At 37.4% G+C, this 72,089-nt stretch overlaps 1 protein-coding gene and 1 pseudogene across 1 annotated transcript; both read left to right on the plus strand.

The window, feature by feature from the left end:
* Positions 1–34,537: 34,537 nt before the first annotated feature.
* Positions 34,538–35,352, plus strand: LOC121993827 (annotated as a pseudogene).
* On the plus strand, positions 35,313–35,786 carry LOC121994706 (protein TIFY 10a-like; the record flags this gene model as incomplete). The annotated part of the gene is made up of 2 exons (XM_042548650.1): positions 35,313–35,600; positions 35,718–35,786. Coding segments are annotated over 2 exons (357 nt in total), but the record flags the coding sequence as incomplete, so codon positions are not given.
* Between the last annotated feature and the right edge of the window lie 36,303 nt (positions 35,787–72,089).

Consider the following 72,089-nt stretch of genomic DNA (forward strand, 5'->3'; position numbering starts at 1 on the left):
AAAAACATAGTTGAAAATTTAGTTTTGAAAATGATTTCAAAATGACTTTGGAAAATCTTGGTGAAGACTGTTTGATGATAGTAATCACCATTGGAAAGTTAAACATAAACTTGGAAGAAACATTGAAGTTTTCAAGAGTTTTTAATTTTATGTCAATCTTTGAAAATAAGATGTATTTTCTTAGAAAATTATTTTTCCATGATAGTATATGCCTTAAATAATGTCTACAAGAATTTTCATGATTTTTGGAATTTTATAAAATTTTTGGGGCATTTCTGAAATTTGGTTGAAATCAATTTGAGAAATTAGAAATGGAAATTGACTAAGCTAGTCGATTATGACATCCTAATCGATCAAGGTAGTCAATTAGAATAATTCTCATGAGCACAGTAGCTCACGGAATCGATTAGAGTAATCGATTAAAGGTCTTAATCGATTACAACAATCGATTAATACCTAGGAATCGATGGAATCCCACCTTCAATCGATTACGGTTGGTCTTAAGCGATTAGGAGCCTTTTTTTAGCGCTTAAGATCCTGATTTCATCCTAAATAAGTTTATTTAGGTTGAATAAGCCGTGTTTAGTCATGTTAACTATCCTTAACCCTATGACATTCAACTTTGAATATTTTAGGATACTTTTCATGATGAAAACTAAGTTGGAGTTAAAGTTGAGGTTTACATTCAATATTGATTTTTGAACCTCATAACTTCATATTTTGAGTTTTCTAAGGGTTTAGAAACTCCAAGTCATTGTTGGTGCTATGACATTGTTTGTGCATGTTTTGAGGGGGATCTACTCCTTGAAAACATGAAAATAATTTTTGAATCCAAGGAGGTGTAAGAATGTATACTAAAAGCCTAGCTTTTGGTATAAACATTTATCTAGAAATAAGAATCACATTGGTCAAATGTCTACATTTATGATAAATGTAGTTGTTCAATTAATTTATATTGTAGATAACATGGTGTGTGGTGTCACACACAGAAGATCATGTTATCAGTACCTTATAAATTATAAACAGTAGCTCACGACCAAGATGGAAAGGAACAAACCATTGGAAGGTCGTAGTGTAATTAGGTATTAGTTTATCTTAACTATATAATTACACTAGTACACTTAGAGTGTATTGAGTAGGACCATTAGAGGCCATTTCTTTTATACTGACTTTATAAAGGAACAAAGACCTCAGTTATTATGGAAGTGTGTACTCTTAATCCCAATATAATAACAAGCACATATATTTGATATTTATTTCTTTAATTTATCAATGGGTGAGATTTAGTTCGATAAATCAATAAGTCCGATAAGTTGGGAAATGATATCACTTATAGTGTGTGTTGTTGATTATAGAAGGAAACTGTGTCCTACTAATCTAGGTTGAGAATGTCCCCAAGAGGAGTTCATAAGAATTGTCATGTTAAACCCTGCTGGTGGACTTAGTCCGACATGACGATGAGGTTGAGTGGTACTACTCTTGGACTAAGATATTAATTAAATGAGTTGTCAGTAACTCACTTAATTAGTGGACATTCGCCATCTTAAATACAGGGAGACTAACACACTCATAATAAGAAGGAGCCCAAAAATGTAATTTAGGATTTGTGCGGTAGTTCAATAATAATTCTTTAGTGGAATGAATTATTATTGATAAAGTTAAGTTGTGTGTTCGGGGCGAACACGGGATGCTTAATTTCATCGGGAGACCAAAACCAATTCCTCCTCTCGGTCCCTATCGTAGCCTCTTGTATATAGAGATTTATACCCACCACATACCCACCTTCTTACCCATCCTATAGGGGCCGACCAAGCTAGCTTGGAGACCAAGCTAGGGTCGGCCATGGTTTGGTTCATGGGTGAATTCATGTGGCCGGCCCTAGCTTGAACTCAAGCTTAGGTGGCCGACCCTATTAAAATAAAAAGGAATTTTAATTTTAAAAATTTTCTTATGTGGATAACATGATTTAAAAGAGAGTTTAAAAATTTAAATCTTTCCTTTTATAAGATTCTACAAAAGATTAAGAGAAGAGCTAAATCTCTTTCCTTATTTGTAGATTAAAAGGTTGATTTTGATTTTGGTAAAAACTTTCCTTTTAATCATGTTTATTATTTAAAAGAAAGTTTTAAAATTAAAAATTCTCTTTTATTAGTTTCTACAAAAGATTAAGAAAAGATTTGATATCTTTCCTTATTTGGAGATTAAAAGAGATTTTAGTTTTTAGAGATAACTTTCTTTTTATCCACATGTTAAAAGAAAGATTTTAATTTATAAAATTTCCTATTTATTAACCAATCATGAAGGGAAAAATTATTGGAGAAATTTTTTATAAATTTCTGGAAACAAATAAGGAAGTTTTAATTTGTGTTTAAAATTTTATTTGCTTGGAGATTTTATGATGTGGCCGGCCATTGTAAATTGAAAAGAAAAATTATTTTTTAATTAAATAAATTTTTCTTTTCAATGGCAAAAGAATTAAGGAAGTTTTTATTAAATTTTCCTTATTTGCCAAGACCAAGGATTATAAAAGAGGTGGTAGAGAAGGCTTCATGGTGAACAACTCTATTCTATTTTCTCCCTCTTTTTCTTCCTTGGTGTGGCCGGCCATCCTCTCCTCCTCTCTTCTCTTTGATGGCCGAACCTCATCCTTCTTGTGGAGATTCATATGGTGGCCGGATCAAGTTTAGAGAAGAAGAAGAAGAAGGAGAGAAAGAAAGTTTTGTTTCTAGCATCCCTTGGAGCATGGTGGTGGTAGCCGAACCTCTTCATCCTAGGAGAAGTTTTGATGGCCGAAACTTGTAAGGAAGAAGAGGGTGCTTGGTGGTTCTCATCTCGAAAGATCGTTGCCCACACAACATCCGAGGTTAGAAGAAGAATACGGTAGAAGATCAAGAGGTCTTTCTAAACGGTATAACTAGTATTTTTCCTTTCTGCATCATACTAGTTATTTTTGGAAATAATACCAAATACAAGAGGCATGCGATTCTAGTATTTCAAATTTGTTTTCGATGTTGTGTTCTTTTTTTTTTCCTTGTGATTTGATTGTTCTTTTCGGTTAACCTAAAGTTATTTAAGGAAATTAAATATTAACTTTCCTTAAAAGACTTTGTCTAGTCGGTGGTGGTTGTTCCCATATCCAAGAAGACCATGTGCCTCGCCACGTCAGTACTGGAAGCTAATTTTGGAAATTAATATTTAATGAAATTAATAACCTAGGTGATTTAGATCGAACGTGTTAAGTTCTGCAGGAGATCCAAGTCTAAACCTAAAAGAACAAATAGATTAAACTTTAGATCAAACGTGTTAAGTTCCACAGGCGATCCAAGTTTAATTTAAAAGAACACATGGTAGCTAGGAAAAGGTTCAGACCTTTGTACAAAATTTTTGTACGGTGGAACCATTAGGTTTTCCGAGTAGCAACCAACAATTGGTATCAGAGTTAGGGTTTTGCCTTTGTGTATTTGGTATTAGTTTAATTATGCACATGTCATACAAATTTAGGCAGGATAATAGTAGGATGTGCTAACTTTGTGGATGCAGGATCCAACTATTATGGCTTATAGTTATTATGTGTGTGATTGGACCCTTGGACATGTCAAGGGCATTTTATTGTATGTGCATGATTGTATTATAAAATACAGCAGGAGCTGTATTTAGTTTTATTAGAATTTTATTTTTTTTGATCTAGTTACATGTACATTCCTTTTATGGAATATAGGATCGATGGATGTATATTTTATTTTATGTTCGATCTATTTTACATGTACATTCCTTCGAGAAATATAGGATCGAAAAATGTAAAATTCTATTTATGTTGCGGATCGAATCTTGCAAGGCGTGGAACCTTTTGAGGATCAGAGGCGCAGCGGAACAAGGAGCAAGATGGATGCGACAACTAGACCCGGTGGCGGTGGCCAAAGATGGCAGCAGCTAGGGTTGGCGACACACGGAGGACAACAATAGATAAAAGCCATAATAGTTGAAAATTAGTTTTTTCTATTTATTACTTTTTATGCTGTGTTGTGTGTGCTTGTTAGTATGTATGCTAAGTAGACTAACATAGTCAAAATTCCTCACTTTAAATAACTAAGTGGGAGAGGGATTTATTTTTAAATAAATTCCATGGTCTCCATTACTGGTTTATAAGTGATGCAACAAGCTTGCGCGTTGGCTCTGAGTGCCTTCCTCCATATCGGATGAGCTTGTTTGCAGATCACTAGCTTAAACTTCCATTTTGGATGACTATAGGAAGTTAATTAAGAGCGTGTGATCTTCTCCATCGAAAGGGGCACAATCTTATTAATGGACTTAGTGTCAAGTAATGGTATACACTTAGGCACGACTAATAGTTGTTGGTGCAACCTTAGGTCAAGGTTGACCTGGTTGACCCGACTCGAGTTGACGTGACTCGAGTTGTATTTTGATGTTTGACTTGGGAAGATTGTCGGTGCAACCTTAGGTCAAGGTTGACCTAGTTGTGTTGCATGTTGATGTTTGACACTCGTGAGAGAGTTCTATTCTTGATGTGGGACAAGAATAGATGTTTGGGAGATTATTGGTGCAACCGTAGGTCAAGGTTGACCTGGTTGACCTGATTCGGGAAAAGTCCAAGTATGAAGACTTGGCACGGAAAAGTCCAAGCAGGGACTTGGCACGGAAAAGTCCAAGCAGGGAGCTTGGCACTGGAAAAGTCCAAGCAGGGAGCTTGGCACTGGAAAAGTCCAAGTATGGAGACTTGGCACTGGAAAAGTCCAAGCAGGGAGCTTGGCACGTGAAAAGTCCAAGTATGGAGACTTGGCACGGGGAAAGTCCAAACAGGGAGTTTGGCACGGGGAAAAGTCCTGGTGAGTGAAGCCAGGCAGTCGGGAAATCCTGGTGAGTGAATCCAGGTGAAAATCCTAGTGAGTGAAGCTAGGTGAAGGTGAAAGTCCTGGTGAGTGAAGCCAGGCATTCGGGAAAATCCTGGTGAGTGAAGCCAGGTGAAAATCCTAGTGAGTGAAGCTAGGTGAATGGGAAAGTCCTAACTGGGATGTTAGGCAGTGTGGAAAGTCCTGGTGAGTGAAGCCAGGCAGTGGGAAAGTCCTGGTGAGTGAAGCCAGGCAGTGAGAAAGTCCTAACTGGGATGTTAGGCAGTGTGGAAATCCTGGTAAGTGAAGCCAGGTGAAAGTCCTGGTGAGTGAAGCCAGGCAAGGGAAAATCTAGATGGATCAGGGATGATCGGACTTCTGGTGTTGGAAAGTCCAAGTAGGTCAAAGGGATTGACCGGATACTTGGCAGGGAGTTCTAGCAGGTCAAGGGAGTGACCAGATGCTAGGGATGAAGTACCAATAGGTCAAGGTTGACCGGATATTGGTTTGGAAGTCTTGGGACTTGGTTTGGGCAAAAACCAAGCTCTGGATCGGTCACCAGACCGATCCGATGTCTGTTGCTCGATCGGTCGGTGACCGATCGATACAAAGCTCTGTTTTCTTGATCGATCGGTGACCGATCGCCAAACAGAGGCAAAGAGGCGGTGATCGGTCCACGATCGATCTGATCGGTCGGGGACCGATCAGACGATGTCGCCGAGAAAGCAGGGTTGGGATCGGTCCGGACCGATCCAGGCTTCGATCGGTCCACGCACCGATCGAACCCGCGAAGGTGGGCGCTTCGTGAAGAAGCGATCGGTCTGGGGACCGATCAGAATAGGTCCTGATCGGTCCCCTGACCGATCCAGGCACTAGCCGTTGCGTCGCAACGGCTAGATTTCTTCTGTGTTTTCTTCGCGTTCTTCGCAGGTATAAATGAGGGCTACAGGACTTCGGTGAAAGCTCTCCGTCCTGCTACTGCTTCTTCCTTCTGGAAGTTTTTCTCCTGCCTGAAGCTTCTGCTTCTCCTTCTTGCTGAGCTTTGTTGAGCTCGTTGGGTGCTAAAGCTTCGCGTGAGCTTCTTCCTGTTGCTGGTTTTCTAGCTAGGCTTGGATCCGAGAAGCTGCTGCTTCCCCAGGGTTCCTGCTGACTTCAAGAAGGCAAGCAAGTGTAGTTTACATTTCTGTTCTTGTTTTCTTGTTCCTATTTGTACTCCTATTGCTGTTGCAAATATTGTGGCGAGGTTTCTCCACCCACAAGGAGTATATTGTATTAGCCGGTTCTCCGGGGACTCATCCACCGACGGATTGATAGGGCTCGTCCACCTTACGGACACGCCGAGGAGTAGGAGTATCATCTCCGAACCTCGTACATCGCTGTGTTAAGGTTTGATTTTCTTCTCCTTTCGTTTCTATTTGTATTTCCGCTGCACTAACCTAATCGTAGGAAGAAACGCGATCGATTTGGGGCGGCTATTCACACCCCCCCTCTCTAGCCGAGTACGAAGGATCCTAACAATAGTATCCTCCCCATCGGAGTCACTGCTATTGTTTGTGTGACCGAAGAAAACCAACTATTAATTTGTCAAATAAATAGGTTGACAAGATAATAAAATTGAAACCCCTCTTACAAATGTTTGATTTTGTATACGTCCACACTATCGTGGCATACAAAATTCACGGTGTTTGAGGTAATTTTATTTTGTCATAAAGATTTATTGACAAGATAATTAATGGGTAAAACCCTCCTCTTACAAATATTTAAATTTTGTATACGTCCACACTATCGTGGCATGCAAAATTCATGGTGTTTGAGGTGTTGGTGAATTTAAATAATATTGTTTGAGGAATCAATGTTATTTTAAATTCAAAAAGATTTGACCAAATATTTGATCAAAGACAGATCAACTATTAATTTTATTCGTCATAAAGTAAAGTTGACGAGATAATAAAATTAATGGATAAAATCTCCTCTTTGATTTTGTATACGTCCACACTATCGTGGCATACAAAATTCATGGGGATTTTAAGGAGTTGATCTTGACCAAATATTTTTGTGATTCTTAGGATTTAAAATGTTTGTCAATCCCCTAGTTGTTATACTATAGAAAAGACTTAGTAGTCCAAATTGTAATGATTGGAAATAGGACTTGGACATTAAGGTAGACTGTCTTCTTAGAACTAAGAACAATATAGGTGTATTTAATTCATTAGTTGAAACATGTTTAGTGGTGTTATCTACCAGAACCTGGAGTGTAGATACAGATGTCATTAATCATGTCCGCAATTCTTTGCAGGGTTCTAGGAAACCCAACAACTAAATGAAAATAAAAACACCGTCCACATGGGCATTACTGCAAAAGTAGCAGCTGTTGTAGTGGGAGAGGTTTATTCTCTAATAGGAATAAAATATGGATTATTAGAAATTATCTTTACATACTAAGTTTAGAAAGAACCTGATTTCAGTTTCTAAACTATTATAGAATAGATATTGTGTCTATTTTGATAACAAAGTTGTTATCAAGGAAAATAGGGAAGTTATATATTCTGGTATGTTAGTTGACAATTTATAATCCAATTATTCCCACGATGCAACAAATGGAAATTATAACACATCTTCTAACTTTAAGAGAAAGCAACCTTCGGAAATGAACCAATTATATCTTTGGCATCTAAGGCTAGGCTATATTAACTTGAGTAGGATTCAAAGGATAATAATCAATAAACTCTTGGGTTCATTGGTAGAGGAAAATTTTCCAACCTGCGAGTCTTACTTGGAAGGAAAAATAACCAAGAAGCTTTTAAGTCTAAGGGGTTTGGAACCAAAGATATAGAGGAATAGGTTCATTCTGATTTGTGAAGATCTTTGACTATCCAGGCAAGAGGTTGTTTCAAATATTTCGTCTATAGACAACTATTTGAGATACGGATATATTTACTTGATGTGCCACAAGTCTAAGTGCTTTGATTAGTTCAAAGAGTACGAGGCTGATGTGGAGAAACGTCAAAGTAAAAATATCAAGACACTACGGTGAGATCGTAGTGGCAACTACCTCTTGGGAAAATTTAGGAGTCACTTATCAGAAGTAGGGATTCAATCCCAACTAACTGCACCTGGTAGTAGAAAAAGGAAGGTATAGGACTCTTATGGAAATAAGTAGATTGATGATGAGTTATTACCAAATTCATTTTAAGGATATACTCTGGAAACGTAAGTGAATATAGTACCTTCCAAAGTCAGAACTCTCTACTCATATAGAATTGTTGAATAAGCATAAGCATATTTTGAAGCATATTCGGATTCGGGTAGTCCAGCACATATGCTGAAGAGAGATAATGATAACCTGGACAGGAATTCACTTGTTTGTGGGTTATCCTAGAGAAATGAAAGTAGGTTTATAGTCTTAAAAATCAGAAGGTCATTGTTAGCATCAATAACCGATTTTTAGAAAAGGACTATGTAATAAACCACGTGCCCATAAGTAAATTTGTTCTTAAGGAAATAATAAAGGACATGTCTAACCTAGTACCAACTGTACAAGATGAAATATCACAAGAAACTGCAACACGTATCACAAATGATATATAATTGTAGAAGGTGTCTCGTCGTAGTGGGAGTGTTGTTAGGCAACCTTAAAAGATTCATGTTTTGGGAGAGTTTTTTGGACTCGATCCCTGGAGGACATGAACCTGATCTCCGGACATATGACGAAGCACTCCAAGATAAAGATGCAGCATCTTGGCAAAGAGTAATGAATAACAGAATTAGAATATATGTATTCTAATAAAATCTGGAAGCTTGTAGAACCACCAAATGGTGTAAAAGTCTTTGGGTGTAAAAAGGTCTATAATAGGAAAAGAGGGATAGACAGGAAAGGTAGAAACTTTTAAAGCAAGGCTTGATGAAAAAGGAAACTTTTTCATTGGTAGTCATGCTTAAGTCTATCTGAATTCTTTTATCTATTTGGCAAGTGGATGTCAAGACAGCATTCCTTAATGGAAGTCTTGAAGAAAGCATCCATATAAAGCAACCAGAAGGATTCATTGCAAAGGGCTAAGAGCATCTTGTGTGCAAGCTCAATCAGTCTATGGACTGAGGCAAATCTTCAAAGGTCTTGGAACGTCCGGTTTATCAAAGTAATCCAGACCTATGGATTTATTTAGTAACCGGATAAGTCTTGTGTATACAAAAGGTGTGATGGAAACATGGTGGTATTTCTTGTACTATACGTAGATTACATTTTTGATAGTTGGAAACAATATCAAGGTGTTATCGGAAGTTAGGGTATGGTTGTCCAAGCAATTCATTATAAAGGACTTAGGAAAATAAGCACATATTCTTGGGAACAAGGTTCGCAAGAAAAGAATGTTGTGCTTATCTCAAGCTTTATATAACAAGCTTGTTTTAGCATGTAAAACTCCAAGAAAGGTTTTATACCTTTTAAGCATGGAGTGTCTTTATCTAAAGAGATGTCTCCGATGACATCAAAGGAGATTGAGGACATGTAGGCAGTTCTTTATGCTTCGAAAGATAGACAGCCTAATGTATGCTATGCACGAGATCAGAAATCTGTTTTGCCAAGGGCATAGTTAGCAGATATCAAAGTAACCCTAGACAAGGACATTGGACTGCAGTAAAGCATATATTAAAGTACCTTAGAGGCACTAGAGATTATATGCTAGCTTACAAGGCAGTTAATTTGGTCCCTGTGGGTTGCAGGAATTTTGACTTCCAATCAGATAGAGACAATAATAAGTCAACCTCGGAGTTTTGTATTTACTTTAGGAGGAAAAGTCATAACTATGAAAGTGTTTTCTTAGTGATAAGCATAGGTATTTTTTGGACTCCACCATAGAAGCTGAGTATATGGCAAGCCTCTGAGGTAGCCATAAAAGCTAAATGACTCAATAACCTCAAGATGGACTTAGATATGATTTCTGGTTTGTCCAAAGATTATTACAATTCATTGTAATAATAGTGGTGCAGTAGCAAACTCGAAGAAACCATAAGTCTATAAGGCAAGTAAACACAATAGAGCACAAGTACCACCCAATACGAGAAATCGTATAAACGAGAAGAAGTTGTTGCTGCCTAGATTGCATCAAGTGATAACCTAGAAGATCCTTTCACTAAAGCCCTTAAGGCAAGAGCTTTTGATGGGCATGTTGAAGGTTTGGGAATCAGATATATGGTAGCAGTTATGGCAGCTTAGTCTTTTAGTATAAGTGGGAGATTGTAAGAATGTATACTAAAAGCCTAGTTTTTGTTATAAATATTTATCTAGAAATAAGAATCACATTGGTCAAATGTCTACATTTATGATAAATGTAGTTGTTCAATTAATTTATATTGTAGATAACATGGTGTGTGGTGTCACACACAGAAGATCATGTTATCAGTACCTTATAAATTATAAACAGTAGCTCACGACCAAGATGGAAAGGAACAAACCATTGGAAGGTCGTAGTGTAATTAGGTATTAGTTTATCTTAACTATATAATTACACTAGTACACTTAGAGTGTATTGAGTAGGACCATTAGAGGTCGTTTCTTTTATACTGACTTTATAAAGGAACAAAAACCTCAATTATTATGGAAGTGTGTGCTCTTAATCCCAATATAATAACAAGCACATATATTTGATATTTATTTCTTTAATTTATCAATGGGTGAGATTTAGTTCGATAAATCAATAACCTCGATAAGTTGGGAAATGATATCACTTATAGTGTGTGTTGTTGATTATAGAAGGAAACTGTGTCCTAGTAATCTAGGTTGAGAATGTCCCCAAGAGGAGCTCATAAGGATTGTCATGTTAAACCCTGCAGGTGGACTTAGTCCGACATGACGATGAGGTTGAGTGGTACTACTCTTGGACTAAGATATTAATTAAATGAGTTGTCAGTAACTCACTTAATTAGTGAACATTCGACATCTTAAACACAGGGAGACTAACACACTCATAATAAGAAGGAGCCCAAAAATGTAATTTGGGATTGGTGCGGTAGTTCAATAATAATTCTTTAGTGGAATGAATTATTATTGATGAAGTTAAGTTGTGTGTTCGGGGCGAACACGGGATGCTTAATTTCATCGGGAGACCAAAACCAATTCCTCCTCTCGGTCCCTATCGTTGCCTCTTGTATATAGAGATTTATACCCACCACATACCCACCTTCTTACCCATCCTATAGGGGTCGGCCAAGCTAGCTTGGAGACCAAGCTAGGGTCGGCCATGGTTTGGTTCATGGGTGAATTCATTTGGCCGGCCCTAGCTTGAACTCAAGCTTAGGTGGCCGGCCCTATTAAAATAAAAAGGAATTTTAATTTAAAAAATTTTTCTTATGTGGATAACATGATTTAAAAGAGAGTTTAAAATTTTAAATCTTTCCTTTTATAAGATTCTACAAAAGATTAAGAGAAGAGCTAAATCTCTTTACTTATTTGTAGATTAAAAGGTTGATTTTGGTAAAAACTTTCCTTTTAATCATGTTTATTATTTAAAAGAAAGTTTAAAAATTAAAAATTCTCTTTTATTAGTTTCTACAAAAGATTAAGAAAAGATTTGATATCTTTCCTTATTTGTAGATTAAAAGATATTTTAATTTTTAGAGATAACTTTCTTTTTATCCACATGTTAAAAGAAAGATTTTAATTTATAAAATTTCCTTTTTATTAACCAATCATGAAGGGAAAAATTATTGGAAATTTTTTTTATAAATTTTCGGAAGCAAATAAGGAAGTTTTAATTTGTGTTTAAAATTTTATTTGCTTGGAGATTTTATGGTGTGGTCGGCCATTGTAAATTGAAAAGAAAAATTGTTTTTTAATTAAATAAATTTCCTTTTCAATGGTAAAAGAATTAAGGAAGTTTTTATTAAATTTTCCTTATTTGCCAAGACCAAGGATTATAAAAGAGGGGGAAGAGAAGGCTTCATGGTGAACAACTCTATTCTATTTTCTCCCTCTTTTTCTTCCTTGGTGTGGCCGGCCATCCTCTCCTCCTCTCTTCTCTTTGATGGCCGAACCTCATCCTTCTTGTGGAGATTCATATGGTGGCCGGATCAAGTTTAGAGAAGAAGAAGATGAAGGAGAGAAAGAAAGTTTTGTTTCTAGCATCCCTTGGAGCATGGTGGTGGTGGCCGAACCTCTTCATCCTAGGAGAAGTTTTGATGGCCGAAACTTGTAAGGAAGAAGAGGGTGCTTGGTGGTTCTCATCTCGGAAGATCGTTGCCCACACAACGTCCGAGGTTGGAAGAGGAATACGGTAGAAGATCATGAGGTCTTTCTAAAAGGTATAACTAGTATTTTTCCTTTCCGCATTATACTAGTTATTTTTGGAAATAATACCAAATACAAGAGGCATGCGATTCTAGTATTTCGAATTTGTTTTCGATGTTGTGTTCTTTTGTTTTTTTTCCTTGTGATTTGATTGTTCTTTTCGGTTAACCTAAAGTTATTTAAGGAAATTAAATATTAACTTTCCTTAAAAGGCTTTGTCTAGTCGGTGGTGGTTGTTCCCATATCCAAGAAGGTCATGTGTCTCGCCACGTCAGTACTGGAAGCCAATTTTGGAAATTAATATTTAATGAAATTAATAACCTAGGTGATTTGGATCGAATGTGTTAAGTTCCATAGGAGATCCGAGTCTAAACCTAAAAGAACAAATAGATTAAACTTTGGATCGAACGTGTTAAGTTCCGCAGGCGATCCAAGTTTAATTTAAAAGAACATATGGTAGCTAGGAAAAGGTTCAGACCTTTGTACAAAATTTTTATACAGTGGAACCATTAGGTTTTCCGAGTAGCAACCAACAGGAAGGTCGTAAAATCTTCGCAATCGTGAATGCTCGAGGGTGAGCATTGGAGACAATGAAGGGTATGAGGCCTTCGTTGTAATGTTGTGAACAACTTGTGAGGTTGTGTACAACGAATGGATAACTCTTCAAATGGAGAGTTTTTGATGTGTATCAAAATGGGAGAATATAGGGTTTAAGTTAGGCCTTTATTACCTAATGGGGGAGTTTGCCCTCTAGGAAAGGGAGAAAATAAAGGAAACTCTCATTCATGCTTTGGCATGAAGAAGAAGTTGAGGCTATGAGATTGACCTAACTTAAACAGATTGTCAAACATCAAAAAGGAAGAGATTATTGATGAAATTTCCCTAGGTCAAGGTTGACCAGTGATATGGGTTAGGTTTTATGGGTCCCTGGTGAAAAAGGAAAAGGAGATAGCAAAGTTAAGAAGATAGATCAATATCGACCAGGATATACCTTTAAAGAGGAAGGTCGATCCCGGCCAGATAACACCTTGATGAAGGAGGACCAATACCGGTCGAGATATAACTTAGGGGAAGTAAGCCAAGATCGACAGATATATACCTCAGAGGGGGTAGACCAATATCGATCGATACATACCTCATGGAAAGTAGGCCAACATCGGCCGAGATATACTTTAGGGGAAGTAAGCCAAGATCGACCGATATATACCTCAGAGGGGGTAGACCAATATCGATCGATACATACCTCATGGAAAGTAGGCCAACATCGATCGAGATATACTTTAGGGGAAGTAAGCCAATATCGACCGATATATACCTCAAAGGGGGTAAACCAATATCGATCGATACATACCTCATGGAAAGTAGGGCAACATCGGCCGAGATATACCTTAGGGGCAGAAAGGTTAATATCGACCGATATATACCTTGAGGACAACAAGCTAATACCGACCGAGAAACACCTTGAGCAGAGTAGGCAAATATCGGCTGGGTTTTCATGTTTAAGACAAAAAACCAGGATTAGTCAAGATAGCATATCTAGAATCAATTAAGTATAAGTGATAGCTCGAGAATGAAAAGATCTAAGGCTTTATAGAGTTAGTAGTATATTATTGAACGATTAGCTAAATAATAATAATAAATCGACCGGACAAGGTCTGGGTTTAATATTCAGTCAATATGAAACATAATATAATACCAAGCTATCTACAACATAATAAAGACAGGACGAACAGGGAGACTCATACTTAGTTTAATATAGATATCTGTGTCTAATTGTATAACAGGTTTATCCATTTGGCGGGAAATGTGTTTCTAGACTTTTTTGCAGGTACTAGACGATAAAAAAGGTACATCTGGGGTACAAAAAAGATTTCTTAAAAGCTATTTACCATAAGTATGCAGCTTACATCATCTCTGTAACGCCCGAAAATTCTCAAAATTATTTTAGAAATATTCTATGATTTTTCTGGAATTTTAGAATATTTCTATGGAATTTTTAGAGTAGCGAAAGTAGCAAAAATAAATAGAAAATGAAAATGGCCTAGGCGGGAATTGAACCCGAGACCTATTGAATCCTATGCCTTATGGTGAACCATGGTAACCAAGTGAACCCAGCAAGGCCGTGCTGAAAGGAAAGGGAAACAATTTTATTTAAGTTGGAGTTGGGCGGGAATTATCACTTAATATAAATAGGAAATAATTAAGTGAAGAGTTATTTTCTTTGATCGTAGCTTTCTCCACCCCAACCTAATTTCGCCGCCCACTTCTCCTCTCCCTCTCTCGGCGCCAACCACAAGCAAGGTTGGAGTTCCACCCAAGGGAAATTCCGGCGAAGACTTCGACACGTGGACGTTCTCCTCCGCAGAAGAACGCATAGACGCGAGAAGATCGTCAAAAGGATCGTCTCCTCCAGAAATCTAGCGATTAGAATCGTAAGAAACTTCGAATAAGAGGAAAGAAACCCCTCACCTGCAGTATAAGAAGCTTTTCGTACGATAGAATGCTTTTAATTTAGCCATATGTAGATTTTTCGATGCATAGGGTGTATTTAACCCGCCTCGCATATTTAGGGATCTAGTTGAGCACCTCTAGATGGGCCGGATACGTTTTCTCCTTTCAGTTGGAGATTCTAGACGTCGTCAGGTGCCTAGGGGTGGTCTCCCTAATAGAGAGGAGAGTTGGAGCACACTAAGTGTTCGATAAAATGTTTAGTTCAGTAAAAGGCTACAGTAGACATTTTTAATAGCTCCGTAACTGCAATAGAAGCATTTAAATAGCTTAGTTAGTCTTGCTACAACATATATGGGACTACGGTCCAAGGGGTGGGCACCCACAGTCGCCTCTAGGTTCAGATAACCTAGTAAAAGCAAGATAAATTAGTTAGCTATGATTCAGTATTTTATTTTCAGTAGGGGCACTATACAGGATTAGATATCCGTTGGGCTGGGCTCCCATAGTCGGTCCCTAGGTTTAGATAACCTAGTAAACCTTACTAAATTCGGGACTTGCAACCCCGGGTCTAGTTAAGGATGCGCGCATAGCATGTACAGTTGTCGGGCCCATTAGCAGTATGATTATGTATTTTAATCTATTATCTATAAAAGATAAGATTTAAAACAAAAACTCCTTTTATATCATGGTTTCAAAAAAGGAATGTTTTCTTAAAAATTAAAATTTTTCTCTTAACATTATAGATATCTACAAATAAGGAAAGATATCTAATCTCTCTTTTAATCCTTTGTAGAAAATCTATAAAAGGAAAGATCTTAAAATTAAAAACTCTCTTTTAAAACCATGTGGATAAAAACATAAAAGGAAAGATTTTATCAAAAATTTATTTTTAATAAAATCCCTCTTCCCTTTCACACTTGGCCGACCCCTTACTTGGGCACCAAACAAGGCTTGGCCGGCCCTAGCCTTAGCTCCAAGCTTGGCTTGGCCGGCCCCTTGCTTGGGCTCCAAGCAAGGATAGGGGTCGGCCCCTAGCATGGGCTAAGAGGCTAGGCTTTGGGTAGATATAAGGCTTTATATAAGAGGCTACAATAGGGGCCGAAAGGAGAAATTGGTTATGGTCTCCCGATAAACTTGAGCTTCTCGTTTTCGCTCCGAACACCCAACTCAAGTTCATCAATAATAAGTCATACCACTAAAGAGCTATCATCGAACTACCGCACCAATCCCAAATTACATTTTGGACTCCTTTTTATCATGAGTGTGTTAGTCTCCCTGTGTTTAAGATATCGAATGTCCATTAATTAAATGAGTTACTGACACTCACATAATTAACGTCTAGCTCCAAGAGTAGTACCACTCAACCTTACCACTCAACCTTATTGTCATGTCAGACTAAGTCCACCTGCAGGGTTTACATAACAATCCTTATGAGCTCCTCTTAGGGACATTATCAACCTAGATCGCTAGGACACAATTTCCTTCTATAATTAACAACACACACTATAAATAATATTATTTCCCAACTTATCGGGCCTATTAATTAATCGAACTAAATCTCACCCACTGATAATTTAAAGAAATAAATACTAAATATATGTTATTGTTTTTATTTCGGGATTAAGAGCACATATTTGCATAATAACAGTGGACTTGTTCTTTTATATAGTTTGTCACGCCCCGGGGGAGTCCCTGTCCGAAGAAATTTCGGCAGCATCTCCCCTGTACGGCTGACAATCTGAATCATTTCTACAGACACAATATATCTCAGCCACAGGCGGCTGGAATATACACACAACCACGCAGTTTAAATGCAGCCTACTCGGCTGATACAATAAAAACACAACCACGCAGTTATATGTAAAACTAACAACCCACTCGGCTGTACCAAAACCAAACATAACGGAAAATACAATGGACAACACATACAAACTAAAAAATGAAGACTGCAAGCCAGCTATGCTTACACCACACAACAAAACAACACTCGATAAACAAAACCAGAACACAAAGCTAAATACACAAATTTCATATACTAAAATAAAAATAAACAAAAGCGGAGACAGGTCTTCTGATGTGATGTGGGGACCGACAGACAGGATACTCCAAGCGACTCCATAAACAACCTGGTACCTGAAAAAGATAGTGTCCACGGGGGTGACTTCAACAACTCAGCAGATACCTAGTTGACATGTATAGTAAACTATAACAAATAGTAATAACTATGGAGTACAGTCTCCTAGACAAAAGCTGGAAAATGCATAATAGAAAAGGGGTCAAGGGAACTGTACTCACCAGGGCCACCTATCAGAATAATCAGGTCGTCAGACCGAGAGTATCATAAATCCTGTATCCATGTCAAACATATGCATCCATTCAAATGCAGCATATAAGTGCAACAAACGCAATCAGTAAATGCATCAATGCATATGATGCCAATGACATGGTCACCCCTGACGTCAGTCAACCATCTCACACACAATGGTGAGACCGAGTGGGTAGGGCTGTGACAACCGTACACTCTGCCATCACTGCTCCTGATGAGTGACCGAGTGGACGGGATGCTGTCGGAGTACACCTATCCTCCTACCCCAAATCATAAGTGGGGGAGCACAATGGTCTCATCTCCCGGTACACGATGATGGGGAGGGATCCCTGCCGGCTACCACGCTGCGTCCACTACCCATGAGCGGACCAACGGAGCCAAACAGAGCAAACTGTCTGCCGGCTACCACACTGCGTCTCTAAACCAACGGAGCCTAACAGAGCAGAACTGTCTGCCGGCTGCCACGCTGAGTCACTAGACCAGCGGTGCATAACAGCAGAACTGCCACACACCTGCATGACATACCACTAACCCATGAGTGGTAGTGTGTGCAGATCCATGTAACTGGCGATGTGCTCGACAATAATGGAGCAGACTATCGCACAGCATGCAATCATACGAGATGATGCATGACACTAAACATGGCAATATCCTGAGCCTATCCATATATATATATAAAATATGTACTCTAGCATCAATGGTCAAATCCGAAGATCTAAGGTACACAAGTCAGGTATGGTATAAATAAAATCCTAGGTCCTAATCATAATAAGGCATGGTATGTCACTGTCTCTATGAGCATATATATAATCATGTGGGTACCAACATAAAATGCATAACAGGTGAGCAAACAATCATGTAACAGGTATCCGGTAGTGACATATCGAAACAAGGACGAACATAATTATTACTAAAGGTTATAACCTACTAAACATATCAACATGACATTATCAAAGATAAGTCAAGGTACCCACCTCAAATAGCAGGTCCAATCCAGTCAAATCCAACGTCGAGATGCTCTTCTCGAATCAACGTCCTGTACCAATCAATGTGTATATTTTATTTAGCTAAATTCAAATAAGTAGCTAAATAAAATCTCTAACACTAAATTAGGGCAGAAACCCTAATCAACACATAAATATAAACCTAATTCACAATATGTATCACTATCTAGAAATCAAATCACACCATGATCTACAACTAAGATCAATTTCCCTACTCCTTACCTCAAATTCAAACCTCTTCTCTTGATCCAAAACCACTCGTGATGCTGGTTTGAGTGCTGCCGGCAAGAAACACCACTGGAACCAAGATCACCTTCAACAGATCCTCACTGGATGGAATCAAGAGAAGAGACCAAGCAGTGAAGATCACAAATTAAGAAATATACCTAGAGCCTACCTTACTCCGAGATCTCCACAGCTTCAAGAAAGGAGAAAGCAGTGATCAACAACAGGAAGAATCCATAGAAATCTGTTGCTTCCCCTCTATTGATCGCTGGAATCAACTGAAATAGAAAAATCAAGCAGCAGAGATCACGGATCCAACAACAACCCAACTCACCTTGCTGTCACCTTACCCTAATGCCACTACTGTGAAGAGGAGGTGAAGCCCGAAGCTAGGGCACGGCACAATATACCCCAAGCCGGCAATGAACCAGTAGCGCCCACCCTTCCACTACCTAGGGAGGACGGGGTTACTTGAACATACATACGTGCATTCATAAATATAAAATCATGGCAGCGGAAGTATATATAAGAAAACTAACTACTGATCATGCTATCATAAAATCATACTAATAAAACATGGCATGTGAGCTATAAAATCATGTAACATAATAAACGTGTCAACATGCTAGTGCATATAACTTGATTTAATATTTACTACTTGCAACATGATTATCTTACTAAAGCATAAAACATAAAACATAAGTTCACATCAAGTATAAATCATCCAAAAGTATCTAGTAGGAAAAATAGTTCATAAGCAAAACTTAGAGAATGAATAAGTCTTGAAATATAAAATAGATCTTCTTTCCACCATGCCACTTCCACACACATCCTTGCCATTCCTGCTGCTCCCTTTAGTTTAGCCATTCTTTTCCTTTTTCTGTAGTACAAGGAAAATTAAACTATAAGCACATAGGCTTAGTAAGATCCCTTCCTACTCACAAAACCATAAATCATGCATTAATCATAAAGTGGTAACATGCTCATTCAACTCACATCTAGGTATGAAAAAAAAAACTTATATGCTAGCATAAAGTAGTGTCATACTCATCTTAAGCAAATCATAACATAGCATGTGAGAGCATAAGCATAAAGCAGTAGCATGATCATCTAAGCATCATAGACATATCTTCAATAGCATCTTACTAAAGCATAGAGGAATCTATATAGCATGAACATGTAGATGCAAGATGTTCTTTTGAAAACATGTATCATGAAATGAGTATATGCCAAATGTCCTTTTGAAAACATATATTACATAAATACTTAAACATAATCTCAACATGAGGGCCCGGCTTTGTACCACATACATACATGAATGCGCGCATCCTAAATAGATCCAAGGTAGTTAATCTTGAACCTACTAGGAACTAGGCCCGTTTCATTGACCATCGACCTAGGGACAACTTAGGAGCCCATCCCTTTTACTAGGCCCGTTTCATTGACCATCGACCTAGGGGCGCTTAGGAGCCCACCCTTGGTACAAGCCATACAAAAGTAAAATAGCATACATGTTTCTTGTCATATCATAGCATATCATGTTCCTTGTCATATCATAGCATATCATATCTCTTGTCATAACATGAAGAGTGCTCTTAGTCCCAACTTAAGGGAAGCATCTCTTAGGCTATCATGAAGAGTGCACTTAATCCCAACTTAAGGGAAGCATCTCTTAGGCTTTTCCTCATACATAAGCCTTGTATAAACATAACATGATGGCAATGAGTGCCCATAACATATAACATATCATAGGAATCATATCATGGTGGCATAATGTGCACATAACATGTAGCATATCATAGAAATCATAACATGATGGCATAAAGTGCATATAGCATATCATAGGAATCATACATGATGGCATAAAGTGCACATAACATAATAACATATCATAGGAATCGTAACATGATGGCATGAGTATACATATCAAATAACATGGTGACATAAATTCATATTCTATCATAGAAACCTTAAGTAGCTCCTTGTCCTCATTTTTCTTATCTTGGCCGAAACATGTAGACATGAAATCATGGATTTTCAAGCAACATAAAAACATGGAAATCACTAACATAAGTTCTCATAGTACTAACATAACATATGAGACCTTAGAAACCCTAGGTAGCTCCTTAACCTCCTTTTTCTTGTCTTGGCCGAAGCATGAAGGCATGATTCTAGGTTTCTTTCAACAACTTGTAAGTGCAGCGGAGACCGGCAAGAGGAGGGTGAATTGCTGAAAACAAAAAATAAAACTACCCTTCTCGGATTTCAACTCAGAAATAAATGCAGTAGTAAAATAATAGAGACAGAAAATAAAAGCAGAAATAGAATTTTAACCTGGTTACAACCAAGAGGTTTGTTAATCTAGGGCAGTGAAAAGCGCACTAAGAAAATTCTCCTTTGCTAAAGGCGGAGAAGCCTTTTACACTCTAATGGCTCAGAACTACTGCTAGAAAATGCTTACAGAGTTGAATGTAGAAGTTGTTATGAATTCCTAGCTCCAGGGGCCTTTAAATAGCCTCTCGAAAACTGATCTCGAGGGTCCAAGGTGCCTCTAATAGGGGTCCAAGGCGCCTCCAAGAGGTGAGTGGATAAAACTTTATCCGCGGCTTGAAACTGTCACTTTGACTTGTTGAAGGCGCCTTCAAGCTGGAGGCGTCTCTAAGCCTGATGGAGGCGCCTCCAAGCTGGCAGCTCCACTTTCAGCTTGCTTTCTTCAGCTTCCGACGCTCCGTTCTTTTGGGTGATTGCGGTCAATCGGAATAGGGCTCACCCGAACCCAATTCCCGGCCTTCTCCTCGAGCAGCCTTCCGTCCCGGCTTAACATCCCTCAAACGCCGCGCACGCTCTTCACGCCCACCGGAGTACTCTTCCGCAGCTCTCTCGTCCTTCGGACGCACCAAGCCCGTCGGCTCCCTTCCCGTGTCGTCCTTCTCGCTAGCTGCGTCTTCCGCTCGACTTCCTGTGCTCCTAAGCTCCTGCACACTCAGACACAGGGATCAAACACAGCAGGACCTAGCCAACTTGGTTGATCACATCAAAACTACCACGGGGTCCAACAATCTCCCCCTTTTTGTTGTGCATCAACCCAAGTTCAAGTTAGGGTAAAAATAGACATAAATAGTAATTTTAAAGGAAATTACTCAACTAACATATTTAAGTATAAATTTGCAATAAATAAAATTGCAACATAGTTTAGAAAAAAGTTTTTAATTTTCTAATTTTCCTAATTCCCCCTTAACTTGTACCTTTCTCTCCCCCTTTGATCACAGCAAAAATGGGGTATGAATAAGAGAATCTTAAGCAAATTTTTAAGTAAAATTTGCTAAGCAAAAGTGATATTTTTAGAATTTTACAAAAATATTTCTAAGTTAAACTTAATTTTTGAATGTTCAAAAAAAACTAAGTCAAATGAAGTTTTCTAGAATATTTCCAAAGAAAATAAAAAAAAATTAATTTAGAATTTTAAAAAAAATTCTAAGTTAAACTGAATTTTTTAAAAAAAAATTCTAAGTAAAAAAAATTCTAAGTAAGAATTTTCAAAGAAATTCTAAGAAAAAATGTTTGTTAAACTTTCAAAGAATTATTTAATTCTTGTTTTTCATGCTTTTTCAGAAAGTTAATTAAACATTTTCTTTCAATATTTTAGCTTCCAGGTCGTGGCGAGGCACTTGGCCTTCTTAGTTATTGGAGCAACAACCACTTCCTTAGACAAAGCTTCCATAAAGAATTTCAATGTTTAATTTTCTTACTTTAAAGCTTTTAACTTAAAAGAGATTAAATTAGCACAAATTTTGGAACCCAATAGAGGTTCCTTCTTACTGGATTAATCAGATATTTAGGGGGTACATAAATTTTGGGCACTTTTCTAAGTTGACCCTGATGGTTTCTAATGTACCAGTTTAATTTTCCATAAGTTCTTAATTTTGATTTAGGAAATTTATTTAAGCATGCATTAGATTCCAATTTTTCAATTTCTAATTTTAATTTATCATTTTCTGATTTTATATTATCATACATTTCAAGTGGGCATGCTTTTGCTAATTTCATTTTTAATTCTTTATTTTCTTTTTCTAATTCAAATAAATCTTTAGAAAGCGATTTAATAAATCGAAAAGACTGAGATGGGGTTAGATTGCGTACCTTACTTACCTGATCTGGTGACGCTCCCCCTTCAATGCTGCTTTCTTCTTCTGATGTTCCTCCCCCTTCATCGATTCTCATCTCTGAGCTTGAGTCTTCTTCTAGTTGATGGTTCTCCATTAGCACTAACCCCGAGAATTCTTCGATGTCCGACTCAGAGGATGACGAATTTGACCAAGTAGCCTTCAGATTCTTGTGCTTGGAGGGTTCTGGTTTCTTGTATTTTGACTTTTCCTTTTCTTTCTCATTTCTCTATAGCTTTGGGCAGTCATCTTTGATGTGCCCCTCTTCGTTGTAGTTGTAGCAACGAACCGTCCTCTTTTTTCGATGATGCCTCTACGATTTAAATTTGTTAGTACTGAAAAACTTATTGAAGCGTCTTACCAATAGTGCCGCTTCGGATTCGTCGACTGAGGCTTCGGAGTCAGAACCGTTTACTTTTGCCTTTAGGGCTATGTTCTGACTAGTCTTCTCTACTCCATTTGGCTCTGAAACTCGAGATTCGTGAAGTTCAAAGGTCAAAAATAATTATTCTAAAGTACTTACCTCGAGATCCTTAGAGATGTAGTACGCATCTACTAAGGAAGTCCACTCTAGAGTAATGGGGAAGGCGTTGAGCGCGTACCAGATAGAGTCCCGGTTTGTTATCTCTTCTCTAAGATTAGTTAGTTGCGTGATCAGCTTTTTGATCCTTGCTTGGAGCTGCGCTACCTTCTCGCCTTGGTTTATCTGGAGGTTCATCAACTGGTTTCGGAGGATGTCGCGCTTTGCTAGCTTTGCTTCAGAGGTGCTTTCGTGGAGTTCCAGGAATTTTTCCCAGAGATCTTTTGAAGAGTCGTAGCTTCCAATCTGATTTACCTCCTAAGGCGGCAAAATGCTGAGTAGATGGAACTCAGCCTTCCCGTTGGCGACGAAGTCTGCTTGTTCCTTTTTCTTCCAGGTATTTTCCTCCTTATCTTTCGAAACTGCATAGCCATATTTCATTATTAAAACAATGTCAAATTCAGTTTTAAAAAATACCTCCATTTTGCGCTTCCATGTGGCAAAGTCTCCGTCGAACTTTGGGGGATGGGTATTTGCTTCGGCCATCGTCTCGATCATAGTGCTTTAGTTGGCGGTTAGTCCTTCTGAGGCAATCCGGCTCTGATACCACTTGTAGGTGCAGCGGAGACCGGCAAGACGGGGGTGAATTGCTGAAAACAAAAAATAAAACTACCCTCCTCGGATTTCAACTCAGAAATAAATGCAGTAGTAAAATAATAGAGACAAAAAATAAAAGCAGAAACAGAATTTTAACCTGGTTACAACCAAGAGGGTTGTTAATCCAGGGCAGTGAAAAGCGCACTAAGAAAATTCTCCTTTGCTGAAGGCGGAGAAGCCTTTTACACTCTAATGACTTAGAACTACTGCTAGGAAATGCTTACAGAGTTGAATGTAGAAGTTGTTATGAATTCATAGCTCCAGGGGCCTTTAAATTACCTTTGGAAATCTGATCTCGAGGGTCCAAGGCGCCTCCAAGAGGTGAGTGGATAAAACTTTATCCGCGGCTTGAAACGGTCACTTTGACCTGTTGAAGGCGCCTTCAACAAGCTTGAAGGCGCCTTCAAGCTGGAGGCGCCTCCAAGCCTGATGGAGGTGCCTCCAAGCCGGCAGCTCCACTTTCAGCTTGCTTTCTTCAGCTTCCGACGCTCCGTTCTTTTGGGTGATTGCGGCCAACCGGAATAGGGCTCACCCGAACCCAATTCCCGGCCTTCTCCTCGAGCAGCTTTCCATCCCGGCTTAACATCCCTCGAACGCCGTGCACGCTCTTCACGCCCACCGGAGTACTCTTCCGTAGCTCTCTCGTCCTTCGGACGCACCGAGCCCGTTGGCTCCCTTCTCGTGCCGTCCTTCTCGCTAGCTGCGTCTTCCGCTCGACTTCCTGTGCTCCTAAGCTCCTGCACACTCAGACACAGGGATCAAACACAGCAGGATCTAACCAACTTGGTTGATCACATCAAAACTACCACGGGGTCCAACACAACTTAAAGCATGAAACCTTAAACTAACATGATATAGTGGGTTACATATAATGAAGAATCATAAACAAGTCTTGTTAGGTTTTAAACTTCCTCTAAACCCTTTTATCTTTACTTGGCCGAAACCCTAGAAGCATGGGTCTAGCTTTTTATGCAACCTAAAGCATGAAAACCTTAAATGAATATCATATAGTGGGTTACATATCATGAGGAAACATAAGCAAGCATAGTTATTTTTTTTTTTTAAACTTTCTCTAAGTCCTTTAATTCTTCTTGGCCGAAACCCTAGATGTATAAGCAAGCATGGTTTAGGTCTAAAACATTCTCTAAACCTTTTTCTTTCTTTTGGCCGAAACCTAAAGGTAAGCCTCTAGGTTTTTAATGCAACATAAGACATGAAAACTTAAACTATCATTATGTAGGAGATCATATATCATGAGAGAGCATAAGTAAGCATGGTTAGGTTTTGAAATTTCCTCCAATGCTTTTATTTCTTCATGGCCGAAACCCTAGAAGCATGATTCTAAGTTCTTATGCAACCTAAAACATGAAATCTTTAAAGTAACATCATATGGTGAGTTACATATCATGAGGAATCATAAACAAGTATTGTTAGGATTTTAAACTTCTTCTAAACCTTTTTATCTTTACTTGGCCGAAACCTATAGAACATGGTTCTAACTTTTGAGTAACATAAGGCATGAAATACCTAAACTAACATCATATAGAAGACTATACATCATGAGGAATCATATACAAGCATAGTTAGGTTTCAAAACTTTTCTCTAAACCTTTTATCACTTCATGGTCGAAACCTATAGGAGGTGTGATTCTAAATTTTTTTAAACCACATGAAGCATGAAAACTTTTAGTAACAATAGATAGCCTCTTAACCTTACCTTGGCTGAACTTACAAGGCAAGATCCTAGGTTTTCAAGAAACTTTTAAGTGTAGAAACATAGGAAAGCTACTTGTACTGCAGGTGAGGGGATTACTTACATCCTTTCGCTTGGTTTACTAATGAAAAGTACCCTTGCTTTTGTGAAGTTTCCCTAGGAGAAATCCTTTGGCTTCGTTTTGTCAATGGTGAAGGTGAGGGCTTAGGTTTTCGGTGGAGAGAAGGAGGGAGGAAGAAGAGAGAAGAAAAAAAATGAAGTTCTCTTTCCCTTTCTCTTATTTATGCTAAATGAAGGAAGAAGGCAAATTCATCTTTTCATTAGGGAGGAAGAAGGCAACTCAAACTTTTCCTTCTAAGTGAAGGGAGTCTTTCCTTACCTTTAACTACAACATTCCTTCCCTTCCTAACAGCACACCCCTGCTGGGGCTGCTGGTTATCGCATACATGCATCTAACAAGAGGTCCAAGGTTCAAACCTTGATTATGCCTCTTTTAGGTTCTATTTCCTTTTTATTTTTGAAAAATCTACATAAAGTCTATTTTAATCATGGGAAAATAATTCATAAAATTGTTAGGGATCCTATGAGTGTTACAGAACCTAGGGCATGATTAAGAAAGAGGAGAGGAGGGCGGAGCCTAGGGCACGACATGACACATGGTTTCTCGACGAGCCTCTGTTGACCGCGACCAGGAGAGGGAGAGGTTAATTGATGCTTGGTGGCTACCACGGAAGAGGCAGCCGACTCTTGCTCAGGCGGCGGCGAGGAGGGAGAGAGGAGGATGCGTCAGGGAGAAAGGAAAAGAAGAGGATTGGGTTGTGTTTTGTACTCGGGAGAAAGGAAACCGCCGATCGCAGTTAGGGCAAGGGATCGGCGTCGGGGATGACACGGCACAGCGAGGAAGGGAACGAAGGAAACGACGTGTGGGGAGAAGGAAAAATAAAAATATAAAGGACAAGAAAAATAAACTTTTCCTCGTTTAAATGAGGTAGCTTAAACAGGCTTTCCCGGGGCTCAGTTTTTATCACCGTAACCGAAGTCATACGGTCTCCCCACTAATAAAATTTTGGTCCCCAAATTTCGTTATCTACCATCAACAAATACTAACAACAGGTAAAGAGTATAAATGTTGAACGGTAAATTAAATCACATACCTCAAGTGAGAAGATAGGGGTATCGAGCTCGGATCGTATCCTCGAGCTCCTAGGTAGCCTCCTCGTCCAAATGATGCTGCCATCCGACTTTAACCAGATGGATTGTCTTATTCCGCAACTGACGCTCTTTCCGGTTCAGAATCCATACCGGAACCTCCTCATAAATGACGTCAGGCTGAACGGGAACTCAGATATCTGTCAACACATGTGTCAGGTCAGGTATGTATCTCCTCAGCATAGACACATGGAATACGTCATGAACACCTGCCAGGGACAGTGGTAGTGCCAGACGGTAAGCTACCGCTCCAATCCTCTCCAAGATCTGGAAAGGTCCAATGTATCGCGGAGCTAGCTTACTTTTGAGGACAAATCTCTTCACCCCTTTCATGGATGAAACTCGCAGAAATATATGGTTGCCTATAGAGAACTCCAGGGGTTTGCGTCTCCGATCAGCATAACTCTTCTGGCGGTCCTACGCCTCTGACATCCTCCGTCTGATAGTACGGACCAACTCTGCCTCCTGCTGAGCTCTATGAGGTCCCAACAGCTGGGCCTCCCCAACCTCATCCCAGAGGGTGGGTGTCCGACAAGGCCTACTATACAACGCTTCAAACGGTGCCATCTGGATAACCGAATGAAAGATGTTGTTGTAGGCGAACTCTACTAATGGCAAATGGTCCTCCCAACTGCCTCCAAAATCCAATACACAAGATCTCAGTAAGTCCTCTAGAGTCTGAATGGTCCGCTCTGACTGTCCATCTGTCTGCGGATGGAAAGCTGTACTGAAACGGAGCTGAGTGCCCAAGGCCTGCTACAGACTCTGCCAGAATCGAGACGTGAAACGAGGGTCTCTATCCGAAATGATACTCAAAGGAACACCATGTAATCTGATGATCTCCTGGTAATACAGATCTGCCAATCGATCCAGGGAATCAGTCTTCCGGATCGCTAAGAAGTGTGCGGATTTGGTTAATCGATCAACAATTACCCAAATTGCGTCATGGCCTCATCGTGTCCTAGGTAAACCCACCACAAAGCCCATGGTGATATGTTCCCATTTCCACTTAGGAATAGGAATCCTCTGTAGAAATCTGACAGGTCTTTGGTGCTCAGCCTTCACCTGCTGACAAACAAGACATCTAGCTACGAATTTCGTGATGTCTTTCTTCATGCCGTTCTACCAACTCAAATCTCGGTACACACGGGTACCGTCGGAGTCGATCGCAAATCGAGAGCGATGAGCCTCCTGAAGTAGCTCCTGCAAGACTGGGTGAGACTGAGGTACGCATAATCTGCCTCGGGAGCATACAATACCCTCCTCATCTCGTGTGAACTCGGTCTATTTCCCGGAAGCTATCTGGCTGCCAATGAACTGCAAATGCTGATCACCAGCCTGGGCCTCTCGGATCCTCGTCCTGATCGACGACTGAGCAACCATGGTAACCAGAATACCCTGCTCTGTCTGTTCCTGCTCCTCAAAGCCTAACTCAGAAAAACCCTGAATCAAGTCTGTGACTGAAGTCCAGTGGCAAGCCAAAGTCCCTCTGGACTTCCTACTGAGTGCATTGGCAACCACATTAGCTTTCCTCGAGTGATAGCTAATGGTACAATCATAATCCTTCAGGAACTCCATCCATCTCCTCTGTCGGAGATTAAGCTCCTTCTGGTAAAAAAAATATATATATTTGAGACTCTTATGATCAGTGAGAATCTCAAATGTAATACCATAAAAATGATGCCGCCAAATCTTCAAGGCAAAAATAATGGCGGCCAGCTCCAAATCATGTACTGGGTAGTTCTTCTCATGCTCCTTCAACTGCCGAGAAGCATAGGAGACTACCCTGCCGTGCTGCATCAAAACAGCGCTCAAACCCTGTAGAGAAGCGTTGGTGTAGAGTACGAATCCGTTCTCTCCAGAAGGCCAAACCAAAACTGGAACCGACACTAATCTCTGCTTCAGCTTCTGAAAGCTGGTCTCACAGGCTTTTGACCAAGTGCACTTCACGCCTTTTCTGGTCCGGCGTGTAAGTGGCATAGCTAGACGGAAGAAACTCTCGATGAAAGGTCTGTAATATCCTGCTAGTCCCAAGAACTGCGGATCTCTTGCACTGATTTCGGCTGCTCTCAACTGGTGACAACCTCAATCTTCTAAGGGTCTACTAAAATACCTTGGCTAGAGACCACGTGTCCCAGAAAACCAACTGAAGATAGCCAGAAGGCACACTTGCTGAACTTCGCATATAGCTGATGTCGTCGAAGAGTCTCCAAGACTATGCGAAGATGCTGTGCATATTCCTCCTCAGAACGCGAGTAGATCAATATGTCATAGATGAAAATGACAACGAACTGATCTAAATACTCCATAAAGATGCGGTTCACCGAATCCATAAATACCTCTGGAGCATCGGTAATCCCAAATGGCATTACCAAAAACTCATAATGTTTATACAACAAACATTCTCAACCAGAGATCTCCGATAACAAGTCCGAAATTTGATCACTAACTACAAATCACCAAAGAATAGATCATCTAATGTGAGAGCAACGCTCCATCACAAGAAATACTACATATGTGGGAGCAACACTCTACCACCAACAAAGTAACCTATGTAGGAGCAGCGCTCCAACACAACAATTCAAAATATGTGAGAGCAACGCTCCACCACACACAATCTAAATATGCGGGAGCAACACTCTACCATAACCAATCCATAACATGTGGGAGCAACGCTCCACCACAATAATCCAAATATATGGGAGCAACGCTCCACCACAACAATCAAAAATATATGGGAGCAACGCTCCACCACAACCATCCAAAAATATGTGGGAGCAATGCTCCACCACAGACAATCTAAAATATGTGGGAGCAAGGCTCCACCACAAACCTCCCATAAGTGTCCAAGACATCTAACTATCCAACTAGTGATTACACAAAATCACTCTACCACATATCACTGTGAGGAACCAAGGGTATAACAACCTAGTAAGCAAATCAAATCCATCGTCAACTCTATCAACATCGTAGTGGGTCACCCACTAATAGGAGAATTAGTTGACAAGGCAATACAACAAATGACATAATGTAAACACTCCACATAAATAGAATCATCATGATGCTACCCACAATACACCTGGCACATGTGCCCATACAACATAGGTATGATCGACATAATCCTCCAATTAGTACACACCAAACATACTCATAACACATGTATAAATCAGTGTGATACCTCCAAAAATACATTCCAAACCCGTGTGCATATATCAACGTAGGTATAATCGACAATACACCTCAAACAACACTCACCTAACATATATATACATATGCCAAGAGTATAATCAACGTAATACTTCCAACAAATCATAATAGACACGAGTGTACATACATCACAAATATAATCAACAAGATACCTCCCATAATACCATACACGTGTACACATACCATAACACAGATTTAATCGACATGATATCTTCAATAATACAATCAGACACATACACCGAACTACATAGCTATAATCCACAAGGAACCTACAATAACCATATCGGAACATGTATACAAATACTACTTGCAAATGGACAGTCTATCATAGGACTCCTACAACACATAACAATCATATGTGCATGCAACATAAATATGAATACTCAGCATATTTACCCCAATCCACCTGGCATTCCCTATGCTACCTTCTAAGTTATCCAACTAGGTACATACAGTCTAAAATTAAAGTACACATGGAATAGGATGCATCGATCCTCTATAGACTGACCAAACCGACAATGGTATACGGCTAATTCAGTCTTTTCCACGTCAGTACAAAACATGTACTTAAATGTGCTCTAGATACCTAACTAAGAACAAATAACCCAAAGATTCGAACCTCTAAAAATAAAGAATGACAATCCCCTACTGATCGGACCAACAAAACCAAATCGATTATCTACTAACTAATCAAGAATACATTAATCCTCCACAAGCAACTAAGGTATATCAATCCACGACTACCTAAATCATCAAGTGTAAATCAGACTTCTACTAACCGATCTAACCAGAGTAAATCAATCATCTACTAACGAAACTAACTAAAGTATATGTAGTTATTGGATGAGTCAACAAGAATATGTAGTTACTAGTCATTACCTAGCACCTAGCTAATAATAACGGAGGCTGGTATGTGCCTCCATCTCATAACCAACTAGTAGTAACAGAAGCTAAAACTACTGGTGTTATGATTTGAAAAGTCTCCTGAGACCATAATCCTTGATCTCTATTAGGGTCGACCATGATCAGTGGTTTACCTAATATATAAAATATATGCTATATCAATTAGACAAGTACTAATAAAGAATGCTAATACATGTCATAAACTATAATAGTCAACGGTGCATATACTAATAAAAAGGTAGGATAACAGTATACCAACATAGCTCATATAGCTTGGAGATGTCCTGGCACTGTCAGTTCCCAAAATTCGAAAAGTCACATCGAGAAAACCAAATCATGAAATCCGAAACACAGGAAATAAGACTCGTAAACCTGGCTCTGATACCAAATAAATTGGTATCAGATAAATCTCGAAATCTGTAACACGATATACAAACAAGTATCGCCAACTTGGCTCTGATACCAAATAAATTGTCACGCCCCGGGGGAGTCCTTGTCCGAAGAAATTTCGGCAGCATCTTCCTTGCACGACTGACAATCTGAATCATTTCTATAGACACAATATACCTCAGCCATAGGCGGCTGGAATATACACACAACCACGTAGTTTGAATGCAGCCTACTCAGCTAATACAATAAAAATACAACCACGCAGTTATATGTAAAACTAACAGCCCACTCGGCTATACCAAAACCAAACACAACGGAAAATACAATTGACAACACATACAAACTAAAAATGAAAACTGCTAGCCGGCTAGGCTTACACCACACAATAAAACAACACTCCAGAAACAAAACCAGAACACAAAGCTAAATACACAAATTTCATATACCAAAATAAAAATAAATAAAAGCGAAGACAGGTCTTCTGATGTGATGTGGGGACCGGCAGACGGGATACTCCAAGCGACTCAGCAGATACCTAGTTGACATGTATAGTAAATTATAACAAATAGTAATAACTATGGAGTACAGTCTCCTGGACAAAGCCTAGAAAATGCACAATAGAAAAGGGCTCAAGGGAACTGTACTCACCAGGGCCTCCTATCAGAATAATCAGGTCGTCAGACCGAGAATATTATAAATCCTGTATGCATGTCAAACATATTCATCCATCCAAATGCAGCATATAAGTGCAATAAACACAATCAGTAAATGCATCAATGCATATAATGCCAATGACATGGTCACCCCTGACGCCAGTCAGCCATCTCATACACGATGGTGAGACCGAGTGGGTAGGGCTGTGACAACCGTGCACTCTGCCGTCACTACTCCTGATGAGTGACCGAGTGGACGGGATTCTGTCGGAGTACACCTATCCTCCTATCCCAAATCATAAGTGGGGGAGCACAATGCTATCATCTTCCGGTACACGATGACGGGGAGGGATCCCTGCCGGCTACCACGCTGTGTACACTACCCATGAGCGGACCAACGGAGCCAAACAGAGCAAACTGTCTGCCGGCTACCACGCTGCGTCTCTAAACCAACGGAGCCTAACAGAGCAGAACTGTCTGCCGGCTACTACACTGAGTCACCGGACCAGCGGAGCCTAACAACAGAACTGCCACACACCTGCCTGACATACCACTACCCCTTAAGTGGTGGTGTGTGCAGAGCCATGTAACTGGCGATGTGCTCAACAATAATGGAGCAGACTATCGCACAACATGTAATCATGCGAGATGATGCATGACACTAAGCATAGCAATATCCTGAGCCTATCCATATATATATATAAAATGTGTACTCTATTATCAATGGTCAGATCCAAAGATCTAAGGTACACAAGTCAGGTATGGTATAAATAAAATCCTTGGTCCTGAACATAATAAGGCATGGTATGTCACTGCCTCTATGAGCATATATATAATCATGTGGGTACCAACATAAAATGCATAACAGATGAGCAAATAAGTATGTAACAGGTATCCAGTAGTGACATACCGAAACAAGAACGAATATAATTATTACTAAAGATTATAACCTGCTAAACATATCAACATGACATTATCAAAGATAAGTCAAGGTACCCGCCTCAAATAGCAGGTCCAATCCAGTCAAATTCAACTTCGGAATACTCATCTCGAATCAACGTCCTGTACCAATCAATGTGTATATTTTATTTAGCTAAATTCAAATAAGTAGCTAAATAAAATCTCTAACACTAAATTAGGTCAAAAACCCTAATCAACACATAAATATAAACCTAATTCACAATATGTATCACTATCTAGAAATCAAATCACACAATGATCTACAACTAAGATCAATTTCCCTACTCCTTACCTCAAATTCAAACCTCTGCTCTTGATCCAAAACCACTGGTGATGCTGGTTTGAGTGCTGCCGGCAAGAAACACCACTGGAACCAAGATCACCTTCAACAGATCCTCACTAGATGGAATCAAGAGAAGAGACCAAGCAATGAAGATCATAAATTAAGTAATATACCTAGAGCCTACCTTACTCCGAGACCTCCACAGCTTCAAGAAAGGAAAAAGCAGTGATCAGCAACAGAAAGAATCCACATAAATCCGTTGCTTCCCCTCTATTGATCGCGGGAATCAACTGAAACAGAAAAATCAAACAGCAGAGATCACGGATCCAACAACAACCCAACTCACCTTGCTGTCACCTTACCCTCACACCACTACTGTGAAGAGGAGGTGAAACCCGAAGCTAGGGCATGACACAATAGACCACAAGCCGACAATGAACCTAGGGCATGATTAAGAAAGAGGAGAGGAGGGCGGAGCCTAGGGCACGGCTTGACACATGGTTTCCCGGCGAGCCTCTGTTGACCGCAACTAGGAGAGGGAGAGGTCAATTAGTGCTTGGTGGATAGAACGGAGGAGGCAGCCGACTCTTGCTCAGGCACCGGCGAGGAGGGAGAGAGGAGGATGCGTCGGGGAGAAAGGAAAAGAAGAGGATCGGGTTGTGTTTTGTACTTGGGAGAAAGGAAACCGCAGATCGCGGTTAGGGCAAGGGATCGGCGTCGGGGATGACACGACACAGCGAGGAAGGGAACTAAGGAAACGACGTGTGGGGAGAAGGAAAAAGAAAAATATAAAGGAAAAGAAAAATAAACTTTTTCTCGTTTAAATGGGATAGCCTAAATAGGTTTTCCCGGGGCTCAATTTTTATCACCGTAACCGAAGTCATACGGTCTCCGAAAAATTCCAAGAAAATTTTTAAAACTTTCAAAAAATTCCCTTAAGGTGTTATGCCCATTTTCGGTATTTTACATTGGCGCTCACTTGGCTACCAGGATTCATAAATTTTTATTATAACGACCCGGCCCCTCAGCCCCTTGGGTGGCCCATTTGGCGACCCCTTGGCGGTACCTTGGCCGGTCCAACTGGCGACCCCTTATGTTGTAGACCGATGACCCTCGGCCGTGCCGTTACGACACTCACTTGGCTACCAGGATTCATAAACTCTAGTACTTAGCCTGGAGGTCTAGAGTTCGAATCCTAGGGAAGGCAAAAATCCACTGGACAGAGTGGGAAGACCTAGTGAGTAACGGCACAGCCGAGGGTCGTCGGTCGACGACATAAGGGGTCGCCAATTAGGCCGGCCAAGGGACCGCCAAATGGGCCGCCCAAGGGGCCGAGGGGTCGGGTCGTTACATAGTCAATATAAAAAGAAACTAGCTCAAATGGTCCTGCTCAATACACTCAGAGTGTACTAGTGTAATTTTATAGTCAAGATAAATTAATACCAAATTACACTACGACTATTCCAATGGTTTGTTCCTATCCATCTTAGTCGTGAGCTACTATTTATAACTTATAAGGAACTGATAACATGATTTTCTGTGTGTGACACCACACATCATGTTATCTATAATATAAATTAATTGAACAACTACACTTAGCAAATAAATGTAGACATTTGACCAATGTGATTCTTTATTTCAAAATAAATATTTAAAAAAGATAGACTTTTAGTATATACTCTAACAGTTTTCCCATTGGTGTGTTTGTGTGTGTGTGTCTCTCTGTTTCAACTCCTGTAGTGAATGGGGAGGCAGCCTTGCTGCGAGAAGGTAGGGCTGAAGAAGTGGCCATGGACTACGGAGGAGGACAAGAAGTTGGTCAACTTCATCCTCACCAACAGCCAATGCTGCTGAAGAGCTGTGCCAAAATTTGCAGGTCACCAACTTTCTCCTTTTCGATGTTTTTTAAGGGCATGGCGCCATTGCTCTTGATCATCATGTCGAAAAATTGTTGTTGCAGGGCTGTTGAGGTGCAGGAAGAGTTGTAGGCTGAGATGGACGAATTACTTGAGGCCTGATCTGAAGAGGGGATTGCTGTCGAAAGAGGAAGAGAAGATGGTGATCGATCTCCATTCACAGCTCAGAAACAGGTTTCTTCTTCTTCTTCTTTATCTTCTTCTTCTTGAAGCTTCAATTTGTTGATCTCAAACTAAACTTGATGATCTTGCAGTTGGTCCAAGATTACGTCGTACCTTCTAGGTAGAACCGACAACAAGATCAAGAACTACTGGAACACTCACATCAAGAAGAAACTGAGGAAGATGGGCATTGGCCCCGTGACTCACAAGCCATTGCCTTCAGTACCGCCCGACGAGCCTTCGCAGCAGCAATAGCATCAAGCTGTTGATGCAATAGATCGTGGTGATTCCTAGAAGCAGGAAGATGAGATCGAGATCACCACGAGGAAGGACACAAAATCCTGTGGCTACTTTTAAGGAAGAAAAAAAGAACACAAAATCCCATGTTATTTTAAGGAGGAAATCACTATAAGATCCATTCTATGATAGAAATTTGAAGGCGATCTCAGAGTTTGTCTGGCTACTTTTATTGCAGGGAAGCACAAAAATCACAACTTTCAATCTTTTACGGAGGAAAGGTGCTGGTGTTCGACAATTTCCCAGCTGAAAAAGCTAAGAATCTAATGAAGCTAGCAAGCAAGGGGAGCTCCACTACTAATAGCTTGACCTGTGTACCCCCTTCCCTCCTTACTGAAGCCTTGACAAGCTCAGGATCATTATCTTATCAAAAAAACTCAACCTTGGTTCCTAAAGCTGCTAGCAATCCCGTGGTGCCCCTACTTAAACCAGCATATATAACCTAATCTTTCTAGTAGTGACACCAAGCCAAGATTTTATTGGAATCTCATGCAAGATTATAGTATACTTAATATGATTAGTTACTGATCTCTATGTTCTATTGTTGAATTGCAGATCTTCCTATTGCTAGAAAGGTTTCGGTTCAACGATTCCTCGAGAAAAGAAAAGATCGGTAAGTAATCCTTGTCTGCAAATGCACAAGAAGTGGTTGATTGTTTTAGCTAGTTTAATCAGTTTAACCCAAAATTTTCAGGACAGAGTTACTTAGCTATGATGATTGCAGTTCCTGCCCTCGCCATGTTCTCCTATTTTGCATTGCATGCTATTTTTGCAGATGCGGGAAGAGAAGTATTATTCATACTCTACCTTCTCATTTCTTCTTTAATGCCATAACACATCCTGTCTTTTCCTTTTCTTGATAGAAATAAAATCTAAAAGATTTGGACACTCCAGAACTAATTATGTTCACTACTCTGATGTTTTCAGGATGCTAATCAGATCTCTCCTTTCATCTTGATTAGATTGTTTTCTGTTCTTACACGTTGACTTTTTCTTCTATCTGTGTTATATACATTTGTCCATCTTTTTTCCTATGTCTTAGGTAAGTCGGCAGCGTACCAAGACTAGATGCATGATTTTTCTTAGTATATTTTAAACATCAGCTGAGTTTAGATAATGGAAAGCACTTTGTTGAATCACAATTTTCATCCATTCATAAGAGATAATCATATTCCAATGAGTTGACTGGTTCAACTCAAAACCTTATTGCTTATGGTAGTATTTTTCAACTACTCGACCATTGAATTAAACTCTAAGAGATTTTCTGTTGTTATCCCAAGGTTCTTTTGATGTGATCAAACAAGTTAAGTTAGATCTTGTTTTGTTTAACTTTGTGTCTAAGTGTGCAGGATCTTAGGGGCACAAGAAGTTGAGCAAAAGATGCAGCAGCGAGAAGAATGGCACGGGAGAGAGCCGACGGGTTCGGTACATCCGAGGGATGAGGTGTTACGGAAGAGTACATGGGCGGACGAGAAGGAGGCGCGAGGCGTTTCCGAAGGACGAGAAGCCGGAGCGGAAGGTTGCTCGAGAAGGATAAAAGTTGGGTTTGGGTGAGCCTTATTCCGGATGGTCGAAATCACCTAAGAGAGCGAAGCTGGAGTGGAAGTCCCGAGCCGAGGCAAGCAGCACCAAAGCAGAGGGTCCGGACCAGAAAAAGTCAACCTTATTGACTTTTAGGGTTTGGGGGCCCGGACCCATTCCGGGCGCTCGGAACCTATTTTTATCCACATCCAATGTGGATGTTGACCGTTGTGTCGGGGATAGAATTCTATCTCACTCCAAGAGCCTAGAACCCTTTCAGACGCCTCGACCAGGGCTATAAATACTGCGTTAATCCAGAAGCTAAAAAACAACAAGCAATTCTTGATACAACACTTGTGAGCTTTTCTGTTTTGTTTAGCTTCTTCCTTTCTGAGCTTTCATTGATGTAAAGAGGATTCTGCCCCTGAAGGAGAAATTAGTGCGCATCATTTCCATGGATTAACAACCTCTCTAGTTGTAACCAAGTAAAACTCTCTGAGTCTCTATCTTTCAATTTCTTTTTGTTGGTGCAGGAAGCATCCGACGATCGAACCCGTGTTTTGATAATGGCAAAGGGTTCAATGTTAAGTTGTTTTGTGATCTAACAATTTGAATGAGCTTGCAAGAAAGTCCTAAGTGTACTTAGGCAAAAGTCCTAGCTGCGGTTAGGCAGGTGGAAAACCCTATGGGGTGGAAACCCTAGGTCATAGGGGGCAGTAACCCTATGAGGAAAGTCTTGGCGGGTCGAGGATTTTAGGCAAAAGTCCTAGGTGGTGGTAACCCTAGGTGGAAAGTCTTGGTGTCGCGAACCAGGTGGAAGACTGGATGGGTCGGGGAGCGGGCGTCCAGCAGAAAGTCTGGAAGCATCGAGCGTCGAGCAAAAGTTCAGTCGATCTGGAGGATCATGCTGGCATCAGGTAAATCTCCTGAGTGGAGTAAGTGAGGGCACGTTCCCCGCAGAGGGAACAGTAGGCGTTGGGTCGACCGAGGGTTTCCGGTAGGAAATCCGAAGTCAGACCTGGACAGTCCGGAGACTGTCAATATTTTATTTATGACTATTATGTGCTAACTTTGTTTTGTAGGGTATGTGTTTGGGACTAACACATTTTGCAGGAACAAAGGAGCAAGTCACACCTCGGATGAACAGTGTCCGAGGCGCCTCCATGGAGCTTGGAGACACCTCGGGTGCAGAGTGTGAGCTGGCTGCGAAGAGGAGCTGGAGGCGCCTTGGACTAGAGCTTGGAGGTGCCTTGGGGTGGCCATGGAGGCGCCTCAAGCAGGATAAGAGACGAACTTTTCAGCACTGATCCACGCGGCTGACTCGGTGTGTTGGAGGCACCTTGGATGGTGTTGAAGGCACCTCCAGTAGTGCATAAAAGGGGGTCTCGAGGCAGCAGAAAGAACACAACTTTCTAAGCCATCTTTGTGCAACAAGCCGCTCAAGAACGACCCGACAACCCGAAGCTCTGAATCTGCTATTTCCTTTTGTTGTTCATAAATTTAACATCTTTTATTGTACATAATTTGTAACACCTTTCGAGCTTATAGTTGTTTCCTACCGGAAGCGATCAACGATCGCGGGCCTTGGAGTAGGAGTCGCCACAGGCTCCGAACCAAGTAAACCCTTGGTGTCTTTCTGTGTTTGTTGTCTTTTACTTTATTCTGCTGCTTTAACTCGATAGTTTTACGAATCCGAAACGCGAATTAGCCACGGGCACTATTCACCCCCTCCCCTCTAGCGCTTCTCGATCCAACAATTGGTATCAGAGCGGGGTCGCTTCGATTTGGTGCAACCACCAATCAAGCATATTTTTTGTGGTTATTTTTCAGTTTTACGAAGTCAATTAGAATTAGCTTAATAGCTACATTCTAATTCTTTTTACGAATCAGTTTTTGCTTAAAATTGGTGCAACACCACTCGAGCTCGTTATTTTAACTTTATTCCCGCACTACTAATCCAAGACCTAGTCTTGGGACATCTCATTCTATTTTGTACTTGCATATTAACTAAATGGCCCAGCAAGAAGGATACAACACTGTTCGTCCCCGCTCTTCACCAGAGAAGATTTTGGGCACTGGAAGGGACGAATGGAAAATTTCCTAAAGATCCAGTTCGAGATGTAGATGATCGTCAAGACTGGATTCCAACTGCCAACCGATGAAGACGGCAAGCCTACACCCTGCGAGAACTGGGAACCAGCTCTAATCAAGAAGGTGGAAGCCAATGCCAGAGTGACCTGCACCCTCCAGTGTGGACTGACCAAGAAGGAGCTCAACAGAGTTGGTTTGTTTTCAACCGTAAAAGAGCTATGGGAGAAGTTAATCAAACTGCACGAGGGCACCTCCGACACCAAGGTAAGCAAGAGAGATTTATTGTTTAATAAATTATATAATCTCAAAATGCAGGAAGGAGAGACAGCAAGTCAACTCCACACACGTATTCAAGATATTCTCAACTCCCTCCACGCGATCGGGCAAAAGGTCGAGAACAGAGATATAATAAGGTATGCTCTCAACGCGTTTCCGAGGAGTACATTGTGGGCATCAATGGTAGATGCCTACAAAGTCTCCAAGAATTTATCTTCTATAAAATTAGATGAGTTATTCTCTGAGTTTGAATTACATGAGCAGACTAATGCACAGCCAACCAAGAAGGGCATTGCTTTGGTTGCAGGTACAAGTAGAACACGCGAACCAAGACCAAGGAATAGAACCGAACCAGAATCAGATGAAGAACCTGACTCAGATGATGAAGACAACGAGCTAATGGCTGAACTCGTCAACCTTGTAAAGAAGTTCTACAAGAAGAAGAAGGGGTTCAACAAGAAGGACCTCAAGAAGGCAGTTCAGTCCAAGGAAGCCCAATCAAGCTCTCGAAGGTAAAATTTGAAGTGACGTGTTATGGCTGCAACCAGAAGGGACACATCAAGGCCAACTGTCCCAACCAAAAGGAGGTAAAGAAACAAAGAAAGAAAAAGGTCTTGAAGGAAACATTCGAAGAATCTTCCTCAGAAGACGACGATGATGAACTCGATCGGACGAGTTTCCTTGCACTAATGGCCCGGGACCATATTAATGTGTCCGAGAGTGAGAGCAAATTGGAAGTCAAGTCTGAGAGAAGCCGCGGACTCATGGCTTTGCTCTTGGGCTTTCCCCAAAAGGCCTCATGTCAATGGAGATATCTTTCTCTTTATAAACCCATGATCGTTCCCATGTGTTTTCAATGTGGGACTATGTTTGCAACCTTGCAACACCAACACTTTTATTTATCGTTTATGCAAGTATTCTTTTAAGTCCGAGAAGGGTTCATTTGTTTTGATTTTTTTTGTAAGGGTATTCAACCCCCCTTCTAGCCGGCCAATGGTCCCAACAAGTGGTATCAGAGTCAGGACGCTTCAGGAGGACTAACCGCCAATCGAAACACCAAATCAATGGTCAAACCGAGCATATACCCACCAAAGTTCGAGGGGGAGTTCACTAGATGGAAAAAGTGAATGCAGGTATTCTTTAAAACTAACTTTGAATTACTATTAATAATAAAGTTTGGTTTTGTAGCCCCCAAGAGTAAGGAAGAATACTAATGGATGAAGAAGGAATAGGCCGACTATGTAGCAAACGACAAAGCAGAGTTCATCTGTTGTGCGTCCTTCCACCACAAGAAGTCAACCAGATTGGCACCTACGACTCAGCAAAGCAGCTTTAAGAGAAATTCCTTGAGCTACACGAAGGGACATCCGAAGCCAAGCTCGTGAGAAGGGACTTACTTCGCAACTAGCTCACCAACCTATGATTTGAAGAAGATGAAGCGATTGCACAACTTCACTTAAGGATTAAGAAGCTCATCACTGAACTTTCAAATTTCAGAGAAAAGGTAAGCAACCGAGATTTGCTAAGGTACGCTCTTAATGCATTCCCTAGAAATACAAAATGAGCATCACTAGTAGATGTCTTCTATATCTCTAAGGACTTAGAATCTATTACCTTAGAAGATTTTTTTTCAACTTTTGAAGTGCATGATTCGAGATGTGCAAGTACAAAGGAGCCGAAGCACAACATCGCCTTCAAGGCAACGAGAGACTAACATGAGTCAGAATCCTCTCTCGACGACAAAGAAATGATAATGATGGTAATACATTTTAAAAAGTTATTTAAATCAAGAAAGACTAACCATCCGCAGGGTAGAAAGAAAAGGATAATCAGATGCTACCACTACAACGAAGAAGGGCACGTTAAGGACAACTATCCTAAATTGAGGAACAAGGATAAAGGAAAGAAGCTTGTCCAAACGAATAAGTATAAGACTTTAAAGGCGACGTGGGACGAAACGTCGTTCGAATCAGAAGTTGAGGCTTTCTCTGGGCTTGCGTTGATGGAAAGTCATCAAGACAAACATGAAGAAAGCTCCTCCGAAATGAGCATCGAGAGCATTGATGAAGGGGGAGCGACATTAGAAGAAAGTAGTAGTTCATGGGGAGCTACGGACAACGAGATCGACAAGGTAAGTCAGGTACGATCTCTTCCTCTCGATAAAATATTTAAATTTGTTAAATTATTATCTAAAGATTGTTGTAAATTAGAAAAAGAAATTAAAGAATTAAAAGTAATTCTAGAAAAATATTGTCCATTAGAAGATTTTGATAAATTAAGGCTAGAAAATGATAATACAAAAAGAAATAAAAAAACTTGAAAAATCATACATGATATATAGTACAAATATTAGAAAATATAATTTGAACTGGTATTTTAAATATCACAAAGGAAAAATTAGGAAAATTTCAAAGAAATATGTTCCTAAAAAATTCTTAATTAATTCTGTTGGTTGGAACCTATATTGGGTTCCAAAGTCTTGTTTAACTTGAACTTTAATTAGACTTAGCGCTTTCAGCGAGAAAATTAGACGTTTAATTTCCTTATGAGGCTTTGTCTAGAAAGTGGTTGTTGCTCTAATAACCAAGAAGGCCTAGAGGCTCGCCACAGCTTGGAAGCCAAATATTGAAATAAAATGTTTAATTGACTAAGTGATAAAACATTAAAATTTAAATTAGATAATGCTTTGAATAGTTATTCTATTTTTTTTTTGGAAAATTCTTAAATTTTTGTATGCAAATCTGTTTAACTTTAAAAAAAAATTCTCATTTTTTAAACTTAAAGTTTTTTAAAATTATTTTATAAACTTGTGCTTTACCAAAATGTATTTTATATGTTGCACAAAATTTTTTAAAAACTTAGAAAATTTTTTCCTTAGAAAATTGTTTCTTACTTAGAAATTTTTTTACTTAAAAGTTTTTTTACTTAAAGTTTTTTTAAGTATCATATTTACTTTACCAAAATGTCTACAAAAATTATTTTTTTAGTTTTTTTAAAATTTATTTAACTGAGAAAATTATTGATTATTTCATAAAATTTTTACATAGATTTTTTTTAAACTATTGTATTTTTAGTGCTATCAAAATTATTTTAAATATTTTAAAAATCTTGATAAATTTTTCAAAATTATTTATAAATCAGAGTTTTATAAAAGTTACCCTTAGATTTTTTTTTAGTACCCTATTTTTTTATATGATCAAAGGGAAAGAAGGGAAGATTAAGTCTAGGGAGAGGTAGATTATTTTTTTTAATTTTTTCACTTGAATTACAAATTTATACAAATTTATTTCTTTTATTTATATTTGTTTATCCTAACTTAACTTAGGTTGCTCACATAAAAAAGGGGGCGATTGTTGGCACCCCAATGTTGTTTTGATGTGATCAAACAAGTTAGGTTATGCTGTGTTTAACCTTGTGGCTAAGTGTGCAGGAGCTTAGGAGCACAGGAAGTCGAACAAAAGGTATAGCTAGCAAGAAGGATGACACGGGAGAGAGTCGACGGGCTCGTCTGAGGGACGAGGTGCTGCGGAAGAGTACGCAGGCAGACGAGAAGGAGGCGCAAGGCATTTCCGAGGGACGAGAAGCTGGAGCAGAAGATTCCTCGAGAAGGTCGGAAGTTAGGTTCGGGTGAGCCCTATTTCGGATGGTCGAAATCACCCAAGTGAACGAAGCCAGAGCGGAAGACCCGGACCGAGGCGAGCAGCACTGAGTAGAGGGCCTGGATCAAAAAAAGTCAACCTTATTGACTTTTAGGGTCCCGACTCTGAAACCTCTTTTTATCTACATTTGACATAGATGTTGACCGTTGCATCAGGGATAAAATTCTATCCTACTTCAGACAACTAGAACCCTTTCAGACGCCCTGACTAAGGCTATAAATACAGTCTTGGTCCAGAAGCTAAAAAATAACAAGCAATTCTTGATACAACACTTGTGAGCTTTTCTATTTTGTTTGACTTCTTCCTTTCTGAGCTTTCATTGCTATAAAGAGGCTTCTCCGCCTAAAGGAGAAATTAGTGCGCATCAATTTCTTGGATAACAATCTCCCCGGTTGTAACCAAGTAAAACTTTCTAAGTCTCTATCTTTCAGTTTCTTTTATTTATTGTTTATGCAAGTGTTCTTTTAAGTTCGAGAAGGGTTCATTTGTTTTAATTTTGTGCAGGAGCTATTCAACCCTCTTCTAACCGGCCAACGATCCCAACACTTTCCAGCCCCACACACATTTCATAGAATGAATGAATCAAAAGTTAAAAGATGAAATAGTTTTGAGGTCATGCATCTGTGTGCAGGGTATTTTGCATCCTTGTCATGGTTAACAAGGTTAAAGATTTCCTTTGGAGTAGCCAAGGGATTAGCTTTCCTCCATGACACAGATAAGCCAGTGATTTACAGAGACTTCAAGGCTTCAAACATCTTACTAAATTCTGTAAGTCATCTTTGAAACATCTTCATCTATTGACTCCTTGCAAGTTTCAAAAGACAAATGTTTCATTTTAACAGAGCAGATTGATAAAATACTTGTTCACTTATCACTTATCATAACACCATAAGAAATTGAGAGTGGAAAGTTACCCCCAGAGGAAATATTGTCTCTTCTCATGTTTAAGGTATCATTCTTCTTTATTTTTTTGTATACCAGACTTCTTGTATCAAATTTACTAATTTTTTAAAAGAAAAAAGAAAAATGAATGCATGTAAGTCTATTTTGAATGTTTATGATAGTAGAGTTAAACTGTGTCAATCCACATGGGGCATGTGAAAGTTTCAGAGAATGAGAATGCTTTGGCTGTGTGGACCGCAGGACCGTGTCACATTTTCATATAAGAAGAAGACTTTGGCCGTGTGGACCACACGGTCGTGCCACCAGACCAGAGCCAAAGCAGCACATGGCCATGTGGATTCACACTATCGTGTCACGCCCCATGCAAGGGTCATTCCAAGTGCTATAAAAGGGGTTTTTCTCCCCTTCTCACCAATCTTTGGCTTGGGGCTTGCCCCCATTCCTTGGAGAAGGGTTCTCCCCCTTGGGAGAACCTTAGAAGCCTCATCTTCACCGATCCGTCCACCTCCAAAGCAAGGGAATGCCTCCAAGGATGCTACGCTTCAAGGATAAGCACTCTCCTCTCTCTACTTCTTTGTATTGGATTGTAGTTTTATTCTTTCTTTATCTTTGGTTGTATTTCCTTTGCTATGGAGTAGATCTCTAGATTTAGGATGTAGGAAGTAGCTATGATGTGATTACGGATGTATGAACTATGAATTTATACATTTTCTTATTCAATGAAGTGTTTATGACATGATCTATGTGTTTTGTGCCTTGTACATGTTTAACGAAATATGTGTGGTAGATGCATGTGGATTGTGGTGGATTTGTCTTTATATTAAGGTTGCTACTAGACTCGATAATCGGAGGATTCTTAGTGACAGAGGATACCCATTCAACTGGACATATTATGCCCATAGTGACAGAGGGCATCGATACTTACCCACTTTCTAAAGTCAAAAGATCTTAACATAGGGACAAATCCTTGTTAGGACATTCTAATTGGAGTAGATACTCCGGTGTTACCATTAGGAAATACATTAGATAACTCTAAAAATGTTTGACCGGGGGACCCTGTGACAAAGGGTAACCTTTTAACCAGACTTTCTAGGGTTTCTTCTTTACTTAATCATGTTAGGACTCGGGTAGACTCTCCGGTGCAACCTATGCGGGATTGTGCTGGACTTTGATTAGAATCCCTACACAAATGTAAACATGGAGTTAAGGATATGAATAATGCATAGGGACATTAACTAGTATCATGGTGAAACCAAAATCCTAGCATCTATCCATCCCCAAATCCAACTTCACTCTCTTATTTCTTCTCTCTCCTTCTCCTTAACCTTTCTTATACTTACTCTCTTTCTCAACCAACTTTTCATTTGTCTAGATAATTCACCATGCGAAGTTAACTAGTGCTTAATTTGTAACACCCGCCCTTCCTCTTGCCCTGGCACGACAAGGGCGGCACTACACGAACATATATACATGCATATGAAATCATTGAAGCGGAAGAAATTTTTTTAATAATTTAATCATATAAACAAAACATGTGAACATGCTAGCATTCATGCATATAAAATTTGATTTTTTTCTATCTATTACTTGAAACATGATACATGCTTGTTTAACTAGATCATAAAACTTACTAAATAAGGGGAAAACTAAACATGTATATTGTTCTCTAGAGTTCATGATAACTAACAATTCTCTAATTAAACAAGTATTTAACATTTCAAGGTTTCATGGAACAGAAGAGAGTATAAGTTCACATTAAGCATTCAACCATCCAAACAAGTTCAAGATAATATCAAGTAGCAACCATCAAAAAGTATCAAATGGGAAAAATAAGTTAACATGCAGAACTTAGAATATGCATAAGTCCTGAAACACAAAACAGATCTCTTCCACCATGCAACTGCCACACACATCTTTGCCCTTCCTGCTGCTCCCTTTAGTTTAGCCATGCTTTACCCTTTTCTGCAGTACAAGGAAAATAAAACTATAAGCACATAGGCTTAGTAAGATCCTTTCCTACTCACAAAAATCATAAATCATGAATTAAACATGGAGTAGTGATATATTCATTTAACCACATCTAGATTTCACCTTTCATGTTAGTACGACGTAGTGTCATATTCATTTAGGCAAATCATAACATAGTATAAGTGAGCATAAGCATAAAGTAGTAGCATGTTCTTCTAGGTATCATAGACATATCTCAAGAGAGCATCTTCCTAAAGTATAATAATCACATAACATGAAATCACATATAGATGCAAGATGTTCTTTTGAAAACATCTATTATATAAATACTTAAACATAAATCTCAACATGAGGGTCCGGCATTGTACCACATACATGAATTGTGCGCATCCTAAATAAATCCGAGGTAGCTAATCCCGAACCTACTAGGAACTAGGCCCGTGCTTCGACCTAGGGGCAACTTAGGAGCCCATCCCATGGACCATTCTTAGGGTCCGGTACAAGCCATACAAAAGTAAAATAGAATATCATGTTTCTTGTCATATCATGAAGAGTGCATAAGCATCTCTTAGGTCTTATGTTACTTGTCATATCATGAAGAGTACTCTTAATCCCAACTTATAGGGAAGCAACTCTTAGGCATTTCCTCATACATAAGCCTTGCATAAACATAACATGGTAACATAAAGTCCACATATCACATAACATACCATGAAGAGTCATTATCATGCATAATTGGGGTTTTGATCTTTCTACAAACCCTAATTCCATGTCTTGGCCGAAACCTATAAGCATGATTCTAGGGTTCTTATAAGTAACTTTAAGCATGAAATATTAAATTAATATCACATGATACATGGCATAACAAGTGAGACTCTTAGCAAGCATACATGAAATTTTCAACCCTACTTCCAAGTCTTGGCCGAAACCTATAGAGCATGAATCTAGGTTTTCTTTTAATCAACTTCAAGCATGAACTTTAAACTAATATCATTGATCATAGCATGACATAGAAGAAAACCTAAGCAAGTCTAGTTGGAGTTCAACTTCCCTAAGCCTTTTCATTTTCTTCTTGGCCGAAACTTACAAGGCTTGTTCCTAGGTTTTTAAGCAACATAAATCATGAATAACATCTTAATAGCATCACATAACTTATTAGGTATCATGAGGGAAAGCATAAAAAAATCTAATTGGAGCTTAACTTTCTTAGGCCTTCTCATTTTCTTCTTGGACGAAACTTACAAGGCTTATTCCTAGGTTTTTAAGCAACATAAATCATGAATAACATCTTAATCATATCACCTAACTATTTAGGCATCATAAGAAAATACATAAGCAAACCTAAATGGAGTTTAAACTTTCCTAGGTCCTTTATCTCTTCTTGGCTGAAACTTCAAAGCATGATTTCTAGGTTTTTAAGCAACATAAATCATGAATAATATCTTAATAACATCACCTAACTTATTGGGCATCATAAGAAATACATAAGCAAACCTAAATGGAGTTTAAACTTTCCTAGGCCCTTTATCTCTTCTTGGCCGAAACTTCAAAGCATGATTTCTAGGTTTTTAAGCAACATAAATCATGAATAATGTCTTAATAACATCACCCAACTTATTAGGCATCATAAGAAAATACATAAGCAAACCTAAATGGAGTTTAAACTTTCCTAAGCCCTTTATCTCTTCTTGGCCGAAACTACTAGGCATGATTTCTAGGTTTTTAAGCAACATAAATCATGAATAACATCTTAATAACATCACCTAACTTTTTAGGCATCATAAGAAAATACATAAGCAAACCTAAATGGAGTTTAAACTTTCCTAGGCCCTTTATCTCTTCTTGGCCGAAACTACTAGGCATGATTTCTAGGTTTTTAAGCAACATAAATCATGAATAACATCTTAATAACATCACCTAACTTATTAGGCATCATAAGAAAATACATAAGCAAACCTAAATGGAGTTTAAACTTTCCTAAGCCCTTTATCTCTTCTTGACCGAAACTTCAAAGCATGATTTCTAGGTTTTTAAGCAACATAAATCATGAATAACATCTTAATAACATCACCTAACTTATTAGGCATCATAAGAAAATACATAAGCAAACCTAAATGGAGTTTAAACTTTCCTAGGCCCTTTATCTCTTCTTGGCCGAAACTACTAGGCATGATTCTAGATTCTTAAGCAACATAAATCATGAATAACATCTTAATAACATCACCTAACTTATTAGGCATCATAAGAAAATACATAAGCAAACCTAAATGGAGTTTAAACTTTCTTAAGCCCTTTATCTCTTCTTGGCCGAAACTTCAAAGCATGATTTCTAGGTTTTTAAGCAACATAAATCATGAATAACATCTTAATAACATCACCTAACTTATTAGGCATCATAAGAAAATACATAAGCAAACTTAAATGGAGTTTAAACTTTCCTAGGCCCTTTATCTCTTCTTGGCCGAAACTACTAGGTATGATTCTAGATTCTTAAGCCACATCAAACATGGAAAACACTCGTAAACTACTTGTACTATAGGTGAGGGAGATACTTACATCCTCTTGCTTGGTTTACTAAGAGAATACCCTTGGTGGAGAAGAAGAAGAAGACCCTTTTTCGCTTCTAGAATTCCCTTTTCGTTATTTTTTGCTTGTAATAAGAAGTATGTTTCAAGAACTTCCCTTTGTGAAGTTTCCTTAGGAAGAAAACCCTTAGCTTGAATTTGGCAATGGGAGAGAGAGGAACTTGAAGTTTCGGTGGAGGAAGAAGAAACCAAATTCCCTTGCCCTTTTCTTCCTTCTTATTCTACATGAAAAGGAAGAAGAAAGAATGAACTTTTCTTTCTCTTACCTTTTTATTTCCATTTATTTCTATAAAGGAAGAAGTAGAAATGAATTTTTCCATTCTAAGTGGAGGGAGAAAGAAAAGATAAACTTTTCTTCTAAGTGGAAGGTGTCCCTTCACCCTCCCTACCCTTAACTATAACTTCCCTTTCCTTCCTAACAATACTTCCTCTTGGGCTATTGGTTATTCCATTCTACTTAAAGCTTTGTCACCTACTAAAAGGTTCAAGGTTCGAACCTTGTCCATACTTCTTTTTGGTTCTATTTTCTTTCTTTTTCTTTTTTTTTTGTAGAAGGAACCCACATAAAACTCATTCTAATCATGCAAAAACTACATAAAATTTACTAGAGACTTTATGGGTGTTCATAATCAACAGTCCCTGTAGGTTCGATATCTTTTTATTACTGACGATGAAATCATACACTTGTGGTTCATAACAACCGGCCAAGGTGATGAAATTAGACTTGGATAAAGTCTAATTAGTAGTCACTAAGTGCTCAAGGTTTTCTTTGTGTCCAAGTGTTCTTGGTTGGTGTTGTCATGAGGTTTCTCCACCCCACAAGGAGTTGCTTGAGTAGTTGAAGTTTGTCGGGGACTAATCCACTGACAGATAGGGATCGTCCACCTTACAGACAGCCGTAGAGTAGGAGCCCTAATCTCCCAATCACATTAAAGGAAATGTGTTAGAGGTTTGCTTTCTTTCTTATTATATTTAGCTTTCATATTTGTATTCGTAATCATATTCTTTGTTTTTCATTGTGCACTAACTAATATGTAGGAAGAAATCAAATTGGGGGCAACATTTACCCCCTTCTAGTCGGCCATCCGATCCCCAACAGTTTCTTCAGTTGGATTAGCGACTTAGAGTTTGTCCCTTCCTAGAACACGACCTTCCCGTCGCTCCACTCCAGTTACTTACCTCAACCTACCTTCCAAATATTAGGTTCTCCAGACCTATTTGAACTTTACTACCTATCCATGATTAGGGCTTTCCGGATTGAGTAAATAGCCTACACACTTAGTCAAATCATCAAATTATAATAAGACTTAATTTGAACTTTTGACAACATCAAAACTCAGGTTTGATTATGGTACACCCTGCATCAACAATCATCAACAATCTCCCCTTTTTTGATATTTGGCAACCAAGGTTCACAGTTAAGTTTAAAATATCAAGATTTAAGTAAACAAACATTTAAGTCTCCCCCTGAATTCAATAACTTCCTCTAAATTTACTATCTCTCAATCTTTGACACACATCAAAAATAGGGGTATCATCAAACAACATATTTGAAGCAGCTCAAGAGAAAAATTAAGTGTTTGAGTTTAGAAAAATCATTTGGAAAAAATTTGAAATCAAAGTTCTCTAGGTATAAGTTAGAAGTTATGTGTTTGAAAATAATAGTTCAATAATTTAAAAATAAATTCACAAAATTTCTAAGCTTTGAATTATTTTAAAAAAATTAAGTTTAAATTTTTGAAATTGATTTTAGAGCAACTTGAAATTTTTCATGAATAAGTGTAGGTTTAAAAAAATTTAAGTAAGCATAAATTTTAAGATTTGTCAAAAAAAATTTCTAAAGAAAAATTTTGAATTTAGAAAATTTTCTAAGAGAAAATAGTAAACTAAAATTTCAAATTAGTCTTTAGAAATTTTAGAAAAAAAAAATTCTAAGTCAAAATTTTGAAGAAGAAACTTTAATAAAAAAAATTAAGTTTTGCAATTTTTTATAATTAAGAACATTTATAGTTTTTCAAGAAAATACATAAATGTATAATTTTTGAAATATTTTGTAAAGAGAATTTAGAAATATATTTTCAAAATCCATAAGTCTAAAAAAAAAATTGAACCAATAAGTTTTGAAAACATGAATTTTGAAAAATTCTAAAAAAGGTTGGTTTTGAAATAGATTCAAAAAATGATGTTGATACTCCCCCTTAATTAAATAATAAACTAATGTCCAAGCGGGATATGAAATGTATAAGTTGGAGCAAAGTTTTGGAATATTTTTTTTTAATTTACTTAATTCATCTTACCATTTCTAAGTTATCGAACGAAATAGTTGTGTAAGATGATTCAAATTATTTTGGTAATTAGGTTAAATTAATACTTGATTAATCACTAAAGTTTAATTTATGGTTAAAGTTTAAAGTTAATTTAATTAAGGATTAATTTAAGATTAATTATTATTTGCTATATTAAGTTAAATTTGATTATTTAATTATTTAAGTTAAACTTAATTAAGGTTAGTTTCAAAGTGATTAAGATTAATTAATTATTATTTGTATTTATAAATTAATTTAGGATTAATAATTTATTAAAATAATTGATTAATTAATTTGAAAACAAAATAAGGTGATTTGTAACGACCCGGGCCCTCGGCTCCTTGGGCGGCCCAACTGGCGGCTCATTTGGCGGTCCCTTGGGCGGCCCCACTAGCGGCCCAATTGGCGACCCCTTTTGTCGTCGAACGACGACCCTCGGTCGTGCCGTTACTCACTAGGTCTTCCCACCCCTGGCCAGTGGATTTTTACCTTCCCCAGGATTCGAACTCTAGACCTCCAGGCTAAGTACTAGAGTTTATGAATCCTGGTAGCCGCTCACTTGGCTACCAGGATTCATAAACTCTAGTACTTAGCCTGGAGGTCTAGAGTTCTAATCCTGGGGAAGGAAAAAATTCACTGGCCAGGGGTGGGAAGACCTAGTGAGTAACGGCACACGACATAAGGGGTCGCCAGTGGGGCCGCCCAAGGGACCGCCAAGGGGTCGCCAGTTGAGCTGCCCAAGGGGCCGAGGGGTCGGGTCACTACAATAAAAAGGCACCTTTTATTGTAACGACCCGACCCCTCGTCCCCTTGGGCGGCCACACTGGCCGCCGATTTGGCGGTCCCTTGGGCGGCCACAATGGCAGTCCAACTGGCGACCCCTTATGTCATCGACCGACGACCCTCGGGAGTGTGCTTTACTCACAAGGTCTTCTCACCCCTGGCCAGTGGATTTTTGCCTTCCCCATGATTCGAACTCTAGACCTCCAGGATAAGTACTAGAGTTTATGAATCCTGGTAACCAAGTGAAATTGTCACGCCCCAAGTAGTCCCTGCCCGAATAAAATTTCGGCAGCATCTCCCCTGTACGGGTGACAATCTGAAACTTTATACATTGCCCTCAGGGCCACATATACCTCGGCCAACACGGCTGAACAATAACAATAATAAAAATGCAACAACGCAGTTTAATAGTAAACAAACTAAAGTAGTGATAAGAAAACTCAAAAACAACCCTACTCAACTACACCCATAAAGCTCAAAACACGACGCAACAAAATTCACTCACCTCTTTTGCCATCCAGGCAGACATGTAGTAAAACAAATCCAAATAAACTCATCGACAATAAAACCATACAATATCCAAGAGACAAAACAAGTACAAGTCTATAAAATGCAATAAGCAATAAAAACAAAAGACCCAAATGAAAATCCTTGTGATCTGCAGGGGACTAGCGACTGGAACTCTCCGGACAACCTCAACCTAAAATGTAATAATAACCACGGGGTGAGTCAACTCCTCAGCGGGTAACAACTGATATGCATAATAAAGAAAATAACAACTAGCACTGATCATGCGTACAGTCTCTTGATATAAGGATGATAAATGCAACTGAAATAAACAGAAGAAAACTGTACTAACCAAGACCTGGGTATAAGTATAACAAGATCATCAGACCAAGAGTTTCATAAATCCTGTATGCATGTCAATCATATGCATCCATCCAAATGCAGCAAATAAATGCAGCAAACACAAGTAATAAATGCATCAATGTGTATGATGCCAATGACATGTCTTGGTCACCCCTAACACCAGTCAGCCATCTCACACACGATGGTGAGACCGAGTGGATAGGGATGTGACAACCGTGCACTTTGTCATCACTGCACTTGATGAGTGACCGAGTGGACGGGATGCTGTCGGAGTACACCTATCCTCCTACTCCAAATCATAAGTGGGGGAGCTCAATGCTCTCATCTCCCTGAGCCAGTCCAGAGGAGGGATCCTTGCCGGCTACCACGCTGCGTCCACCACCCATGAGCGAACCAACGGAGCCAAATAGAGCAAACTGTCTGCTAGCTACCACGCTACGTCTCTAAACCAGTGGAGCCTAACAGAGCAGAACTGTGTGCCGGCTACCACGCTGAGTCCTCGGACCAGCGGAGCCTAACAGCAGAACTGCCATACACCTGCCTGACATACCACTAACCCATGAGTGGTGGTGTGTGCAGATCTATATATCTAGCGATGTGCTCAACAATAATGGAGCTGACTATCGCACAGCATGCAATCATGCGAGATGGTGCATGACATTAAGCATAAAGAAAATATCCTGAACCTATCCATTTATATAATGTGTACCCTAAAACAAATTGACCAAACCAATGGTCAAGGTACACAGGCCAGATAAGGTATCAAAACCTAGGTCCTGAATATAATAAAAACATGGTTGTGTCACTACCCCTATAAGCATGTATAATCAGGTAGGTACTAACATGAAGTGCATAACAAATAAACAAAACAAGCATGTAACATATCAGGTAGTGACCAACCTAAGCAAATAAGAAAACATAATCATTGTTATTTGTTAAAAACACTACTATGCATATCAAATGACATAAAGTCAAAGTACCCGTTTCCAATAGAAAGGTCAAATCTGATCCAAATCCGACGTCGAGATACTCGTGTCGTGTCAAAGTCCTGCAATACATGGTATCCAGATTTAACTAATTACATAATAATAAATTAGCTAAATCAAATTCTTGAGAAGCTAACATAAATCCAGATTCAATTATAAACCCTAATTGGATCATCTAACTCCTCAATCGATTCTAACTAATCTAGTCAAATTAGGACTTGCAATAAGCATAATCAATCATAGCATCTTATCCAATTTAGCCCTAATTCAACACATATATCAAATCCTTATGCCTTACCTCAAATCACAACAGGGATGCTGCTATCGGAGAAAGGTAGCCGTTGGAAACCAAGAAGTACCTTGCGTTTCACTGTCCAGATCAAAGAGATCAAGAAGTCAACCAAGAAATCTTTTCACTACTACAATCCAACTAATCAAGCTCAGAGCTTACCCTATTCGGCCATTACCTCTCCACGCCAGATCCCTAGTAGCGGTATACAACAGCGACAATAGTGAGCAGGAGGGGTTGATTATCTGCTCACAGTGAAATTTTCGACAACAAGCTGTTATGGATGCCTCACTTCAGTTTCAATGGAAATAAAAGAACTTGTAACAGGGAATTAGATGAAGCTGTGAAATCTCATCGTGGATGATCAGAATAGGGAGGGGTTGTCGCCGGCGATCAACAAGGCAGCACATAAGGGCAAATAAGGGCACAGACCTTTGCCCTTGGTTGAAGCCCAACTCGTGTAGAGGTGGCACCTTAGATGGGGAAAACCAGCAATCGTCGACGGTGGACCGAGACCTAGGGCAGAGGAAAAATTAGCCGGAACTAGGGCTGAGGGGAAGCGACAACCGACACTCACTACAAAAAAATAATAATTTAGGGACGAAAGTTTGGGACGAAAAATTTTCATCCCAAAATCGCAACAATTTTGGCGACAAACACAAAATTTGATCCAAATTAGAAACGAAATCTGCAACAAAATATTTTCGTCGCAAATTGCCAACGAACATTATTTTCGTTGCAAAATTCGTCCCAGATTCTGGGACAAATCCAGGATTCGTCCCAAATTCTGGAACGAATCTAGAATTCGTCCCAGATTCTGGGACGAATCCAGGGTTCGTTCCAGAATCGAAATATATTTCATAAAAAAATGAAAAAAATGGGTCAAAATCTGGGACGAATCTTGGATTCATCCCAGATTTTGGGACAAATCCTGGATTCGTCCCAGATTTTGGGACGAATCCAGGATTCGTCCCAGATTTAAAAAAATTAAAAAATAATAGAAAAATCATTCGGAAGGCATAAATATGGACCTAATGATCTCAGAATTTCATGAAACAAGTTTCTATGGATTTCTAATTTTCTCATGATCATAAAATATCCTAAATTTGAAATTTAATCTAATAAATTAAGTGTGGTGATTTTTTAACATGAATATGACCTAATTTGTAATAAAAAATTCACCGCACTCAATATAATATGTTAAAATTATGGATGAAGATATTTTTAAGATTATAAGAAAATTAGGAACCTATAGAAACTTATTTCATGAAATTCCGAGATCGTTAGGTCCATATTTAGTGAAACATAGATAGTTTAGTATTAATTAAGTATGTTAGCGTTTAACACATGCTTGAATATGTGTTTAAAACTAAAAATATAGATCTACAAATGTCATAATTTCATGAAACAAGAGTCTATAAGTTTCTTATTTTCCCTTATTCATAAATATATCCTCTTCCTTAATTTTAAAATAATATATTGTGTTTCGTGTTTTTTTACCTGAATTAGGTCAAATTCGAGTTAAAAAATCACCATGCTAAATATATGAGATTAAAAGTACGGATGAGGGTATTTTTAAGATCATGAGAAAATTAGGAACCCAAAGAAACTTGTTTCATGAAATTCCGAGATCGTTAGGTCCATATATAGGCCTTCTGAATGATTTTTCTTTTAATTTTTATTTTTCTTAAATTTGGGACGAATCCAGGAATTCGTCCCAAAATTTGGGATGAATTTCTGGATTCGTCCCAGATTTTGGGACGAATCTGGAATTCGTCCCAAATTTAAAAAAATAAAAAATAAAAGAAAATTTATTTGGAAGGCCTATATATGGACCTAACGATCTCGGAATTTCATGAAACAAGTTTCTATGGGTTCCTAATTTTCGCATGAACTTAAAAATATCCTCATCCAAAATTTTAACCTCATATATTTAGTATGGTGATTTTTTAACCCGAATTTGACCAAATTCATAATAAAAAATTCACCGCATTTAATATATTATGTTAAAATTATGGATAAAGATATTTTTAAGATCACGAGAAAATTAGAAATCCATAGAAACTTTTTTCATGAAATTCCGAGATCGTTAGGTCCATATTTAGGCCTTCCAAATAAATTTTCTTTTATATTTTATTTTTCTTAAATTTGGGACGAATCCTGGATTCGTCCCAAAATCTGGGACGAATCCTAGATTCGTCCCAAAATCTGGGATGAATCCAGAAATTCATCCCAAAATCTGGGACAAATTTCTGGATTCGTCCCAGATTTTTGGGACGAATCCAGGATTCGTCCCAGATTTAAAAAAAAATAAAAAATAATAGAAAAATCATTCTGAAGGCCTAAATATGTACCTAATGATCTCGGAATTTCATGAAACAAGTTTCTATGGATTCCTAATTTTCTCATGATCATAAAAATATCCTAAATCTGAATTTTAACCTAATAAATTAAGTGTGGTGATTTTTTAACATGAATATGACCTAATTTGTAATAAAAAATTCACCACACTCAATATAATATGTTAAAATTATGGATGAATATATTTTTAAGATTATAAGAAAATTAGGAAGCTATAGAAACTTATTTCATGAAATTCCGAGATCGTTAGGTCCATATTTAGTGAAACATAGATAGTTTAGTATTAATTAAGTATGTTAGCGTGTAACGCATGTTTGAATATGTGTTTAAAACTAAAAATATAGATCTACAAATGTCAGAATTTCATGAAACAAGAGTCTATAAGTTTCTTATTTTCCCTTATTCATAAATATATCCTCTTCCTTAATTTTAAAATTGTAATACCCCGGTTCTGAGATTCTGGTTAAGTATGACTTAAAAGGTTAGATGGTACTATCCATATCACCAAGGTGCACCTTCCTTTTCGGAAGCCCAAACTCAAAGAACTCCAAGTTAAGCGTGCTTGGCTTGGAGAAATCTGAGGATGGGTGACCTCCTGGGAAGTTTTCCAGGGTGCATGCGAGTGAGGACAAAGCACGCTGAAAGGACCTCCGGTGGTCTGTGGAGCTAGTCATCAAACCGATAGGTAATTCTGGTGGCGGTGGTTACAGATGGTATCAGAGCAACCTTGCGACCGTGAGTGCGCCTGTGGCAGGAGCACCCAGGGCACCACCTAGCAAGGGAGATTCTGGGATTTGTCTGCGGTGTGATTCGTGGTTACACAACGAGGACGTTGTGTCTTTAAGTGGGGGTGATTGTAATACCCTGGTTCTGAGATTCTGGTTAAGTATGACTTAAAAGGTTAGATGGTACTATCCATATCACCAAGGTGCACCTTCCTTTTCGGAAGCCCAAACTCAAAGAACTCCAAGTTAAGCGTGCTTGGCTTGGAGAAATCTGAGGATGGGTGACCTCCTGGGAAGTTTTCCAGGGTGCATGCGAGTGAGGACAAAGCACGCTGAAAGGACCTCCGGTGGTCTGTGGAGCTAGTCATCAAACCGATAGGTAATTCTGGTGTCGTTCCTAGTTCGGCCCGGGCCGGGGCGTTACAAAAATTATATATTGTGTTTCGTGTTTTTTTACCTGAATTAGGTCAAATTCGGGTTAAAAAATCACCACACTAAATATATGAGATTAAAATTACGGATGAGGGTATTTTTAAGATCATAAGAAAATTAGAAACCCAAAGAAACTTGTTTCATGAAATTCCGAGATCGTTAGGTCCATATTTAGGCCTTCCGAATGATTTTTCTTTTAATTTTTATTTTTCTTAAATTTGGGACGAATCCTGGATTCGTCCCAAAATTTGGGACAAATTTCTAGATTCGTCCCAGATTTTGGGACGAATCTGGAATTCGTCCCAAATTTAAAAAAATAAAAAATAAAAGAAAATTTATTTGGAAGGTCTATATATGGCCCTAACGATCTCGAATTTCATGAAACAAGTTTCTATGGGTTCCTAATTTTCTCATTATTAACCTAATATATATTTAGTATGGTGATTTTTAACCTGAATTGACCAAATTCATAAAAAAATTCACCGCATTTAATATATTATGTTAAAATTATGGATAAAGATATTTTTAAGATCACGAGAAAATTAGAAATCCATAGAAACTTGTTTCATGAAATTCTGAGATCGTAAGGTCCATATTTAGGCCTTCCAAATAAATTTTCTTTTTTTAAATTTTTTAAAATTTGGGATGAAAATTGGATTCGTCCCCGATTTACGGACGAATCCAGGATTCATCCCCAAATTTGGGATGAATACAGGAATTCGTCCCAAAATCTGGGACAAATCAAGGAATTTGTCCTAAAATTTGGGATGAATCCAGGATTCGTCCAAGATTTTAGGACGAATCCAGAAATAAAAAAAAAAGTAAATAAAAATAACTCTAAGACTCTAAATATAGACCTAGAGATCTCAGAATTTTATGAAACAAGTTTCTATACATTTGTAATTTTCTCATGATCATAAAAATATCCTAATCCTGAATTTTAACCTAATAAATTAAGTGTGGTGATTTTTTAACATGAATATGACCTAATTTGTAATAAAAATTCACCACACTCAATATAATATGTTAAAATTATGGATGAATATATTTTTAAGATTATAAGAAAATTAGGAACCTATAGAAACTTATTTCATGAAATTCCGAGATCGTTAGGTCCATATTTAGTGAAACATAGATAGTTTAGTATTAATTAAGTATGTTAGCGTGTAACGCATGTTTGAATATGTGTTTAAAACTAAAAATATAGATCTACAAATGTCAGAATTTCATGAAACAAGAGTCTATAAGTTTCTTATTTTCCCTTATTCATAAATATATCCTCTTCCTTAATTTTAAAATTATATATTGTGTTTCGTGTTTTTTTACCTGAATTAGGTCAAATTCGGGTTAAAAAATCACCACACTAAATATATGAGATTAAAATTACGGATGAGGGTATTTTTAAGATCATAAGAAAATTAGAAACCCAAAGAAACTTGTTTCATGAAATTCCGAGATCGTTAGGTCCATATTTAGGCCTTCCGAATGATTTTTCTTTTAATTTTTATTTTTCTTAAATTTGGGACGAATCCTGGATTCGTCCCAAAATTTGGGACGAATTTCTAGATTCGTCCTAGATTTTGGGACGAATCTGGAATTCGTCCCAAATTTAAAAAAATAAAAAATAAAAGAAAATTTATTTGGAAGGCCTATATATGGACCTAACGATCTCGGAATTTCATGAAACAAGTTTCTATGGGTTCCTAATTTTCTCATGATCTTAAAAATATCCTCATCCAAAATTTTAACCTCATATATTTAGTATGGTGATTTTTTAACCCGAATTTGACCAAATTCTTAATAAAAAATTCACCGCATTTAATATATTATGTTAAAATTATGGATAAAGATATTTTTAAGATCACGAGAAAATTAGAAATCCATAGAAACTTGTTTCATGAAATTCCGAGATCGTTAGGTCCATATTTAGGCCTTCCAAATAAATTTTCTTTTATATTTTATTTTTCTTAAATTTGGGACGAATCCTGGATTCGTCCCAAAATCTGGGACGAATCATGGATTCGACCCAAAATCTGGGACGAATCCAGAAATTCGTCCCAAAATCTGGGACAAATTTCTGGATTCGTCCCAGATTTTTGGGACGAATCCAGGATTCGTCCCAAAAATAAAAAATAATAGAAAAATCATTCTGAAGGCCTAAATATGTACCTAATGATCTCGGAATTTCATGAAACAAGTTTCTATGGATTCCTAATTTTCTCATGATCATAAAAATATCCTAAATCTGAATTTTAACATAATAAATTAAGTGTGGTGATTTTTTAACATGAATATGACCTAATTTGTAATAAAAAATTCACCACACTCAATATAATATGTTAAAATTATGGATGAATATATTTTTAAGATTATAAGAAAATTAGGAACCTATAGAAACTTATTTCATGAAATTCCGAGATCGTTAGGTCCATATTTAGTGAAACATAGATAGTTTAGTATTAATTAAGTATGTTAGCGTGTAACGCATGTTTGAATATGTGTTTAAAACTAAAAATATAGATCTACAAATGTCAGAATTTCATGAAACAAGAGTCTATAAGTTTCTTATTTTCCCTTATTCATAAATATATCCTCTTCCTTAATTTTAAAATTATATATTGTGTTTCGTGTTTTTTTACCTGAATTAGGTCAAATTCAGGTTAAAAAATCACCACACTAAATATATGAGATTAAAATTATGGATGAGGGTATTTTTAAGATCATAAGAAAATTAGAAACCCAAAGAAACTTGTTTCATGAAATTCCGAGATCGTTAGGTCCATATTTAGGCCTTCCGAATGATTTTTCTTTTAATTTTTATTTTTCTTAAATTTGGGACGAATCCTGGATTCGTCCCAAAATTTGGGACGAATCCAGGAATTCGTCCCAAAATTTGGGACAAATTTCTAGATTTATCCCAGATTTTGGGACGAATCTGGAATTCGTCCCAAATTTAAAAAAATAAAAAATAAAAGAAAATTTATTTAGAAGGCCTATATATGGACCTAACGATCTCGGAATTTCATGAAACAAGTTTCTATGGGTTCCTAATTTTCTCATGATCTTAAAAATATCCTCATCCAAAATTTTAACCTCATATATTTAGTATGGTGATTTTTTAACCCGAATTTGACCAAATTCATAATAAAAAATTCACCGCATTTAATATATTATGTTAAAATTATGGATAAAGATATTTTTAAGATCACGAGAAAATTAGAAATCCATAGAAACTTGTTTCATGAAATTCCGAGATCGTTAGGTCCATATTTAGGCCTTCCAAATAAATTTTCTTTTATATTTTATTTTTCTTAAATTTGGGACGAATCCTGGATTCGTCCCAAAATCTGGGACGAATCCAGAAATTCGTCCCAAAATCTGGGACAAATTTCTGGATTCGTCCCAGATTTTTGGGACGAATCCAGGATTCGTCCCAGATTTAAAAAAAATAAAAAATAATAGAAAAAACATTCTGAAGGCCTAAATATGTACCTAATGATCTCGGAATTTCATGAAACAAGTTTCTATGGATTCCTAATTTTCTCATGATCATAAAAATATCCTAAATCTGAATTTTAACCTAATAAATTAAGTGTGGTGATTTTTTAACATGAATATGACCTAATTTGTAATAAAAAATTCACCACACTCAATATAATATGTTAAAATTATGGATGAATATATTTTTAAGATTATAAGAAAATTAGGAAGCTATAGAAACTTATTTCATGAAATTCCGAGATCGTTAGGTCCATATTTAGTGAAACATAGATAGTTTAGTATTAATTAAGTATGTTAGCGTGTAACGCATGTTTGAATATGTGTTTAAAACTAAAAATATAGATCTACAAATGTCAGAATTTCATGAAACAAGAGTCTATAAGTTTCTTATTTTCCCTTATTCATAAATATATCCTCTTCCTTAATTTTAAAATTGTAATACCCCGGTTCTGAGATTCTGGTTAAGTATGACTTAAAAGGTTAGATGGTACTATCCATATCACCAAGGTGCACCTTCCTTTTCGGAAGCCCAAATTCAAAGAACTCCAAAGTTAAGCGTGCTTGGCTTGGAGAAATCTGAGGATGGGTGACCTCCTGGGAAGTTTTCCAGGGTGCATGCGAGTGAGGACAAAGCACGCTGAAAGGACCTCCGGTGGTCTGTGGAGCTAGTCATCAAACCGATAGGTAATTCTGGTGTCGTTCCTGGTTCGGCCCGGGCCGGGGCGTTACAGATGGTATCAGAGCAACCTTGCGACCGTGAGTGCGCCTGTGGCAGGAGCACCCAGGGCACCACCTAGCAAGGGAGATTCTGGATTTGTTTGCGGTGTGATTTGTGGTTACACAACGAGGACGTTGTGTCTTTAAGTGGGGGTGATTGTAATACCCTGGTTCTGAGATTCTGGTTAAGTATGACTTAAAAGGTTAGATGGTACTATCCATATCACCAAGGTGCACCTTCCTTTTCGGAAGCCCAAACTCAAAGAACTCCAAGTTAAGCGTGCTTGGCTTGGAGAAATCTGAGGATGGGTGACCTCCTGGGAAGTTTTCCAGGGTGCGTGCGAGTGAGGACAAAGCACGCTGAAAGGACCTCCGGTGGTCTGTGGAGCTAGTCATCAAACCGATAGGTAATTCTGGTGTCGTTCCTAGTTCGGCCCGGGCCGGGGCGTTACAAAAATTATATATTGTGTTTCGTGTTTTTTTACCTGAATTAGGTCAAATTCGGGTTAAAAAATCACCACACTAAATATATGAGATTAAAATTACGGATGAGGGTATTTTTAAGATCATAAGAAAATTAGAAACCCAAAGAAACTTGTTTCATGAAATTCCGAGATCGTTAGGTCCATATTTAGGCCTTCCGAATGATTTTTCTTTTAATTTTTATTTTTCTTAAATTTGGGACGAATCCTGGATTCGTCCCAAAATTTGGGACAAATTTCTAGATTCGTCCCAGATTTTGGGACGAATCTGGAATTCGTCCCAAATTTAAAAAAATAAAAAATAAAAGAAAATTTATTTGGAAGGCCTATATATGGACCTAACGATCTCGGAATTTCATGAAACAAGTTTCTATGGGTTCCTAATTTTCTCATGATCTTAAAAATATCCTCATCCAAAATTTTAACCTCATATATTTAGTATGGTGATTTTTTAACCCGAATTTGACCAAATTCATAATAAAAAATTCACCGCATTTAATATATTATGTTAAAATTATGGATAAAGATATTTTTAAGATCACGAGAAAATTAGAAATCCATAGAAACTTGTTTCATGAAATTCCGAGATCGTTAGGTCCATATTTAGGCCTTCCAAATAAATTTTCTTTTATATTTTATTTTTCTTAAATTTGGGACGAATCCTGGATTCGTCCCAAAATCTGGGACGAATCCTGGATTCGTCCCAAAATCTGGGATGAATCCAGAAATTCGTCCCAAAATTTGGGACAAATTTCTGGATTCGTCCCAGATTTTTGGGACGAATCCAGGATTCGTCCCAGATTTAAAAAAAATAAAAAATAATAGAAAAATCATTCTGAAGGCCTAAATATGTACCTAATGATCTCGGAATTTCATGAAACAAGTTTCTATGGATTCCTAATTTTCTCATGATCATAAAAATATCCTAAATCTGAATTTTAACCTAATAAATTAAGTGTGGTGATTTTTTAACATGAATATGACCTAATTTGTAATAAAAAATTCACCACACTCAATATAATATGTTAAAATTATGGATGAATATATTTTTAAGATTATAAGAAAATTAGGAACCTATAGAAACTTATTTCATGAAATTCCGAGATCGTTAGGTCCATATTTAGTGAAACATAGATAGTTTAGTATTAATTAAGTATGTTAGCGTGTAACGCATGTTTGAATATGTGTTTAAAACTAAAAATATAGATCTACAAATGTCAGAATTTCATGAAACAAGAGTCTATAAGTTTCTTATTTTCCCTTATTCATAAATATATCCTCTTCCTTAATTTTAAAATTATATATTGTGTTTCGTGTTTTTTTACCTGAATTAGGTCAAATTCGGGTTAAAAAATCACCACACTAAATATATGAGATTAAAATTACGGATGAGGGTATTTTTAAGATCATAAGAAAATTAGAAACCCAAAGAAACTTGTTTCATGAAATTCCGAGATCGTTAGGTCCATATTTAGGCCTTCCGAATGATTTTTCTTTTAATTTTTATTTTTCTTAAATTTGGGACGAATCCTGGATTCGTCCCAAAATTTGGGACAAATTTCTAGATTCGTCCCAGATTTTGGGACGAATCTGGAATTCGTCCCAAATTTAAAAAAATAAAAAATAAAAGAAAATTTATTTGGAAGGCCTATATATGGACCTAACGATCTCGGAATTTCATGAAACAAGTTTCTATGGGTTCCTAATTTTCTCATGATCTTAAAAATATCCTCATCCAAAATTTTAACCTCATATATTTAGTATGGTGATTTTTTAACCCGAATTTGACCAAATTCATAATAAAAAATTCACCGCATTTAATATATTATGTTAAAATTATGGATAAAGATATTTTTAAGATCACGAGAAAATTAGAAATCCATAGAAACTTGTTTCATGAAATTCCGAGATCGTTAGGTCCATATTTAGGCCTTCCAAATAAATTTTCTTTTATATTTTATTTTTCTTAAATTTGGGACGAATCCTGGATTCGTCCCAAAATCTGGGACGAATACTGGATTCCTCCCAAAATCTGGGACGAATCCAGAAATTTGTCCCAAAATCTGGGACAAATTTCTGGATTCGTCCCAGATTTTTGGGACGAATCCAGGATTCGTCCCAGATTAAAAAATAAAAATAATAGAAAATCATTCGAAGGCCTAAATATGTACCTAATGATCTCGGAATTTCATGAAACAAGTTTCTATGGATTCCTAATTTTCTCATGATCATAAAAATATCCTAAATCTGAATTTTAACCTAATAAATTAAGTGTGGTGATTTTTTAACATGAATATGACCTAATTTGTAATAAAAAATTCACCACACTCAATATAATATGTTAAAATTATGGATGAATATATTTTTAAGATTATAAGAAAATTAGGAACCTATAGAAACTTATTTCATGAAATTCCGAGATCGTTAGGTCCATATTTAGTGAAACATAGATAGTTTAGTATTAATTAAGTATGTTAGCGTGTAACGCATGTTTGAATATGTGTTTAAAACTAAAAATATAGATCTACAAATGTCAGAATTTCATGAAACAAGAGTCTATAAGTTTTTATTTTCCCTTATTCATAAATATATCCTCTTCCTTAATTTTAAAATTATATATTGTGTTTCGTGTTTTTTTACCTGAATTAGGTCAAATTCGGGTTAAAAAATCACCACACTAAATATATGAGATTAAAATTATGGATGAGGGTATTTTTAAGATCATAAGAAAATTAGAAACCCAAAGAAACTTGTTTCATGAAATTCCGAGATCGTTAGGTCCATATTTAGGCCTTCCGAATGATTTTTCTTTTAATTTTTATTTTTCTTAAATTTGGGACGAATCCTGGATTCGTCCCAAAATTTGGGACGAATCCAGGAATTCGTCCCAAAATTTGGGACAAATTTATAGATTTATCCCAGATTTTGGGACGAATCTGGAATTCGTCCCAAATTTAAAAAAATAAAAAATAAAAGAAAATTTATTTAGAAGGCCTATATATGGACCTAACGATCTCGGAATTTCATGAAACAAGTTTCTATGGGTTCCTAATTTTCTCATGATCTTAAAAATATCCTCATCCAAAATTTTAACCTCATATATTTAGTATGGTGATTTTTTAACCCGAATTTGACCAAATTCATAATAAAAAATTCACCGCATTTAATATATTATGTTAAAATTATGGATAAAGATATTTTTAAGATCACGAGAAAATTAGAAATCCATAGAAACTTGTTTCATGAAATTCCGAGATCGTTAGGTTCATATTTAGGCCTTCCAAATAAATTTTCTTTTATATTTTATTTTTCTTAAATTTGGGACGAATCCTGGATTCGTCCCAAAATCTGGGACGAATCCAGAAATTCGTCCCAAAATCTGGGACAAATTTCTGGATTCGTCCCAGATTTTTGGGACGAATCCAGGATTCGTCCCAGATTTAAAAAAAATAAAAAATAATAGAAAAATCATTCTGAAGGCCTAAATATGTACCTAATGATCTCGAATTTCATGAAACAAGTTTCTATGGATTCCTAATTTTCTCATGATCATAAAAATATCCTAAATCTGAATTTTAACCTAATAAATTAAGTGTGGTGATTTTTTAACATGAATATGACCTAATTTGTAATAAAAAATTCACCACACTCAATATAATATGTTAAAATTATGGATGAATATATTTTTAAGATTATAAGAAAATTAGGAACCTATAGAAACTTATTTCATGAAATTCCGAGATCGTTAGGTCCATATTTAGTGAAACATAGATAGTTTAGTATTAATTAAGTATGTTAGCGTGTAACGCATGTTTGAATATGTGTTTAAAACTAAAAATATAGATCTACAAATGTCAGAATTTCATGAAACAAGAGTCTATAAGTTTCTTATTTTCCCTTATTCATAAATATATCCTCTTCCTTAATTTTAAAATTGTAATACCCCGGTTCTGAGATTCTGGTTAAGTATGACTTAAAAGGTTAGATGGTACTATCCATATCACCAAGGTGCACCTTCCTTTTCGGAAGCCCAAACTCAAAGAACTCCAAGTTAAGCGTGCTTGGCTTGGAGAAATCTGAGGATGGGTGACCTCCTGGGAAGTTTTCCAGGGTGCATGCGAGTGAGGACAAAGCACGCTGAAAGGACCTCCGGTGGTCTGTGGAGCTAGTCATCAAACCGATAGGTAATTCTGGTGTCGTTCCTGGTTCGGCCCGGGCCGGGGCGTTACAGATGGTATCAGAGCAACCTTGCGACCGTGAGTGCGCCTGTGGCAGGAGCACCCAGGGCACCACCTAGCAAGGGAGATTCTGGGATTTGTCTGCGGTGTGATTCGTGGTTACACAACGAGGACGTTGTGTCTTTAAGTGGGGGTGATTGTAATACCCTGGTTCTGAGATTCTGGTTAAGTATGACTTAAAAGGTTAGATGGTACTATCCATATCACCAAGGTGCACCTTCCTTTTCGGAAGCCCAAACTCAAAGAACTCCAAGTTAAGCGTGCTTGGCTTGGAGAAATCTGAGGATGGGTGACCTCCTGGGAAGTTTTCCAGGGTGCATGCGAGTGAGGACAAAGCACGCTGAAAGGACCTCCGGTGGTCTGTGGAGCTAGTCATCAAACCGATAGGTAATTCTGGTGTCGTTCCTAGTTCGGCCCGGGCCGGGGCGTTACAAAAATTATATATTGTGTTTCGTGTTTTTTTACCTGAATTAGGTCAAATTCGGGTTAAAAAATCACCACACTAAATATATGAGATTAAAATTACGGATGAGGGTATTTTTAAGATCATAAGAAAATTAGAAACCCAAAGAAACTTGTTTCATGAAATTCCGAGATCGTTAGGTCCATATTTAGGCCTTCCGAATGATTTTTCTTTTAATTTTTATTTTTCTTAAATTTGGGACGAATCCTGGATTCGTCCCAAAATTTGGGACAAATTTCTAGATTCGTCCCAGATTTTTGGACGAATCTGGAATTAATTCGGAAAGCCTATATATGGACCTAACGATCTCGGAATTTCATGAAACAAGTTTCTATGGGTTCCTAATTTTCGCATGATCTTAAAAATATCCTCATCCAAAATTTTAACCTCATATATTTAGTATGGTGATTTTTTAACCCGAATTTGACCAAATTCATAATAAAAAATTCACCGCATTTAATATATTATGTTAAAATTATGGATAAAGATATTTTTAAGATCACGAGAAAATTAGAAATCCATAGAAACTTGTTTCATGAAATTCCGAGATCGTTAGGTCCATATTTAGGCCTTCCAAATAAATTTTCTTTTATATTTTATTTTTCTTAAATTTGGGACGAATCCTGGATTCGTCCCAAAATCTGGGACGAATCCTGGATTCGTCCCAAAATCTGGGACGAATCCAGAAATTCGTCCCAAAATCTGGGACAAATTTCTGGATTCGTCCCAGATTTTTGGGACGAATCCAGGATTCGTCCCAGATTAAAAAAAAATAAAAAATAATAGAAAAATCATTCTGAAGGCCTAAATATGTACCTAATGATCTCGGAATTTCATGAAACAAGTTTCTATGGATTCCTAATTTTCTCATGATCATAAAAATATCCTAAATCTGAATTTTAACCTAATAAATTAAGTGTGGTGATTTTTTAACATGAATATGACCTAATTTGTAATAAAAAATTCACCACACTCAATATAATATGTTAAAATTATGGATGAATATATTTTTAAGATTATAAGAAAATTAGGAACCTATAGAAACTTATTTCATGAAATTCCGAGATCGTTAGGTCCATATTTAGTGAAACATAGATAGTTTAGTATTAATTAAGTATGTTAGCGTGTAACGCATGTTTGAATATGTGTTTAAAACTAAAAATATAGATCTACAAATGTCAGAATTTCATGAAACAAGAGTCTATAAGTTTCTTATTTTCCCTTATTCATAAATATATCCTCTTCCTTAATTTTAAAATTATATATTGTGTTTCGTGTTTTTTTACCTGAATTAGGTCAAATTCGGGTTAAAAAATCACCACACTAAATATATGAGATTAAAATTACGGATGAGGGTATTTTTAAGATCATAAGAAAATTAGAAACCCAAAGAAACTTGTTTCATGAAATTCCGAGATCGTTAGGTCCATATTTAGGCCTTCCGAATGATTTTTCTTTTAATTTTTATTTTTCTTAAATTTGGGACGAATCCTGGATTCGTCCCAAAATTTGGGACAAATTTCTAGATTCGTCCCAGATTTTGGGACGAATCTGGAATTCGTCCCAAATTTAAAAAAATAAAAAATAAAAGAAAATTTATTTGGAAGGCCTATATATGGACCTAACGATCTCGGAATTTCATGAAACAAGTTTCTATGGGTTTCTAATTTTCTCATGATCTTAAAAATATCCTCATCCAAAATTTTAACCTCATATATTTAGTATGGTGATTTTTTAACCCGAATTTGACCAAATTCATAATAAAAAATTCACCGCATTTAATATATTATGTTAAAATTATGGATAAAGATATTTTTAAGATCACGAGAAAATTAGAAATCCATAGAAACTTGTTTCATGAAATTCCGAGATCGTTAGGTCCATATTTAGGCCTTCCAAATAAATTTTCTTTTATATTTTATTTTTCTTAAATTTGGGACGAATCCTGGATTCGTCCCAAAATCTGGGACGAATCCTGGATTCGTCCCAAAATCTGGGACGAATCCAGAAATTCGTCCCAAAATCTGGGACAAATTTCTGGATTCGTCCCAGATTTTTGGGACGAATCCAGGATTCGTCCCAGATTTAAAAAAAATAAAAAATAATAGAAAAATCATTCTGAAGGCCTAAATATGTACCTAATGATCTCGGAATTTCATGAAACAAGTTTCTATGGATTCCTAATTTTCTCATGATCATAAAAATATCCTAAATCTGAATTTTAACCTAATAAATTAAGTGTGGTGATTTTTTAACATGAATATGACCTAATTTGTAATAAAAAATTCACCACACTCAATATAATATGTTAAAATTATGGATGAATATATTTTTAAGATTATAAGAAAATTAGGAACCTATAGAAACTTATTTCATGAAATTCCGAGATCGTTAGGTCCATATTTAGTGAAACATAGATAGTTTAGTATTAATTAAGTATGTTAGCGTGTAACGCATGTTTGAATATGTGTTTAAAACTAAAAATATAGATCTACAAATGTCAGAATTTCATGAAACAAGAGTCTATAAGTTTCTTATTTTCCCTTATTCATAAATATATCCTCTTCCTTAATTTTAAAATTATATATTGTGTTTCGTGTTTTTTAACCTGAATTAGGTCAAATTCGGGTTAAAAAATCACCACACTAAATATATGAGATTAAAATTATGGATGAGGGTATTTTTAAGATCATAAGAAAATTAGAAACCCAAAGAAACTTGTTTCATGAAATTCCGAGATCGTTAGGTCCATATTTAGGCCTTCCGAATGATTTTTCTTTTAATTTTTATTTTTCTTAAATTTGGGACGAATCCTGGATTCGTCCCAAAATTTGGGACGAATCCAGGAATTCGTCCCAAAATTTGGGACAAATTTATAGATTTATCCCAGATTTTGGGACGAATCTGGAATTCGTCCCAAATTTAAAAAAATAAAAAATAAAAGAAAATTTATTTGGAAGGCCTATATATGGACCTAACGATCTCGGAATTTCATGAAACAAGTTTCTATGGGTTCCTAATTTTCTCATGATCTTAAAAATATCCTCATCCAAAATTTTAACCTCATATATTTAGTATGGTGATTTTTTAACCCGAATTTGACCAAATTCATAATAAAAAATTCACCGCATTTAATATATTATGTTAAAATTATGGATAAAGATATTTTTAAGATCAAGAGAAAATTAGAAATCCATAGAAACTTGTTTCATAAAATTCCGAGATCGTTAGGTCCATATTTAGGCCTTCCAAATAAATTTTCTTTTATATTTTATTTTTCTTAAATTTGGGACGAATCCTGGATTCGTCCCAAAATCTGGGACGAATCCAGAAATTCGTCCCAAAATCTGGGACAAATTTCTGGATTCGTCCCAGATTTTTGGGACGAATCCAGGATTCGTCCCAGATTTAAAAAAAATAAAAAATAATAGAAAAATCATTCTGAAGGCCTAAATATGTACCTAATGATCTCGGAATTTCATGAAACAAGTTTCTATGGATTCCTAATTTTCTCATGATCATAAAAATATCCTAAATCTGAATTTTAACCTAATAAATTAAGTGTGGTGATTTTTTAACATGAATATGACCTAATTTGTAATAAAAAATTCACCACACTCAATATAATATGTTAAAATTATGGATGAATATATTTTTAAGATTATAAGAAAATTAGGAACCTATAGAAACTTATTTCATGAAATTCCGAGATCGTTAGGTCCATATTTAGTGAAACATAGATAGTTTAGTATTAATTAAGTATGTTAGCGTGTAACGCATGTTTGAATATGTGTTTAAAACTAAAAATATAGATCTACAAATGTCAGAATTTCATGAAACAAGAGTCTATAAGTTTCTTATTTTCCCTTATTCATAAATATATCCTCTTCCTTAATTTTAAAATTGTAATACCCCGGTTCTGAGATTCTGGTTAAGTATGACTTAAAAGGTTAGATGGTACTATCCATATCACCAAGGTGCACCTTCCTTTTCGGAAGCCCAAACTCAAAGAACTCCAAGTTAAGCGTGCTTGGCTTGGAGAAATCTGAGGATGGGTGACCTCCTGGGAAGTTTTCCAGGGTGCATGCGAGTGAGGACAAAGCACGCTGAAAGGACCTCCGGTGGTCTGTGGAGCTAGTCATCAAACCGATAGGTAATTCTGGTGTCGTTCCTGGTTCGGCCCGGGCCGGGGCGTTACAGATGGTATCAGAGCAACCTTGCGACCGTGAGTGCGCCTGTGGCAGGAGCACCCAGGGCACCACCTAGCAAGGGAGATTCTGGGATTTGTCTGCGGTGTGATTCGTGGTTACACAACGAGGACGTTGTGTCTTTAAGTGGGGGTGATTGTAATACCCTGGTTCTGAGATTCTGGTTAAGTATGACTTAAAAGGTTAGATGGTACTATCCATATCACCAAGGTGCACCTTCCTTTTCGGAAGCCCAAACTCAAAGAACTCCAAGTTAAGCGTGCTTGGCTTGGAGAAATCTGAGGATGGGTGACCTCCTGGGAAGTTTTCCAGGGTGCATGCGAGTGAGGACAAAGCACGCTGAAAGGACCTCCGGTGGTCTGTGGAGCTAGTCATCAAACCGATAGGTAATTCTGGTGTCGTTCCTAGTTCGGCCCGGGCCGGGGCGTTACAAAAATTATATATTGTGTTTCGTGTTTTTTTACCTGAATTAGGTCAAATTCGGGTTAAAAAATCACCACACTAAATATATGAGATTAAAATTACGGATGAGGGTATTTTTAAGATCATAAGAAAATTAGAAACCCAAAGAAACTTGTTTCATGAAATTCCGAGATCGTTAGGTCCATATTTAGGCCTTCCGAATGATTTTTCTTTTAATTTTTATTTTTCTTAAATTTGGGACGAATCCTGGATTCGTCCCAAAATTTGGGACAAATTTCTAGATTCGTCCCAGATTTTGGGACGAATCTGGAATTCGTCCCAAATTTAAAAAAATAAAAAATAAAAGAAAATTTATTTGGAAGGCCTATATATGGACCTAACGATCTCGGAATTTCATGAAACAAGTTTCTATGGGTTCCTAATTTTCTCATGATCTTAAAAATATCCTCATCCAAAATTTTAACCTCATATATTTAGTATGGTGATTTTTTAACCCGAATTTGACCAAATTCATAATAAAAAATTCACCGCATTTAATATATTATGTTAAAATTATGGATAAAGATATTTTTAAGATCACGAGAAAATTAGAAATCCATAGAAACTTGTTTCATGAAATTCCGAGATCGTTAGGTCCATATTTAGGCCTTCCAAATAAATTTTCTTTTATATTTTAATTTTCTTAAATTTGGGATGAATCTTGGATTCGTCCCAAAATCAAAAAATGATTAAGAAAATAAAAACGAATCAGAGGCTCAAAATCTAGACCAAATCTTGGAATTTTATATACATCCGGATTTTTCTCTTCATCATAAAAATAAAATAATAGAAAATTTTAAGGCCTAAATATGAGTCTGATGATCTTTATGAAACAAGTTTCTATGGATTCCTAATTTTCTCATGATCATAAAAATATCCTAAATCTGAATTTTAACCTAATAAATTAAGTGTGGTGATTTTTTAACATGAATATGACCTAATTTGTAATAAAAAATTCACCACACTCAATATAATATGTTAAAATTATGGATGAATATATTTTTAAGATTATAAGAAAATTAGGAACCTATAGAAACTTATTTCATGAAATTCCGAGATCGTTAGGTCCATATTTAGTGAAACATAGATAGTTT

Source organism: Zingiber officinale, chromosome 6A (assembly GCF_018446385.1).
Source record: "Zingiber officinale cultivar Zhangliang chromosome 6A, Zo_v1.1, whole genome shotgun sequence".
Lineage (NCBI taxonomy): Eukaryota > Viridiplantae > Streptophyta > Magnoliopsida > Zingiberales > Zingiberaceae > Zingiber > Zingiber officinale.